Here is a 72,089-nt window from a genome sequence, read left to right as displayed (position 1 = left end):
ACAAAGGCTGCCTTGTGGTCAGAGCCTGTATACTTACTGACATTAATTTGTCACCTTGTTGTTCCCTGTGTCTAGTGATGTTTCTGTCGTGATCAATAGCAGCCTCTCTCAAAGTAGCCACAGACAGACCTCGCCAACAAGGTTGCGTGGTCTGTACCCTAGTCTTCAATGACTCTTTTAAACCATCCATCAGTACCGATACTGCTACTTCCCGATGGTTTGTGTCTGTTTTAATGTCCTCTATACCTGTGTATTTTGCCATTTCTAATAATGCTCTGTGAAAATACTCTGCAGCTGTCTCTGACTCCTTCTGTTTAATGGAGAATATCTTATTCCATTTAGCTACTGTTGGGAAATACTCTTTTAGCTGCAAGTTTATTCTTTTCACATTATCTTGGTTGTACACATCTGTAAGAGGTACATCATGATCTAGTCCGCAATCAGCTAAAAATTGAGTTGCGTCGACATTTGAGGGTAAACACGCTCTCAGCAATATCTGCCAGTCTTTGTTGTTGGGCTCTACAGTGTTACCTAAGTCTCTGATGTATTTTTGACTGGCAACTAAGTCTTTTCTAGGGTCCGGAAATTCAGACACTATGGTCCTTAATTCCATTCGGGAAAATGGAGTGTACATGGCGATGTTCCTAATGGGAGTGGCTCCTGATGCGTCTGTTTTCCCATTTGGTACTGCTATTACTCTAACGGGTGTGATTCTAACAACCTCATTCTGTGTAGATTCTACAGGCTGTGGTGAAATAGTTTCAGCATAATGCATGGTGCCGTACTTACCAGTTGATACGACCTCACCTATCCCTCCGCTAGGGACCTTTACTAATCTCGTGGGTGGAGCTGTGCCTACTGTGGTCTCTGCTATGGTGGCTGCTAGAGAGAGCGCTGAAATCGTTGCCGATTCGTCCTCTTGATCACACTCCTGAGGAAAGTTCAAAACAGGGTACAACTTGCACGGGTTAATACTTGCATGGGTTAATGAGTTAACATTATCATTAACATTTACACAGTTACTAAGTGATTTTGTGTTACACCTTAGTGCGTCTTTCTCCGCAATCAACTTCTCTCCTGATATATATGGTGGCGGCGGGGCCGTGGCAATTAATTTTCTGTTAGTGCCAGATCCCGCCGCCTGAGCCAAACCTCTCTGTATCTCACCTTCCTGTTGCCACAACTGTAAATAATCATAATGCTGAATTCGTCTCTTTGTTGATTTTATGAGACATATCCTCCTCCTTAAATTTTGTAACACTTCTGAGCTGAAGCTCCCTATTCTTGGGAATTTCTCCCCGTCATGCACAGTCATTCTCTCCCATTCATCACATAAAGTTTCTGTGTGACTTCCATATTTCTCACACATGATATACCTGGCCGACCCAATTGGCCGGACCACTGAATCAACCCGAACCGAGGTTGATCGCCCCCTACCTGAACAAGTGGCCCCCATAGTTCGAAAGTGTTGCTTTATTTAGCCAACCCTTTACGAAAAACCAAATGCCAACAATAGGCTGACGGTGGCGGTTTACCGAGTACCCCACTCACTCGCCCACGCCGACCTATACGACCTGATCACACCGATATGGTGCTGGCGTACTCGACCTAGGGCCCCTGCGACCTGAACCTCTATTTACTGGAACCTGTGAGGGTTATCCGAAGAACACTTACTCTTTCCAGTAACTATTGGTTGCTGGATAGTTCCTGAGTGAGCAGCGAACTTCCCTTAAAATAAAAAAAAATTACACAAATCACGTTAGAGTGTACAGATAGCGTTTGTGACCCCTTTACTCTAATGGTATTAGGTCAGATTACTAACTACTGCACACTTACGTGCGGTCCAGTCGTTCAGTACACAAACAACTAAGCTTATGTACGGAAAGACCAATGGAATCGAAACTTACGACTGCGAATTCCTTCAGCCAGAGCTTATGTGGCCTATATGGGTGTTGCACCAACCCTTTTCGGTGTTGTGCCTGTGAACTGTATAGCGGACTTCCTTGTCGGCTGTACCTGGACCTCCTGGTCCGTTATGACCTCCTGGTCTTGTTACAGTATGACCTCCTGGTCTTGTTACAGTATGACCTCCTGGTCCGCTATACTCTAATGCTCAAAATTGTATTTAACCAGAGATGCCTCCCTAGCCACCGTGCACGTCACTTACACGCATGTACCTCACGAGTACTCGACTTTTCTTGTGGTTCAACCTTTAAAAATTGTAAAAACACTCACTCATCACATGTACACTTTTGTTTCTATTTCTATTTCTGCGCAGAAAATTTTCTTCAGCCCAGCTGTGTTACCAATTAGGAGCAGGATCTGTTAATTTAAATTTTTGGATTTCCAAAAATAGACTTGCGTTATTTACCGCCTGTTGCGCTATTTACCGCTGTGCGTTACTTATCACGTTGCGTTAAAAATCAACTTATCGTGACTTGAGCTACGTGGGCGTAACCGGACGCTACGTTGCGTAATGAACGCTGCGTGCGTCGGCCTTTGGATTGCGTACGCTAGTCTTTGTTAGAGACACGTGTACGCAAAACAGAGATCCACCGTAACACAATATACTTTTATCAATGCAAACGATCCCTGATCATCTACCGCGTACTCCACTGGCTTTGCCTTATCTCCCAGGCAAACCTGTGTGTTTGTCTACACTTTTAACTATTACCTCTATTCTTAAACTATGAAATAACAGCAAGTCTCTTTTAGCACTTTTCTATCAACTATAAAAACTGGCAGACAGGATGGTGATATACGACAAATGAAATACACAGATGGAAAAGAAGTGCAGATATATATATGTATGCGTGCGTGTATACGCAAGACAGAAGAAAAATAGGTTTAAAAAAAAAAAAAAAAAAACACAAGCGTTTTGTTCTTACCTCCGGTTCCCGGATTCCTTCAGCACTCGTTATCTAAGCGAAGCAGACGCTTATCCCGTCAGCACTACGAGACAACCTCCCGCCCTTTGCTGAGGGATAATGTCTGCTGATCTACCTAGTGCAGATATGTGAAGGACAGGACGAGCCGCCAATTGATAAAGCTAAATATTTATCGTATATACAACCCTTTATGAGGTCTAAGAACACTGTACGCTGTTTACTTAAGAAGTACCGTAAGGGTACGCAAGTTGCGTAACGATCGCTCAGCCGTAGGCGAGACGCTCAAGCGTCACGTTCGCTCACGGCCCAGAGATCACAGACAAGCACTCTGTTGGCTATGACTAACGTAATGATTCGCTATGGCGTAGCGGACGCTCGAGACCACGAGGAGATCACCAGCGGCGCAGACGCTCACAACGCTATACCTTTATGTCTAAACCTATTATTAATGAAATACACAGAATACCTTAATGTGAATACAGGGTGTAAGTGCAACCTTGTGTAACCTGACTAACTACAAAGCTGCTTGAGCGTCACCGACGCTCAAGTGAACACTTAAAACTATGAGAAAATACACAGATACTGGTTTAGGGTCCAAAGCCTATTATCTGTATTATAACTATTATACTTGCAAAAAGAATCACAGTACAAATGATACACTACAATATAACAGAGACTTCCTAACCAAATAACTATACAAGAAATACAATACAATACTATGCTGATCTAATACAATACAATACTAGTCAATGGGAGATACGAGAGAAGGAGAAGAGAGAGAGAGAGAGAGATATATATATATATATGAGAGAAATGGCTCACAGAAAGACAATGATTACGGAGAGAAACTTACGCACAAGGGTAAACGATCGCATGCGCCTGGACATCCAGCACCCGATTTTCAGCAATGAGAACCGTTGAAGAGTGAGAGCTGGATGTGGTCGGCCTGCCTATTTATGCCCCACACACAATGCAATCCTACAGTCCCTACAATCCCATTGTCCATTGGACGTCGGAATTCGGCCCTGCATCATAACAAAAGGTCATAGGTTGATTCATACAGGTGGGCTGTGACGATTTCAAACAGCTCAGGTGGGTGGGGAACTAGGTTTCCCGCCGCATACCTGAGTATGAGTAAATAGTAGAAATGGACATAAACTTCTTATGTCCATAACTATTCGCACGAGCGATTAATACGCTCCAAACCAACACCGGAATATTGCTATTTAAATACTCTTCCGATGGGTACCAAACACTACTGCATGACTCCTGTTAGACCCTTCCTACGATACAAAGAGGGATTCCTCAGCTCAGGGACATTCTATATTAACCAAACTTTCAGAATCTATCAAAGGGACCATGATCTACAAACTACATTAATTGTGAAAATATGTAACGAATGAGTCGCACGCTACGACTACATAAACTCTACCGTAAATACGCATACCGTGCGCCCGCGGGTGCACGCTATTGCGGGTATGCGCCTTCACGGGAGAGCGTACGCATGCGCAGCGCGGACCAGTGTGCGGTGCAAATATGGCAGTGTGTATGGGAATATTTTTCTGACTTTGACAGTGTGCTGCATATATCTGTGCTCACACTGCTTTATTGTGGGGACTGGGGACCAGCAGTATTATATAGGAGGAGTACAGTGCAGAGTTTTGTTGACCAGTGACCACCAGTATTATACGTTGTCTGCCTGAAAAACGCTCCATATCTGTGCTCAGTGTGCTGCATATATCTGTGCTCACACTGCTTTATTGTAGGGACTGGGGACCAGCAGTATTATATAGGAGGAGTACAGTGCAGAGTTTTGCTGACCAGTGACCACCAGTATTATACGTTGTCTGCCTGAAAAACGCTCCATATCTGTGCTCAGTGTGCTGCATATATCTGTGCTCACACTGCTTTATTGTGGGGACTGGGGACCAGCAGTATTATATAGGAGGAGTACAGTGCAGAGTTTTGCTGACAGTGACCACCAGTATATATAGCAGTACGGTACGGAAGGCCACTGCTCTACCTACCTCTGTGTCGTCAAGTATACTATCCATCTAGATTCTATACCTGTGGTGCATTTTAGTTTTGCAGTTTGCTGACAGTGACCACCAGTATATATAGCAGTACGGTACGGAAGGCCACTGCTCTACCTACCTCTGTGTCGTCAAGTATACTATCCATCTAGATTCTATACCTGTGGTGCATTTTAGTTTTGCAGTTTGCTGACAGTGACCACCAGTATATATAGCAGTACGGTATGGAAGGCCACTGCTCTACCTACCTCTGTGTCGTCAAGTATACTATCCATCTAGATTCTATACCTGTGGTGCATTTTAGTTTTGCAGTTTGCTGACAGTGACCACCAGTATATATAGCAGTACGGTACGGAAGGCCACTGCTCTACCTACCTCTGTGTCGTCAAGGATACTATCCATCTAGATTCTATACCTGTGGTGCATTTTAGTTTTGCAGTTTGCTGACAGTGACCAGCAGTATATATAGCAGTACGGTACGGAAGGCCACTGCTCTACCTACCTCTGTGTCATCAAGTATACTATCCATCCATACCTGTGGTGCATTTCAGTTGTGCGCAGTATATATAGTAGTAGGCCATTGCTATTGACACTGGCATATAATTCCACACATTAAAAAATGGAGATCAAAAATGTGGAGGTTAAAATAGGGAAAGATCAAGATCCACTTCCACCTCATTCTGAAGCTGCTGCCACTAGTCATGGCCGAGACGATGAAATGCCATCAACGTCGTCTGCCAAGGCCGATGCCCAATGTCATAGTAGAGAGCATGTAAAATCCAAAAAACAAAAGTTCAGTTAAATGACCCAAAAATCAAAATTGAAAGCGTCTGATGAGAAGCGTAAACTTGCCAATATGCCATTTACGACACGGAGTGGCAAGGAACGGCTGAGGCCCTGGCCTATGTTCATGGCTAGTGGTTCAGATTCACATGAGGATGGAAGCACTCATCCTCTCGCTAGAAAAATGAAAAGACTTAAGCTGGCAAAAGCACAGCAAATAACTGTGCATTCTTCTAAATCACAAATCCCCAAGGAGAGTCCAATTGTGTCGGTTGCGATGCCTGACCTTCCCAACACTGGACGGGAAGAGCTTGCGCCTTCCACCATTTGCACGCCCCCTGCAAGTGCTGGAAGGGGCACCCGAAGTCCAGTTCCTGATAGTCAAATTGAAGATGTCACTGTTGAAGTACACCAGGATGAGGATATGGGTGTTGCTGGCGCTGGGGAGGAAATTGACAAGGAGGATTCTGATGGTGAGGTGGTTTGTTTAAGTCAGGCACCCGGGGAGACACCTGTTGTCCGTGGGACGAATATGGCCATTGACATGCCTGGTCAAAATACCAAAAAAATCACCTCTTCGGTGTGGAATTATTTCAACACAAATGCGGACAACAGGTGTCAAGCCGTGTGTTGCCTTTGTCAAGCTGTAATAAGTAGGGGTAAGGACGTTAACCACCTAGGAACATCCTCCCTTATACGTCACCTGGACCGCATTCATCAGAAGTCAGTGACAAGTTCAAAAACTTTGGATTACAGCGGAAGCAGTCCACTGACCACTAAATCCCTTCCTCTTGTAACCAAGCTCCTGCAAACCACATCACCAACTCCCTCAGTGTCAATTTCCACCTTACACAGGAAAGCCAATAGTCCTGCAGGCCATGTCACTGGCAAGTCTGACGAGTCCTCTCCTGCCTGGGATTCCTCCGATGCATCCTTGAGTGTAACGCCTACTGCTGCTGTCGCTGCTGTTGTTGCTGCTGGGAGTCGATGGTCATCCCAGAGGGGAAGTCGGAAGACCACTTGTACTACTTCCAGTAAGCAATTGACTGTCCAACAGTCCTTTGCGAGGAAGATGAAATATCACAGCAGCCATCCTGCTGAAAAGCGGAGTACTCAGGTCTAGGCAGCCTGGGTGGTGAGAAACGTGTGTCCGGTATCCACCGTTAATTCACAGGCCACTAGAGACTTGATTGAGGTACTGTGTCCCCGGTACCAAATACCATCTAGGTTCCATTTCTCTAGGCAGGCGATACTGAAAATGTACACAGACGTCAGAAAAAGAGTCACCAGTGTCCTAAAAAATGCAGTTGTACCCAATGTCCACTTAACCACGGACATGTGGACAAGTGGAGCAGGGCAGACTCAGGACTATATGACTGTGACAGCCCACTGGGTAGATGTATTGCCTCCCGCAGCAAGAACAGCAGCGGCGGCACCAGTAGCAGCATCTCGCAAATGCCAACTCGTTCCTAGGCAGGCTACGCTTTGTATCAACGCTTTCCATAAGAGGCACACAGCTGACAACCTCTTAATGAAACTGAGGAACATCATCGCAGAATGGCTTACCCCAATTGGACTCTCCTGGGGATTTGTGACATCGGACAACGCCACCAATATTGTGCGTGCATTACATTTGGGCAAATTCCAGCACGTCCCATGTTTTGCACATACATTGAATTTGGTGGTGCAGAATTATTTAAAAAATGACAGGGTCGTGCAAGAGCTGCTGTCGTGGCCCGAAGAATTGCGGGCCACTTTCGGCATTCAGCCACCGCGTGCCGAAGACTGGATCACCAGCAAACACTCCTGAACCTGTCCTGCCATCATCTGAAGCAAGAGGTGGTAACGAGGTTGAATTCAACCCTCTCTATGCTTCAGAGGATGGAGGAGCAGCAAAAGGCCATTCAAGCCTATACATCTGCCCACGATATAGGCAAAGTAGGGGGAATGCACCCGACTCAAGCGCAGTGGAGAATGATTTCAACGTTGTGCAAGGTTCTGGAACCCTTTGAACTTACCACACGTGAAGTCAGTTCAGACACTGCGAGCCAGGTCAGGTCATTCCCCTCATCAGGCTTTTGCAGAAGAAGCTGGAGACATTGAAGGAGGAGCTAAAACAGAGCGATTCCGCTAGGCATGTGGGACTTGTGAATGGAGCCGTTAATTTGCTTAACCAGGATTCACGGGTGGTCAATCTGTTGAAATCAGAGCACTACATTTTGGCCACCGTGCTCGATCCTAGATTTTAAACCTACGTTGTATCTCTCTTTCCAGCAGACACAAGTCTGCAGAGGTTCAAAGACCTGCTGGTGAGAAAATTGTTAAGTCAAGTGGAACGTGACCCATCAACAGCTCCTCCTTCACATTCTCCCGCGACTGGGGGTGCGAGGAAAAGGCTAAGAATACCGAGCCCACCCGCTGGCAATGAAGCAGAGCAGTCTGGAGCGAGTGCTGACATCTGGTCCGGACTGAAGGACCTGCCAACGATTACTGACATGTCGTCTACTCACTGCATATGATTCTGTCACCAGTGAAAGAATGGTGGAGGATTATATGAGTGACCGCATCCAAGTAGGCACGTCAGGCAATCCGTACGTATACTGGCAGGAAAAAGAGGCAATTTGGAGGCCCTTGCACAAACTGGCTTTATTCTACCTAAGTTGCCCTCCCTCCAGTGTGTACTCCGAAAGAGTGTTTAGTGCAGCCGCTCACCTTGTCAGCAATCGGCGTACGAGGTTACTTCCAGAAAATGTGGAGAAGATGATGTTCATCAAAATGAATTATAATCAATTCCTCCGTGGAGACATTCACCAGCAGCAATTGCCTCCAGAAAGTACACAGGGATCTGAGATGGTGGATTCCAGTGGGGACGAATTAATAATCTGTGAGGAGGGGGATGTACACAGTGAAAGGGGTGAGGAATCGGAGGATGATGATGAGGTGGACATCTTGCCTCTGTAGAGCCAGTTTGTGCAAGGAGAGAATGATTGCTTCTTTTTTGGTGGGGGACCAAACCAACCAGTCATTTCAGTCACAGTCGTGTGGCAGACCCTGTCGCTGAAATGATGGGTTCGTTAAAGTGTGCATGTCCTGTTTATACAACATAAGGGTGGGTGGAAGGGCCCAAGGACAATTCCATCTTGCACCTCTTTTTTCTTTCATTTTTCTTTGCATCATGTGCTGTTTGGGGACTATTTTTTTAAGTGCCATCCTGTCTGACACTGCAGTGCCACTCCTTGATGGGCCAGGTGTTTGTGTCGGCCACTTGTGTCGCTTAGCTTTGTCACACAGCGACTTTGGTGTGCCTCTTTTTTTCTTTGCATCATGTGCTGTTTGGGGACAATTTTTTTGAAGTGCCATCCTGTCTGACACTGCAGTGCCACTCCTAGATGGGCCAGGTGTTTGTGTCGGCCACTTGTGTCGCTTAGCTTAGTCACACAGCGACCTTGGTGCACCTCTTTTTTTCTTTGCATCATGTGCTGTTTGGGGACAATTTTTTTGAAGTGCCGTCCTGTCTGACACTGCAATGCCACTCCTAGATGGGCCAGGTGTTTGTGTCGGCCACTTGTGTCGCTTAGCTTAGTCACACAGCGACCTTGGTGCGCCTCTTTTTTTCTTTGCATCATGTGCTGTTTGGGGACAATTTTTTTGAAGTGCCATCCTGTCTGACACTGCAGTGCCACTCCTAGATGGGCCAGGTGTTTGTGTCGGCCACTTGTGTCGCTTAGCTTAGTCAAACAGCGACCTTGGTGCGCCTCTTTTTTTCTTTGCATCATGTGTTGTTTGGGGCCAATTTTTTTGAAGTGCCATCCTGTCTGACACTGCAGTGCCACTCCTAGATGGGCCAGGTGTTTGTGTCGGCCACTTGTGTCGCTTAGCTTAGTCACACAGCGACCTTGGTGCGCCTCTTTTTTTCTTTGCATCATGTGCTGTTTGGGACTATTTTTTTGAAGTGCCATCCTGTCTGACACTGCAGTGCCACTCCTAGATGGGCCAGGTGTTTGTGTCGGACACTTATGTCGCTTAGCTTAGTCACACAGCGACCTTGGTGCACCTCTTTTTTTATTTGCATCATGTGCTGTTTGGGGACTATTTTTTTGAAGTGCCATCCTGCCTGACACTGCAGTGCCACTCCTAGATGGGCCAGGTGTTTGTGTCGGCCACTTGTGTCGCTTAGCTTAGTCACACAGCGACCTTGGTGCGCCTCTTTTTTTCTTTGCATCATGTGCTGTTTGGGGACTATTTTTTTGAAGTGCCATCCTGTCTGACACTGCAGTGCCACTCCTAGATGGGCCAGGTGTTTGTGTCGGCCACTTGTGTTGCTTAGCTTAGTCACACAGCGACCTTGGTGCGCCTCTTTTTTTCTTTGCATCATGTGCTGTTTGGGGACTATTTTTTTTAAGTGCCATCCTGCCTGACACTGCAGTGCCACTCCTAGATGGGCCAGGTGTTTGTGTCGGCCACTTGTGTCGCTTAGCTTAGCCATCCAGCGACCTCGGTGCAAATTTTAGGACTAAAAATAATATTGTGAGGTGTGAGGTGTTCAGAATAGACTGAAAATGAGTGTAAATTATGGTTATTGAGGTTAATAATACTATGGGATCAAAATGACCCCCAAATTCTATGATTTAAGCTGTTTTTGAGGGTTTTTTTGTAAAAAAAACACCCGAATCCAAAACACACCCGAATCTGACAAAAAATTTTTTAGGGAGGTTTTGGCAAAACGCGTCTGAATCCAAAACACGGCCGCTGATCCGAATCCAAAACCAAAACACAAAACCCGAAAAATTTCCGGTGCACATCTCTAATATATATATATTTATATATATATATATATATATATATACAGACACTCACTTTTGCAAAAGAAAAGAAAAAAAGACCAGCACTCACGTTTTGATGATGAAAAGAAAAAAAGGGGTTTATTCCTTACAGAAAAAACATCTGGACATGATCCTAGTACTACAGCCCGACGGCCGTTTCAACTCTCCGTGGTTTTCGTCAGACGAAAACCACGGAGAGTTGAAACGGCCGTCGGGCTGTAGTACTAGGATCATGTCCAGATGTTTTTTCTGTAAGGAATAAACCCCTTTTTTTCTTTTCATCATCAAAACGTGAGTGCTGGTCTTTTTTTTCTTTTCTTTTGCAAATGTGAGTGTCTGTATCAATTTCCAGGACCCTGCACCACCATGTCAGTTTAATTTGATTTTTACTGAGTGCTGTCATTCTGTTTTTTTTTTTTTATATATATATATATATATATATATATATGTTCTAATGGTAATTCAGTCGCGCCTTCAGTGTTTTTAAAGTGGTTCACCAAGGAATCCTTAAATGACAACTTAATATGCGTACCAGATATGAAATAATCAACCGCTTTGTACAGGGTGCCTTTACATCAGGGGTTCCCCTTGTGCGTGCTCCTTTTTCATATCTATATGATGTTCTGTCAGTCACTGGATTCTTGCTCTGTGTAGATATCGACCAGAAATATCAATATCAGGTTGTATCGCTATTTGCACCTTTCTTACATATATATATATATATATATATTTTTTTTTTTTTTTTTCCTGTTTATGGTTACAGTATAAAAAATATATAAAGAAAATAACTTTAAACTATCCACATGTCTTCAGTTGGTATATGCACCTGGCTAATCGATATAGCGCAATTAGTCAGTTATTTTTGCAATCTGGATAAGTATCCACAGTGCCATGTGGAGGATTCAATATTGCTGTATGGTAAGCGCAAAAATGTGGGACCGGTAGGTGGGGGGAGGAGGGGGGGGGAAAGGTTTGATAGGGGTGTGGTAGTTAAAAAGTAGGTGATTAGGAACTAGGTCTGTAAGAATTGAGTTTGAATTAGATGAAAGAAGGATGAGTCATAAGCGATAAAAATGTCCTCGGCGGTGTGTAAAGGTGTGACCTAAAAGCACACCTGACATACACCCATATTGAAAAGGTATACCAATACGGATAATATACAACAAAAGTGTAGTCTGTTGATGAACCTGATGATCGGAGTATCAAACTCCGCCTCTTTTCTTTAATAAACACTAATTTTATCTCTTATGACTAGTCCTTCTTTCATCTCATTCAGACTCAATCCATTCTTTCAGACCTAGTACCTAATAACCTACTTTTTCACTATCACACCCCTACCAAACCTTACCCCCCCCCCCCCCAAAGCTACCGGTCCCACATTTTTGCACTTACCATACAGCAATATTCATACAAATAGGAGGTTGGACATCTCCAGGTATAGCTGCATAGCTCCAACATCCAAACAGTGAGCACAGTTATCAACCCGATACTACTTACCATGTGGAGGATTATTCACTGTGCCATCTGAGTATGTATGTACAGTGCCATGTGGAGGATTATTCCCTGTGCTATCTGAGTAAGTATGTACAGTGCCATGTGGAGGATTATTCCCTGTGCTATCTGAGTATGTATGTACAGTGCCATGTGGATGATTATTCACTGTGCTATCTGAGTAAGTATGTACAGTGCCATGTGGAGGATTATTCCCTGTGCTATCTGAGTAAGTATGTACAGTGCCATGTGGAGGATTATTCCCTGTGCCATCTGAGTAAGTATGTACAGTGCCATGTGGAGGATTATTTCCTGTGCTATCTGAGTAAGTATGTACAGTGCCATGTGGAGGATTATTGCCTGTGCCATCTGAGTAAGTATGTACAGTGCCATGTGGAGGATTATTCCCTCTGCCATCTGAGTAAGTATATACATTGCCTTGTGGAGGATTATACCCTGTGCTATCTGAGTAAGTATGTACAGTGCCATGTGGAGGATTATCCCCTGTGCTATCTGAGTATGTATGTACAGTGCCATGTGGAGGATTATTCCCTGTGCTATCTGAGTATGTATGTACAGTGCCATGTGGAGGATTATTCCCTGTGCTATCTGAGTAAGTATGTACATTGCCTTGTGGAGGATTATACCCTGTGCTATCTGAGTAAGTATGTACAGTGCCATGTGGAGGATTATTCCCTGTGCCATCTGGGTAAGTATATACATTGCCTTGTGGAGGATTATACCCTGTGCTATCTGAGTAAGTATGTACAGTGCCTTGTGGAGGATTATACCCTGTGCTATCTGAGTAAGTATGTACAGTGCCATGTGGAGGATTATTCCCTGTGCCATCTGAGTAAGTATATACATTGCCTTGTGGAGGATTATACCCTGTGCTATCTGAGTAAGTATGTACAGTGCCATGTGGAGGATTATTCCCTCTGCCATCTGAGTAAGTATATACATTGCCTTGTGGAGGATTATACCCTGTGCTATCTGAGTAAGTATGTACAGTGCCATGTGGAGGATTATTCCCTGTGCTATCTGAGTAAGTATGTACAGTGCCATGTGGAGGATTATTCCCTGTGTCATCTGGGTAAGTATGTACAGTGCCATGTGGAGGATTATTCCCTGTGCCATCTGAGTAAGTATGTACAGTGCCATGTGGAGGATTATTCCCTGTGCCATCTGAGTAAGTATGTAGAGTGCCATGTGGAGGATTATTCCCTGTGCTATCTGAGTAAGTATGTACAGTGCCATGTGGAGGATTATTCCCTGTGCTATCTGAGTATGTACAGTGCCATGTGGAGGATTATTCTCTGTGCTATCTGGGTAAGTATGTACAGTGCCATGTGGAGGATTATTCCCTGTGCCATCTGGGTAAGTATGTACAGTGCCATGTGGAGGATTATTCCCTGTACCATCTGGGTAAGTATGTACAGTGCCATGTGGAGGATTATTCCCTGTGCCATCTGAGTAAGTATGTACAGTGCCATGTGGAGTATTATTCCCTGTGCTATCTGAGTATGTACAGTGCCATGTGGAGGATTATTCCCTGTGCTATCTGAGTAAGTATATACAGTGCCATGTGGAGGATTATTCCCTGTGCTATCTGAGTATGTACAGTGCCATGTGGAGGATTATTCCCTCTGCTATCTGAGTAAGTATGTACAGTGCCATGTGGAGGATTATTCCCTCTGCCATCTGGGTAAGTATGTACAGTGCCATGTGGAGGATTATTACCTGTGCCATCTGAGTAAGTATGTACAGTGCCATGAGGAGGATTATTCCCTGTGCCATCTGAGTAAGTATGTCAGTGACATGTGGAGGATTATTCCCTGTACCATCTGGGTAAGTATGTACAGTGCCATGTGGAGGATTATTCCCTGTGCCATCTGAGTAAGTATGTACAGTGCCATGTGGAGGATTTTTCCCTGTGCCATCTGAGTAAGTATGTACAGTGCCATGTGGAGGATTATTCCCTGTGCTATCTGAGTATGTACAGTGCCATGTGGAGGATTATTCCCTGTGCTATCTGAGTAAGTATGTACAGTGCCATGTGGAGGATTATTCCCTGTGTCATCTGGGTAAGTATGTACAGTGCCATGTGGAGGATTATTCCCTGTGCCATCTGAGTAAGTATGTAGAGTGCCATGTGGAGGATTATTCCCTGTGCTATCTGAGTAAGTATGTACAGTGCCATGTGGAGGATTATTCCCTGTGCTATCTGAGTATGTACAGTGCCATGTGGAGGATTATTCCCTGTGCTATCTGGGTAAGTATGTACAGTGCCATGTGGAGGATTATTCCCTGTGCCATCTGGGTAAGTATGTACAGTGCCATGTGGAGGATTATTCCCTCTGTCAACTGAGTAAGTATGTACAGTGCCATGTGGAGGATTATTCCCTGTGCCATCTGAGTAAGTATGTACAGTGCCATGTGGAGGATTATTCCCTGTGCCATCTGGGTAAGTATGTACAGTGCCATGTGGAGGATTATTCCCTGTGCCATCTGAGTAAGTATGTACAGTGCCATGTGGAGGATTATTCCCTGTGCTATCTGAGTAAGTATGTACAGTGCCATGTGGAGGATTATTCCCTGTGTCATCTGGGTAAGTATGCACAGTGCCATGTGGAGGATTATTCCCTGTGCCATCTGAGTAAGTATGTGCAGTGCCATGTGGAGGATTATTCTCTGTGCCATCTGAGTAAGTATGTACAGTGCCATGTGGAGGATTATTCCCTGTGCCATCTGAGTAAGTATGTACAGTGCCATGTGGAGGATTATTCCCTGTGCTATCTGAGTAAGTATGTACAGTGCCATGTGGAGGATTATTCCCTGTGCTATCTGAGTATGTACAGTGCCATGTGGAGGATTATTCCCTGTGCTATCTGAGTAAGTATGTACAGTGCCATGTGGAGGATTATTCCCTGTGCCATCTGAGTAAGTATGTACAGTGCCATGTGGAGGATTATTCCCTGTGCCATCTGAGTAAGTATGTACAGTGCCATGTGGAGGATTATTCCCTGTGCTATCTGAGTATGTACAGTGCCATGTGGAGGATTATTCCCTGTGCTATCTGAGTAAGTATGTGCAGTGCCATGTGGAGGATTATTCCCTGTGCCATCTGAGTAAGTATGTACAGTGCCATGTGGAGGATTATTCCCTGTGCCATCTGAGTAAGTATGTACAGTGCCATGTGGAGGATTATTCCCTGTGCCATCTGAGTAAGTATGTACAGTGCCATGTGGAGGATTATTCCCTGTGCCATCTGAGTAAGTATGTACAGTGCCATGTGGAGGATTATTCCCTGTGCCATCTGAGTAAGTATGTACAGTGCCATGTGGAGGATTATTCCCTGTACCATCTGGGTAAGTATGTACAGTGCCATGTGGAGGATTATTCCCTGTGCCATCTGGGTAAGTATGCACTGTGCCATGTGGAGGATTATTCCCTGTGCCATCTGAGTAAGTATGTACAGTGCCATGTGGAGGATTATTCCTTGTGCCATCTGAGTAAGTATGTACAGTGCCATGTGGAGGATTATTCCCTGTGCCATCTGGGTAAGTATGCACAGTGCCATATTGACTAGTATTCCCTGTGTCATCTGGACTATTATGCACAGTGGCATGTGGACTGCTATGCACTGTACCATCAGGATTGGTCTGCTTATTGGCCTATGGATTGTCACGCACAGTGCATGTGAAAAATGATTTCCTGTGCCATCTAGATAAGTATGCACTGTGCCATATTGACTAGTATTCCCTGTGCCATCTGCAGTATTATGCACAGTGCCTGTTGCTGTATTACTTAAATCATCTGCATTATGTGCATTGTTTTTGATGTCTGTAAAGCGCCTTGAGTCCTGTTGGAGAAAGAGCGCTATATAAATAAAATTATACTTATCATTATTATTATTATTATTATTATTATTAATATTATTGTTGAGTCGCTTTAGGTGGATTTGAGGGGTTTGTTTCCATAGACTGAATGCCTCTGCTTTGATGTTGGTAGTTTGAGAAATGACCCTCAGAGTAGTGAGGAGGATACACTGGACAAGGGTGTAGAGGGTGCGGATTGTGTAATCTAGACACCAGACCAGAGGTTCTCAAACTCGGTCCTCGGGGGCCCACACAGTGAATGTTTTGCAGGTCTCCTCACAGAATCACAAGTGAAATAATTAGCTTCACCTGTGGACCTTTTAAAATGTGTCAGTGAGTAATTAATACACCTGTGCACCTGCTGGGTTACCTGCAAAACATGCACTGTGTGAGCTCCCGAGGACCAAGTTTGAGAACCTCTGCACCAGACCATTAAGGAAGGACATCTGTGTCTCAAGCTGCGTGAGAAATTAATTTTGTAACTCTTCTCATTGTCAAAGAACCATTGGAATCAGGCATCCTCCTGTGACTGCATTTCAGCATCAGAAACTCTCAGCGGATTGACAAGAATTCTTGTCATTATGCGCGTTGCTTGCTCCATCTTTGGAGTTTTTGTCTTCTATTCAGATACATCAAAGACTATAAATAAAGGTAAAAAAAAACAATTTGAAAATAAAATAGCAGTGATGACAGCATATATGTGCTTGAGGCCTTCTACCTCCTGCACACTAGCTTCACACTGCAATTTATACATTTTGAGTATCGGCCAAGACAAAGATATCATGTGTGACCCATGGAAGTGTGCAATTGTACAAACACTGCATGCTATGACCGATTTGTCCTTTCTAAAGGATAAGTCGTGCTATTAGCGTGCAGGTGTGTACAGGCCAATGAAGTTGTTAGCAGTTGTTATTACTCATAAATGGTGCAACAGCTAATGTAGCCTTTTGACATTGTTGAAATACATGACAGTCAGGAACTGGATGTGTAACACATCATTTCAAATTATTAACAACTGCAAACAACATCATTGTGAAATATGGCCCATACTATGGGGGTAATTCCAAGATGATCGCAGCAGGAATTTTGTTAGCAGTTGGGCAAAACCATGTGCACTGCAGGGGAGGCAGATATAACATGTGCAGAGAGAGTTAGATTTGGGTGTGGTGTGTTCAATCTGCAATCTAATTTGCAGTGTAAAAACAAAGCAGCCAGTATTTACCCTGCACAGAAACAATAACCCACCCAAATCTAACTCTCTCTGCAAATGTTATATCTGCACCCCCCCCCCTGCAGTGCACATGGTTTTGCCCAACTGCTAAAAAAAATTCCTGCTGCGATCAACTTGGAATTACCCCCAATATACTAGATTTTAATAAAAAAAAATCTTAAGTGTGTGTAAAGTAAAAAAAATACTGTTTCTATGCAAATTCGGAGTCTCAGACTGTGCAGCAGTCGGTGTCCCAGCCGTTGTCCCTGTGCTGCTTCCACTGGCATCAACCACATCATCAATAGTATTGGTGACTGGATTCCCCACAGCAGCTATCAGCTCGGTGTTGCTGATCTCAGTGATGTCATCAAACAGCATTGGTGGCGTCAGTGGGCTGGATTGGCTGTTCTCTGGGGTAGTGCTTCGTGAGGATGCACAACTGGATTATGAAATAGCAATGGGTTTGACCAGTGCAGAATTGTCAAATACTTCATTGCTGTTATGACTACTCAGTACTGAGGCTTACCAGGTGGTACTTGGTAACGCTCACACAATTACCCCTTCCCAGCAGTCTTTTAGCCTCCTGCGATGCTAGGCTTCGCCTATAGCAGCCGCCTTTCCAGTGTGAATTAGGTCCATCCCATACTCAGATGCCCCCAGGTCTTGTGTAAGGACAAGGTGACTATTGGAGGCTGGGTAGGACTAAATGCAGTACAGTGAGACGTTCACTGGACACAACCTTAATAACGCTGCTTAATGCACAGATGGAGATAAATAATATAATGTGCGTGAGTGCAACAATGCACAGGGTGATATAAAACACTGAATGTATATGAAATGCAACAGTGCACAGGGTGGTATAATAATTAAGCACAAATGGTATGTAAATGCAACAATGCACAGGGTGAAATAAGCAACTTAACTGAATATAAATGCAACAATGCAGAAGGTGGTAACAATGATAAAATAAATGTGGAAGGCAAGAATCTGTGTGGAAGAACCACACCAAAAAAACTGAATTCTAGGAGAGATGGTTCAAATAAGGAAAATACACAAGGCAGGGGATCCGAATTTTGCGGAGTTCACAGGGCTGACAGGTTCTCACATGTAGCAGGAACTATCACCAGAAGATTGGGAGTGACCAGGAAGGGAATTTATATGTGGCTGCTCCAATCAGCACCAGGAATCCAGATAGATAGTGATTAAAGTAAAGGATGTGCAGCTGGACAGCTAGCCAAACAGAGGCAGACTACTAATTATGCAGCAGCTGAGACTGAACACAGGGATACATACAGGAATCTAGTTGTTGGAGTTTAGTAATACAGATGCGCCGCTAGTGGCTTGTAACAATTGCAATTTACCATAGTAAACCCACTCCATTCTAGCAGCACCACTTTTCCTCCTGTTGTGGTCATGAATTTTGTTGTAATATTTTCTGAGAGCCTTCAATTTATTCACTACCTGCTGCTGTGTCCGCACAATACCCTTTGAGGTAAGTATCTTGGTAATGTTGGTGTACACTGTGGAATCTTTCACTGTCCCAGTGACCTGCTTCCGCATCTCCACCTCCCCTATAATAGCAAGCAGCTGTCGGATTTTTGCCAGTAGGCCTCACAGAGTCTTTGCCCTAGTGGAACATACAGTTGCCTACAACAATCGATCAATCAATCAATCAATCAATCAATCATTTTTTATTCTTCTTTTATTGTCTTTTTGCTATTAGGCCTCACAAAGACTTTTTAGTCATTCAGATCAGCCTGTGCCCTAGTGGACCATACAGTTGTCTACTACAATCAATCAATCAGTCCTTTTTTATTATTCATTTATTGTCTTTTTTCCAGTAGGCCTTACAGAGAATATTTAGTGGTCAGAATTGATTAATGTTTTTGATGTTAATAATCCTGTAGGAACAAAAAAGGCCCAAAATTATGTGCTTTTAGCAGTTTTTATAATTTAAAAAAAATAAAAATAAATACAGATCCAAAACCAAAACACGTGAGGATGGTTTTGGTAAAAACAAAAACAAACCATAAAGTTAATACAGATCCAAAAAACAAAACATGGGGGTTAGTGCACATCACACATACAGTATATATTTTCAGGGGCACCAGTCTGAGAGGGTGTAGTATGGTATGCCGGCAGCCGGGCTCCCGGCAACCAGCATACTGATGCCGGGAGCCCGACCGCTGGCATACCGACAGCGTGGCGAGCGCAAATGAGCCCCTTGCTACGCGCGCCACCCTATTTTATTCTCCCTCCAGGGGGGTCGTGGACCCCCACGAGGGAGAAAAAGTGTCGGTATGCCGGCTGTCAGGATTCCGGCACTGGTATACTGTGCACCGGGATCCCGACAGTCGGCATACTGAAGACCACCCGTCTGAGACTTAGATGATGTTTAGCTGTCTAAAAAATTGCTATTATCCATAGAGTTTCAGCTTCACTTGAAACATGCCGTTAATATCAGTCGTTGTTTGTTGCTCTAAAGTTCAAAATTGATGGCAAATAAAATAACAAAAATGATGAAGAACACCCCCCCCCCATCAAATAATAGACCTGCCAAAGCTGGGTGTGTTTGTGCATCGTACTGCGCAGATGGTAGTTAATGCTATAGTAATGGAAAGAACAGCGTGGAAACCAGCCCCAAACTGTTCACCTCATATCTAGAATTCCTTACAAAGTCAGGAACCCAAAAATATAATGGGGTCCCCCTTCCTGAGGAAATACCAGCCCTGAGCTGAAAGCCAATGGCTATTCCCAACCTCTGGTGGCAGTTGGTGTGTGGGTAATGCTTAAAGAATAGACATTACTAACATTGCTAATTACAAGCAGACTACAAGTCCCTACAAGCCAGCTATGGTATGTTAATAAATGTGGAACAGCAAGTGCCAGCATACTAAGACATTAAGGGCCTGCGGGCACCAGTAGTCTGCTTGTAAAGAAAGTATTAAACTAACCACAGTATAAACAAATAATGTTTTAAACTTTTATTAAAAAGTAAATAAACTTACAAAACCCTTGGGTGGCCTCCTGCTTGTTCCACATAGGCCTCCAAAGGTCTTGGCAAAAACAAAATAAAATAGCAGTACACCGCTCAAGACTGATCTTTGCGGTGCTTCTCACACAGCATGCCTCCCAACTGTCCCGATTTTCGTGGGACAGTCCCATTTTTTGGGAGTGTCCCACTGTCCAACCCGCGGGCCGCAGTGTCCCGCGGTTGGAGGGGCAGTTGGAGGGCTCCTGTCACTCGCTGCCCTGCTTAGCAGTTTTCCTGTCACTTGCTTTACAATGATTTTCTCTGTGCGACCACCATGACAATTCAATTGCTGCACAATACGCAGTAAGAAAACATCAACTGATTTGCGTACAATAGCCACTTTGTGACCACATCTGAATGAGACTCAGAGTCTGAAACAACAGATTATTAGGGAAGAGTACAATACTAAGAGATAGATAAATTAGTAGTGTCAAATCTGCCGTTCTCAGCTAATCCTGAGATTCTCTACAGATACAGCAGTAGTCTGGGTCACATCAGTGTAAACTGAGTTGAACTGTATTTCCTGAGTTTAGTATTAACAAAAAGAGATAACATTGTTGACCCATATGCTGAGGTATGCTGTGTACTGGTAATAACATGTAACATTGTTATCTCATATCCTGTGCTGACTACTTTGTGTACTAGTAATAACAGGTAACACTGCTGTCTCTCATGCTGGGGTAAATTACTGGTGCTGGGTAGGATTCAAAGACTTAGGGATCTATTTACTAAGGTTGGATGGAGATAAAATGGACAGAGATAAATTACCAGCCAAGTGTCTCCTAACTGTGATTTTTCAACCCCAGCCTGTAACTTAGCAGTTAGGAGCTGATTGGCTGGTACTTTATCTCCGTCCACATTATCTCCATCCAAGGCTTAGTAAATAAAACCCTAAGTAGTGTCAGAGCTGGGCAGTATAACTGGGTGAGTGCCACTGCCGGATGACTCACCGACCAGACATATTCAGACAGTGAATTGACTGACAACATAAGACAGACACACAATTGTCAGACAAGTGTTAAACACCGACATAGACAAAAATAATATATAGACAACTAAAACACAGACAATATCAACAACCCGACACACAAAAGAACAACAGTCAGGGTCGTCTTTTCTTATGGGCTCAATGATCAGTTGCCCAAGGGCCTCAGGAGGGTCCCCTTTTTCCAGGGGTACCAGATTTGTGAAAATAGGCCCTGGGGAACCAGAGATATCTGATTTTAAAACAGTGAACCTCATCCAAGCCTGTTAATTGATCTTCCCAGTCAGATATCTTGGATCCCGTCTGATTTAGCGTTTTTCCGAGAGCATATTTCAAAAGCTGGGACTCTCCCCTTTCAGTGGGCACTGGCAGCTTGTTTCTGATATGCCCAGAACCACAGATATCAGCCTTCCAGCAGCTGGTCCCTTCCCCAGCTCCACATGCCTGGTATGCAGTTTTATATTTTCGACAATTGATTGCTCTGGCTTCACCAAGTCCCCAGTACCTCCAGAAAGGTGGGACTCTCTAGTTTTTTTTTCCATCAAAAGCTAAGGCATATATTTCCAGGAACTGGAGATATCTGCAGTCAAGTAAGCTGCCCTCCCACCAGAAAATTATAAATATTAAGCCCACTCCACTCTCCACTCCTTACCTGCGTATTAAACACCCTCTGCCACCCTGGAAGTCATGTACCGGGGCCCCTTCATTCAGCCGAATGCCCCCTTATTACAATTTAGTGTTCCCCCTCCCACCCCATCTCCCACTTTCTGTTCAGTAAAGGAGTAATTAGCAAAAATGACGGCTCCAGGTCCTACATGCTGAGCGGAAGATATAACACTTCCTGCCACCCGCAGGACATCAAAGCTGCTGCTGATAGCACCCCCACCCCTACTGCTGGAGGATGGGTTGGGGCCTCAGTGCACTGCTTTGCCCAGGGGCATACATTACTGTTAAGACGGCCCTGCCGACAGTGCAGGTATCAGACACCAGTTACGCTGACACTCATAGACAAATAAAGAGACTGAAATGTCATTCATCAGACATCAATTAGTACGACACACACAAAAGACCGACGGTACATACATAGACAGCAGAGGCGTAACTAGGGTTTTTGGAGCCCAGGGCAAGATCAATAATGGCGCCCCCCCCCCCCCAAAAAAAAATAATAATAATAATTTTTTCTTAATAAAAATAATAAATTAATAAAATGATAATAAATAAAAAAAATACAAAAAGTAAAGTATGTGCAGACGCCACCGGTGTCACTGCATATAAAGATGTCAGGGTGTGTATGTATGTGTATGTAGGTGCAGTGGTTGAAGTTGAATTTTTGAAGGTGGAATGAAAGAGTGCAGATAGCAATTATGCGCGCGCCGAAGGCGCGCGCGCTCTGGAAAAGGGGCGTGGTCACTCAAAAGGGGCGTGTCCTTCAGTGTAGTAGGACCCCTTATACTATCTAGTACTGGTGCCCCTTTCACATTATAGCACACGGTATGAGCCGAAATTCACATTATAGCACACAGTATGAGCCGAAATTCACATTGCCCCACACGGCATGAGCCGAAATTCACATTATAGCACACAGTGTGAGCCGAAGTTCACATTACCCCACATGGTATGAGCCAAAATTCACATTATAGCACACGGTATGAGCCAAAATTCACATTACTCCACATGGTATGAGCCACTATTCACATTTCCCCACATGGTATGAGCAGAAATTCACATTACAGCACACGGTATGAGCCGAAATTCACATTACAGCACACGGAATGAGCCAAAATTTACATTACCCCACATAGTATTAGCCGAAATTCACATTATAGCACACGGTATTAGCCAAAATTCACGTTACAGCACATGATATGAGCCAAAATTCCCATTATAGAGTTAGGGGATCCTACCCCCAGAATTAACATGGCCTGTGGGGCACTATGATGAGGGGAGCCCACCCCCTTAATAGACTAATTGCAGAGTTTAGCAGCGGAAGGGCTGCAGCGGTTTCTCACCCCAAGCTGCGGCGCTTCTGCCACCTCCGACACTCCACATCTTCGGCACCACCCGGGATGCAGAGCACCGCACCGGGTATGCACCCTTTTCAGTGTGGCCTGCTGCGCTCCGAAGGGGTTCTTGTTTCATGCTGCAGGATCCCGATGTGCGCCTTCCTCCCCGCTGTTACTGTCATGGTAAGCATTAGTATCGTTTACCGCAGAGGCCATTTTCTGAGGCATATGTGTTAAACCTCAGGAACTGAGATGCCCTTCTCACCATACAGCTGTGTGGCCGAGCCGGGCGGGGGGATAGCCAGCAGCAGCATGCCGGATATCAGCAGCAGAGGGTGCGGGCTGTACATACTTGAGGCAGCTGGATATTCAACAGTGCTGAAAGCCTCCGGAGCCCGCACCCCCGAAGCTGCAGTACACCGGCAGAGGACACCCATCACCCGAACCCTGCGTAGCCCAAAGCCGGAGATCGGCAGCATGTTGAACGCGGAAGCAGAAGCTGCTTATTGCCGGTCAGCATGCTGCTGATCTCCGGCTTTGGGCTCCGCATGTGCATTACAGCCCCCACCCTCGGCTGCTGATATCCGGCATGCTGCCCCTGCTGCTGGCTTTCCACCCGCCCGGCTCGCCCACCCAGCTGGATGGTGAGTGAGAAGGGCATCTCAGTGCCCGTGGTTTAATACATATCTCTCTTCGGTAAATGGCCATTAGTACATCCCACCCACATTGATTACACACACACAGACTGGCCACCCCCAAATCCTACACACACCCACTCAGACTACACACACACACACACACACACATTCTCATACTTTCCTCTCCCACACACACACACTGGACTGCAAAAATTTACACACACTGACACTGTTCCACACACACACAATTAACACACACTCACACTGTCCCACACACACAATTAACACACACGCACACTGTCCCACACACCAGTGGCGTGCGGTGAGGTCAGTGGCGTGCGGTGAGGCACTACAGCCATAATGTCCGCCGAATCCTGTCGATGAACCCTACCGCCATCGAGCCAATGCCCGCCACTGCCTCTGAGCCGATGCCCGCTGCCACCACCAATGGCTTACAAACTCGCCCACCATCAACTGACCCAGCCCTCCGCCACTAATTTGCAACTCAGTCCAAAGTCGCCAATGCCCGCTGCATGCCTGCTCATCATACTTGTGATATATTGTACATTTTTATAGAAAAAAATAATAATCAGTGTTTGGGACTGGGAAGGGAGTGGGAGGAGGACATGAATGCAATTTTGTTGTCCAGGGTTTCCATTAACTTAATGGAGAAGGGTCTGAATGGGTTGAAAATGTAAAAAAAACTGCGTGAGGTCCCCCTCCTAAGTATAACCAGCCTCGGGCTCTTTGAGCCGGTCCTGGTTGTTTAAATACTGGGAAAAAAATTGGACAGGGGTTCCCCGTATTTAGACAACCAGCATCGAGCTCTTAGTCCGGTCCTGGTTCCAAAAATACGGGGGACAAAAGATGTAGGGGTCCCCCCGTATTTTTAAAACCAGCACCGGGCTCCACTAGCCAGGGACATAATGCCACAGCCGGGGGACACATTTATGTAGGTCCCTGCGGCCGTGGCATTACCCCCCCCAACTAGTCACCACTGGCTGGGGTTCCCTGGAGGAGTGGGGACCCCTTAAATCAAGGGGTCACTCCCCCTCCAGGCACCCAAGGGCCAGGGGTGAAGCCCGAGGCTGTCCCCCCCATCCGTGGGCTGTGGATGGGAGGCTGATAGCCATGTAAGTAAGAAAAGAATATTGTTTTTTGTTGTGGAACTACAAGGCCCAGAAAGCCTCCCCCGCTTGCTGGTACTTGGAGAACCTCAAGTACCAACATGCAGGGAAATAACGGGCCCGCCGGTACCTGTAGTTCTACAACAGAAAAAATACCCAAATAAAAACACAACTCACACACCGTGACAGTAAAAATGTATTAAAGCACACTGACACACTCACACATACTTACCTATATCCCACGCCGGTCACGTCCACTTGTCCAGTAGAATCCAGTAGGGGAATCTGTAAAAATGAGAGACAGATTACTTACCTACATCCCACGCCGGTCACGTCCACTTGTCCAGTAGAATCCAGTAGGGGAATCTGTAAAAATGAGAGACAGATTACTTACCTACATCCCACGCCAGTCACGTCCACTTGTCCAGTAGAATCCAATAGGGGTACCTGTAAAAATGAGAGACAGATTACTTACCTACATCCCACGCCGGTCACGTCCACTTGTCCAGTAGAATCCAATAGCGTTACCTGTAAAAATGAGAGACAGATTACTTACCTACATCCCACGCCGGTCACGTCCACTTGTCCAGTAGAATCCAGTAGGGGAATCTGTAAAAATGAGAGACAGATTACTTACCTACATCCCACGCCGGTCACGTCCACTTGTCCAGTAGAATCCAGTAGGGGAATCTGTAAAAATGAGAGACAGATTACTTACCTACATCCCACGCCGGTCACGTCCACTTGTCCAGTAGAATCCAGTAGGGGAATCTGTAAAAATGAGAGACAGATTACTTACCTACATCCCACGCCGATCACGTCCACTTGTCCAGTAGAATTCAATAGGGGTACCTGTAAAAATTAAAATGATACTTACAAACTGTAATCCACAGGAGGAGAGAGAGAGAGAGAGAGAGCGAGGGGGGGGGGGGAGAGAGAGACTAACCTGCTGCTGCTGCTGGGGTGACCGGCACACACTGCAGGGCCACGACGGGAGGACGGAGCCGGCGGAGGAGGGGGAGAGCCGCACACCGCCGCTCCTGTCAGCGGCAGCGGAGGAGGATGGGGCGCACACTACAGACGCCAATAACCACTGGGACAATTAACACACACACACACAATTAACACACGCACACTGTCCCACACACAATTAACACACACGCACGCACACTGTCCCACACACACAAATAACACACACGCACACTGTCCCACACACAATTAACAAACACGTACTGTCCCACACACACACAATTAACACACTCACACTGTCCCACACACACACACACACACACACTTAACACACGCACACTGTCCCACACACACACAATTAACACACACGCACACTGTCCCACACACACACAATTGATACACACGCACACTGTCCCACACACACACAATTAACACACACGCACACTGTCCCACACACACACAATTAACACACACTCAAACTGTCCCACACACACACAATTAACACACTCACACTGTCCCACACACACACACAATTAACACACTCACACTGTCCCACACATACACAATTAACACACGCACACTGTCCCACACACACACACACAATTAACACGCACTCAAAACTGTCCCACACACACAATTAACACACTCACACTGTCACACACACACACAATTAACAAACACGCACTGTCCCACACACACCATAAACACACTCACACTGTCACACACACACACACAATTAACACACACACACTGTCCAACACACACACAATTAACACACGCACACTGTCCCCCACACACACACACACACACACACACAGTCACACACACACACACACACACACACACAATTTACACACACTCAAACTGTCCCACACACACAATTAACACACTCACACTGTCCCACACACACACAATGTCCCACACACAACACACACGCACACTGTCCGACACACACACACACACACTTAACACACACACAAAATGTCCCGCACCCCCTTCCCGCTCACCTGCACTCACTGCTGTTCAGGGCAGGGGCCGCACGCCCCCCCGAGGTCGCGCACGCGCATGCGCGCACCTCCGCGGTCGCGATCGCGATCGCGTACACACAGTCACTTTTGCAGGGGGGAGTAGGGGGAGGCTCCTGGCTGCCGCTGCCTGTCTATTGTGACAGGCACAGCAGCCGGGGAGACAGGGAAAGCACCGCGGGTAGCGCCGGCGGAATCCCTGAAGCATGGGGCGAGTGGGCCGTGCAGGTGCCGGTGGCGCCCCCCTCTGTTGGGGCTGCCATGGCGCCCAGGGCACGTGCCCTGCTCGCCCCGTGCTAGATATGCCTCTGATAAACAGTTAAAAGACTGACACTGATGGATGCCCTGTCCGTCTTTTGTGTGTCTATGTATTTGCTGTTGGTCTTTTGTGTGTCGGTCTAATTGATGTCTGATGGATACCCTATCAGTCTTGTATTCGCGGTGTATGCACTGTCGGCCTTTTGTGTGTCGGTCTAATTACATTATTGAAGTAATCACTATTGATGTATGATTTATATCTAACTAATATTTGATAGGATAAGTCATGTGTCTGTCAAGCAGTGTCTGACTAATGAATGTCTGACAAAGTACTGTCAGAATGTCATACCACACCCTAACTGGGTTAGACTGTCTGAGAGAAGATAGATTTCTTTTTTTATCACACAGGTCACAGCTGCTCACTCCTTCTTTCAGTACCCAGGATAGCTGCAGCTTTTCTTGGCTCCTTAGAGCTGTCAGAATCTGGGACATGGTGACACTGTTTGTTGAGGCTGGCCTCAAGCCACTGTTCTGCCTGCTTTTCTGAAGTTGTACTGTACCTGCTCCCACTCTTCATCAGAGAACCCACCTCCCAACAGCTCTGCCCAAGGGGCCTCCTCTCACACAACAGCCAGCTAGCCCCTTATTCCTTCCTGCATTTGCACAGAGTACGAGCACCACTTTGTAAAGGGACATTTATATCCAGGCATTACTGTACAATACATATACTGTATTACACAAGTAGATCTATACAAATACATATATATATATATACTAGAAACAAAATAAGGAGAGCGCACCGGTAAACGTAAAATCATTCACTTTATATAAAAAGAGTAATATCCACATACATTGCAGTAAAAGTATCCAAACTCAGCGAGGTCCACACGGCCTTCAGAATAGCGCTCAACCGAGCTGGAACTGTCTCGTCGGCTCCGGACCCGGCGGGTGACGTCACAACGTCCTCAGCAGATAGCCACGCCCAACGCGTTTCGACCTATCACAGTCTTCGTCAGGGGATGTGGTTAATGTGTGTGGGTACGATCTTATATACCCATTCCAACTGATAACAGCTGCTAGCAATTAGTTGTGATCCATAATTATACAATTTACATTTAACAAATTAGTTTACAACGGCAGATTGTCCATGCAAGCTTCTCAGCAAGAACTGTCCATCCCATTTACTGCATATCCTTAGACCCAAAATTTTGATTTAATTATAAATCTCCAGAATAGTTTTAATTAGAAACACTTGTTTGATAAATTAGCTGTCTGCTGCCAGACATAGTTGATCCCAGCCGTTTATTATAAAGCTGAAAATGGGATTGACAGCTCCCACTTCACAAAGTTCAGGATGATCGCTACCATTACTAATTCATTTTAATGTTACATAAAATTAAAAACAATATTATTCAGTACACATGTATCTGTTTTAAAATATGTTACCAGATATATCAAAATGGTTAAAGAGGCTTATATATCTAATCTCAACAAAACGTATATTTCAATATGACACGCTGCTAGTATTTATTAGCCTATTTCCAAAACACCTTATTGGCGTGAGATTTTTTAAGAGAGGTTTTTTATATATAGAAATAAATTGACTTACAAATCTAGAGTAACTAGCTAAAAGGAAAGAATTGTTTCTTATTAAAGGAAAGAGAGATTAAAAAATAAATAAAATGAAGTGTGCGTCAGCCATAAACCCCCCCATAGATCCACCCGTCGGGATTTAGCCGCTGCCACGTATGGATCATCAGAAGGGACCTGACTTTCACAATTAGCAATGTAAAAAGGGTACTATATCACATCCCTCATTGAGACCAGATGGTACAAACGTATTAAGTGTATAAATCCAGTATGTTTCTCTCTGGCTTAATTTTTTCAACAGATCTCCACCTCTCTCATCCAGGCTGATCTTTTCTATTGCTTTAAAGGAGAAACCATTTAAACTGGAATTAGTACATTCTAAGAAGTGTCGTGGAACACTATGATTATCTACTTTATGTAGTATATTACGAGTGTGTTCGAGTATACGTAATTTTAACATACGTTTGGTCTTTCCAATATAGCGTTTCCCACATTTGCACTCCAGCATATAGATTACATGGGTGCTTACACAACTTAGTTTACCTTTAATTTTCCATGACTTATCATTACTGGAATTCGAAAATTGTTTATTATCTCTATTTGCAAACTGACACATTTTGCATTTATTACAAGGGAAAAACCCTTCTAATCTGTTGCATTCCTCATATTTGTCAACTTTTTTCATATTACTGGGGGCTAGACGGTCCTTCAGGGAACGTGATTTTTTATATATAATTCTGGGATGTTGTGTGATCACATCTTTAAGTAGCGGGTCAAGGCTTAATATACCCCAATGTTTATTTAGAATTTTCTTGATCTCCCCTCCGCCCTTATTAAAGCGGGTTATAAAAGGTACTCCAAGTTTATCCATATGTTCTTTTTCTTTTCTTCTATCCTTATATACCAAAAGTTCTTGCCTATCTCTATTTAGCGCTTTCTCATAACACTCCTGTATTAGATTATCTGGGTACTTTTTCTCCTTAAATCTCTCGCTGTAGATCTGAACCTGTTCTTTGAATTTAGTTTGTTCAGAACAGTTCCGTTTCAGACGGACGAACTGAGAATAAGGAATATTCTCAATCCATTTTTTATAATGGCAACTTTGAAAGTGTATATAACTGTTACGATCTACGCTTTTAATATGAGTATAAGTATCAATCTTTGCTCCTTCACAGGATTTACTGCTATCCAATACGAGATCTAAGAACTCTATGGTATCATTATTATACTTATAGGTAAAGTGCAAATTAAATTCATTATTATTCAATTCAATCATAAATTCATCTAATAGATCTATACCTCCAGACCACACCACAATAATATCGTCTATAAAACGCTTATATTTGTGTATATATTTCAAAAATCAATTATTGTTAAATATGACTTCCTTTTCCCATTTACCCATATATAAGTTTGCTAGACTCGGAGCATAAGGCGTTCCCATAGCTACGCCGCACTCTTGATTAAAAAAGGTTCCCTGAAAATTAAAGTAATTATTTTTAAGTATATATTCAATACACTCCAATATAAATCCCTTTTTATTGTTACTTATTTTCAAGTCCTCCTCCAAGAACATCTTTACAGCACTTATTCCCCCATCATGTGGGATACTCGTGTAAAGGGCCTCCACGTCAATCGTTACCCACTTAAACTCAGGTCTCCACTCCAAATCCCCCATTTCTTTAAGCACCTGTGTGGAATCTTTAATATAAGAGGTTAGACCAGAAACATAATTCTTAATTTGCGCATCAATAAATTCAGACATGTTTGAGGACGCAGACCCAATTCCCGAAATTATTGGGCGGCCGGGGGGTTTCTCTAATCGCTTATGTATTTTAGGTAAACTATAAAATAAAGGAATTCGGGGATATGGGTTAAACATAAAGCTCATTTCGTCTATACTTATACTACCATTTTTTACACCCTTATCCAGAAGTGTTCGAATCTCTTCAATGATTCGTTTGGTGGGATCTTCCAGCAATTTTTTATAAGTTTTATTATCACTTAGGAGTCTCTCACATTCCATGAGATAATCTTTTCTGTTTAATAAAACAATGCCCCCACCCTTATCCGCCATTTTTAATACCAATAGGGGGTCATTCTCTAAGCTTTTTAGAGCTGCTCTCTCTCCTTTATTGAGATTATCTTTGAATCTGAATTCATTGCTACACATCTTATCCAGATCCTTTTTAACTAGTTTAGAGAACGTATCAATAAAGTTCCCCCTCGATTCTACCGGATAAAAGTTTGATCTTTTCTTAAAGACTGGATTTTTAGGAGTCTCTTCACTTTCTGTAACCTTTTTATTCTTAGCAAAGTGACGTTTCAAGGTTAAATTTCTCGTAAACTTGTTTATGTCTATAAATAATTCAAAACCTTTTGGAGCAGTGTTAGGGGCAAAGGATAAACCCTTTGACAGCAAAGAAATTTCATTTGTGGTTAACACATGGTCAGATAGATTAAAGACATCTGTTTTTACTGGGAGTTCTGTTTTCTCATTTTTTCCCCTCTTTCCTCCTCTCTTCCCTCTCTTGGTTCTTCTTTCTTTCTTTTTGTACCAAAAATTGGACTGGGGTTTGGTTCCCTGTTGTATAAATTTCTCCGTTCCCTCCAGTTGCGATCTCTCTGAAAAAAATGTGTCTTATGTTCTCTATAATCAGGTGTTTGTAACGTTTCAAATCTATTTGTCAATGGAATCCTATCACCTTCTCTCTCATTTCCTTTAGAAAACCTCTTATTTGTATATTGTGTTTTATACTGATGATTTGTTTTCACATTTGTGTGCCAATCCCTTCTTTGTTTGGGCCAGTTTCTAATTGTACCCTCTCTATAATCCATCGTATCACGTTTAAACTTGCTAACCTTCGTTTCTAAAATCTCACTTTCTAATTTTTTGATACGTGTATCCCCCTCGCTTTTAAGATCATTTAACTCTTTTAAATCTTTAATAGGATCAAGTTGTTTCTCTAGTTCACAAATTTCTTTATCTATCTCAACTAATTCTTTTTTTCTTTCTAGAATAATAAGCCTCATTAAATCCATTGAACTATTTTCTAATATCTGGTTCCATTCCTGCATAAAAGTCTGCCTCTCATTACCAAAAGTAGGTTTTTTAAAAAGCCTCAGCCCCCTTGGTACCATTTTATGTTCAACATATTTTTCTAATGTCGTAATTTCCCAATTTAATTTCATATCTCTTATATACACTCTCTCTAACTTATTCCAAAGGGAGTCTAGGTCTAAACCAATATCTTTATCTTTACAGATTTTCTTAAAACCAACATCTAAGTGCTCATCAAACATCTTATGGCATTCTTCACTTCTCAAATTTCTTCTATCACTTCTTAAAAAAGCCATTAAGAACAGATCAGCTCCACACAACCACTGTTAGCTAACGCTGAGATCGTAAAAATCAATATATGAAGTATACAATATAACACACGGATTGCTGCTGCAGTTGAACAAATGGCAATTGATTCTATGAAAACAGGATTCAATTCCTGCGCTGCATGTCCATGTCTCCAGAGTCTCTATTAATTGTTAGTTCTGTGCTGCTCAATCCCACTCCCAGCCAGGGAGTATTGGTATTGGTACTAGAAACAAAATAAGGAGAGCGCACCGGTAAACGTAAAATCATTCACTTTATATAAAAAGAGTAATATCCACATACATTGCAGTAAAAGTATCCAAACTCAGCGAGGTCCACACGGCCTTCAGAATAGCGCTCAACCGAGCTGGAACTGTCTCGTCGGCTCCGGACCCGGCGGGTGACGTCACAACGTCCTCAGCAGATAGCCACGCCCAACGCGTTTCGACCTATCACAGTCTTCGTCAGGGGATGTGGTTAATGTGTGTGGGTACGATCTTATATACCCATTCCAACTGATAACAGCTGCTAGCAATTAGTTGTGATCCATAATTATACAATTTACATTTAACAAATTAGTTTACAACGGCAGATTGTCCATGCAAGCTTCTCAGCAAGAACTGTCCATCCCATTTACTGCATATCCTTAGACCCAAAATTTTGATTTAATTATAAATCTCCAGAATAGTTTTAATTAGAAACACTTGTTTGATAAATTAGCTGTCTGCTGCCAGACATAGTTGATCCCAGCCGTTTATTATAAAGCTGAAAATGGGATTGACAGCTCCCACTTCACAAAGTTCAGGATGATCGCTACCATTACTAATTCATTTTAATGTTACATAAAATTAAAAACAATATTATTCAGTACACATGTGTCTGTTTTAAAATATGTTACCAGATATATCACAATGGTTAAAGAGGCTTATATATCTAATCTCAACAAAACGTATATTTCAATATGACACGCTGCTAGTATTTATTAGCCTATTTCCAAAACACCTTATTGGCGTGAGATTTTTTAAGAGAGGTTTTTTATATATAGAAATAAATTGACTTACAAATCTAGAGTAACTAGCTAAAAGGAAAGAATTGTTTCTTATTAAAGGAAAGAGAGATTAAAAAATAAATAAAATGAAGTGTGCGTCAGCCATAAACCCCCCCATAGATCCACCCGTCGGGATTTAGCCGCTGCCACGTATGGATCATCAGAAGGGACCTGACTTTCACAATTAGCAATGTAAAAAGGGTACTATATCACATCCCTCATTGAGACCAGATGGTACAAACGTATTAAGTGTATAAATCCAGTATGTTTCTCTCTGGCTTAATTTTTTCAACAGATCTCCACCTCTCTCATCCAGGCTGATCTTTTCTATTACTTTAAAGGAGAAACCATTTAAACTGGAATTAGTACATTCTAAGAAGTGTCGTGGAACACTATGATTATCTACTTTATGTAGTATATTACGAGTGTGTTCGAGTATACGTAATTTTAACATACGTTTGGTCTTTCCAATATAGCGTTTCCCACATTTGCACTCCAGCATATAGATTACATGGGTGCTTACACAACTTAGTTTACCTTTAATTTTCCATGACTTATCATTACTGGAATTCGAAAATTGTTTATTATCTCTATTTGCAAACTGACACATTTTGCATTTTAAAAAACCTACTTTTGGTAATGAGAGGCAGACTTTTATGCAGGAATGGAACCAGATATTAGAAAATAGTTCAATGGATTTAATGAGGCTTATTATTCTAGAAAGAAAAAAAGAATTAGTTGAGATAGATAAAGAAATTTGTGAACTAGAGAAACAACTTGATCCTATTAAAGATTTAAAAGAGTTAAATGATCTTAAAAGCGAGGGGGATACACGTATCAAAAAATTAGAAAGTGAGATTTTAGAAACGAAGGTTAGCAAGTTTAAACGTGATACGATGGATTATAGAGAGGGTACAATTAGAAACTGGCCCAAACAAAGAAGGGATTGGCACACAAATGTGAAAACAAATCATCAGTATAAAACACAATATACAAATAAGAGGTTTTCTAAAGGAAATGAGAGAGAAGGTGATAGGATTCCATTGACAAATAGATTTGAAACGTTACAAACACCTGATTATAGAGAACATAAGACACATTTTTTTCAGAGAGATCGCAACTGGAGGGAACGGAGAAATTTATACAACAGGGAACCAAACCCCAGTCCAATTTTTGGTACAAAAAGAAAGAAAGAAGAACCAAGAGAGGGAAGAGAGGAGGAAAGAGGGGTAAAAATGAGAAAACAGAACTCCCAGTAAAAACAGATGTCTTTAATCTATCTGACCATGTGTTAACCACAAATGAAATTTCTTTGCTGTCAAAGGGTTTATCCTTTGCCCCTAACACTGCTCCAAAAGGTTTTGAATTATTTATAGACATAAACAAGTTTACGAGAAATTTAACCTTGAAACGTCACTTTGCTAAGAATAAAAAGGTTACAGAAAGTGAAGAGACTCCTAAAAATCCAGTCTTTAAGAAAAGATCAAACTTTTATCCGGTAGAATCGAGGGGGAACTTTATTGATACGTTCTCTAAACTAGTTAAAAAGGATCTGGATAAGATGTGTAGCAATGAATTCAGATTCAAAGATAATCTCAATAAAGGAGAAAGAGCAGCTCTAAAAAGCTTAGAGAATGACCCCCTATTGGTATTAAAAATGGCGGATAAGGGTGGGGGCATTGTTTTATTAAACAGAAAAGATTATCTCATGGAATGTGAGAGACTCCTAAGTGATAATAAAACTTATAAAAAATTGCTGGAAGATCCCACCAAACGAATCATTGAAGAGATTCGAACACTTCTGGATAAGGGTGTAAAAAATGGTAGTATAAGTATAGACGAAATGAGCTTTATGTTTAACCCATATCCCCGAATTCCTTTATTTTATAGTTTACCTAAAATACATAAGCGATTAGAGAAACCCCCCGGCCGCCCGATAATTTCGGGAATTGGGTCTGCGTCCTCAAACATGTCTGAATTTATTGATGCGCAAATTAAGAATTATGTTTCTGGTCTAACCTCTTATATTAAAGATTCCACACAGGTGCTTAAAGAAATGGGGGATTTGGAGTGGAGACCTGAGTTTAAGTGGGTAACGATTGACGTGGAGGCCCTTTACACGAGTATCCCACATGATGGGGGAATAAGTGCTGTAAAGATGTTCTTGGAGGAGGACTTGAAAATAAGTAACAATAAAAAGGGATTTATATTGGAGTGTATTGAATATATACTTAAAAATAATTACTTTAATTTTCAGGGAACCTTTTTTAATCAAGAGTGCGGCGTAGCTATGGGAACGCCTTATGCTCCGAGTCTAGCAAACTTATATATGGGTAAATGGGAAAAGGAAGTCATATTTAACAATAATTGATTTTTGAAATATATACACAAATATAAGCGTTTTATAGACGATATTATTGTGGTGTGGTCTGGAGGTATAGATCTATTAGATGAATTTATGATTGAATTGAATAATAATGAATTTAATTTGCACTTTACCTATAAGTATAATAATGATACCATAGAGTTCTTAGATCTCGTATTGGATAGCAGTAAATCCTGTGAAGGAGCAAAGATTGATACTTATACTCATATTAAAAGCGTAGATCGTAACAGTTATATACACTTTCAAAGTTGCCATTATAAAAAATGGATTGAGAATATTCCTTATTCTCAGTTCGTCCGTCTGAAACGGAACTGTTCTGAACAAACTAAATTCAAAGAACAGGTTCAGATCTACAGCGAGAGATTTAAGGAGAAAAAGTACCCAGATAATCTAATACAGGAGTGTTATGAGAAAGCGCTAAATAGAGATAGGCAAGAACTTTTGGTATATAAGGATAGAAGAAAAGAAAAAGAACATATGGATAAACTTGGAGTACCTTTTATAACCCGCTTTAATAAGGGCGGAGGGGAGATCAAGAAAATTCTAAATAAACATTGGGGTATATTAAGCCTTGACCCGCTACTTAAAGATGTGATCACACAACATCCCAGAATTATATATAAAAAATCACGTTCCCTGAAGGACCGTCTAGCCCCCAGTAATATGAAAAAAGTTGACAAATATGAGGAATGCAACAGATTCGAAGGGTTTTTCCCTTGTAATAAATGCAAAATGTGTCAGTTTGCAAATAGAGATAATAAACAATTTTCGAATTCCAGTAATGATAAGTCATGGAAAATTAAAGGTAAACTAAGTTGTGTAAGCACCCATGTAATTTATATGCTGGAGTGCAAATGTGGGAAACGCTATATTGGAAAGACCAAACGTATGTTAAAATTACGTATACTCGAACACACTCGTAATATACTACATAAAGTAGATAATCATAGTGTTCCACAACACTTCTTAGAATGTACTAATTCCAGTTTAAATGGTTTCTCCTTTAAAGCAATAGAAAAGATCAGCCTGGATGAGAGAGGTGGAGATCTGTTGAAAAAATTAAGCCAGAGAGAAACATACTGGATTTATACACTTAATACGTTTGTACCATCTGGTCTCAATGAGGGATGTGATATAGTACCCTTTTTACATTGCTAATTGTGAAAGTCAGGTCCCTTCTGTTGATCCATACGTGGCAGCGGCTAAATCCCGACGGGTGGATCTATGGGGGGGTTTATGGCTGTCGCACACTTCATTTTATTTATTTTTTAATCTCTCTTTCCTTTAATAAGAAACAATTCTTTCCTTTTAGCTAGTTACTCTAGATTTGTAAGTCAATTTATTTCTATATATAAAAAACCTCTCTTAAAAAATCTCACGCCAATAAGGTGTTTTGGAAATAGGCTAATAAATACTAGCAGCGTGTCATATTGAAATATACGTTTTGTTGAGATTAGATATATAAGCCTCTTTAACCATTGTGATATATCTGGTAACATATTTTAAAACAGATACATGTGTACTGAATAATATTGTTTTTAATTTTATGTAACATTAAAATGAATTAGTAATGGTAGCGATCATCCTGAACTTTGTGAAGTGGGAGCTGTCAATCCCATTTTCAGCTTTATAATAAACGGCTGGGATCAACTATGTCTGGCAGCAGACAGCTAATTTATCAAACAAGTGTTTCTAATTAAAACTATTCTGGAGATTTATAATTAAATCAAAATTTTGGGTCTAAGGATATGCAGTAAATGGGATGGACAGTTCTTGCTGAGAAGCTTGCATGGACAATCTGCCGTTGTAAACTAATTTGTTAAATGTAAATTGTATAATTATGGATCACAACTAATTGCTAGCAGCTGTTATCAGTTGGAAAGGGTATATAAGATCGTACCCACACACATTAACCACATCCCCTGACGAAGACTGTGATAGGTCGAAACGCGTTGGGCGTGGCTATCTGCTGAGGACGTTGTGACGTCACCCGCCGGGTCCGGAGCCGACGAGACAGTTCCAGCTCGGTTGAGCGCTATTCTGAAGGCCGTGTGGACCTCGCTGAGTTTGGATACTTTTACTGCAATGTATGTGGATATTACTCTTTTTATATAAAGTGAATGATTTTACGTTTACCGGTGCGCTCTCCTTATTTTGTTTCTAGTACCAATACCAATACTCCCTGGCTGGGAGTGGGATTGAGCAGCACAGAACTAACAATTAATAGAGACTCTGGAGACATGGACATGCAGCGCAGGAATTGAATCCTGTTTTCATAGAACATATATATATATATATATATATATATATATACTGTACATATATATTATATATATATATATATATATATATAGACCCACCCCTAGGCAGGTGAGTTAGGAAGAAGCACTGCACAGTTGGGGAGCTAACGCTACAGCAAGAGAACACACTGTTTGGTGTCCCCCAGCATAATAGCAACCAGTGCCAGCTGCTCAGCTCACAGCTGGAATTCCTTTGGAAATCAAGAATCAAAAAATAAAATGGGGTACCTCCGCCTGAGGAACTACCAGCCCTGGGATGAAAGGCCATAATTATTGCCTGCACCTCTGGTTGTGTGTGATTAATGGTTAAGGAATCTCATTCACATCTCTCCCTCTCCTGTGTCCTCTGTGCCTGATCTGTCTGTAACAGACTGGTCCCCACCAATTACCTTTTTATCTCCAACTCATTGAATCTTACATAATTCAGCCATTACAGAAACCTGGTTTCCCCCCTCTGACACCACTTCTGCTGCTGCTGTCTCCTCTGCCAGCCTGGGGGTCACCACAGTGGTGGAGGCGGGGTACTTCTATCCTCTGGTTACTCCTACCAACTCATACCCGCAGTCTCTTACATTTTCTACATTTGAGGTCCATGCTTTATGCCTCTTCCAACCTGTTCAACTTCAAGTAGCTGTCATTTACCATCCCATTGGCTCTCATTCCAAATGCCTTGACAACTTTGCTTCCTGGCACTCTTCCTTCTTCTACTCAGATCTTCCCTTCATTGTATTAGATGACTTCACTATCCCAATCGAAATCCCCACAGAATCCTCTGACTCTAATATCCTTACTGTCACATCATCATTTGGTCTTTCTCAATAGACCTCCTCACTGTGGCATGTCACAGCTTGTGTTGGGTCTGGGACACAGGGTCGACGCCAATTAGGTCGACACCAATTGGTTGACACACCTTAGGTCGACCCCTGAATATGTCGACATGGAAAAATGTCGACATGGGAAACACCATGGAAAAATGTCGACATGAACAAGGTCGACATGGGAAAAAGTCTACATAAGTTATTTATGGGGGGTTTTGTGTTGTTTTCTCCGTAATGTGACCGGGAACCCCAATTTGTGCAACCCGTCCCCTTGCATGGCTCACTTTGCCCACCATGCTTCGGGCAAGGTGCCTTACTCCACTTCCGCTGCGCCCGGCACAGGTTACCGTTCCCAACTGTAGTCCTCATGGATCGTAAAGTATGAAAAAATTCAAACAATAAAAAAAATATGTGAAAAACTCATGTCGACCTTTTTCCACGTCAACCTTGTTCAATTCGACCTTTTGTCCATGTCGGCCTATTTCAGGTGTTGACCTAAGGATTGTTGACCTCATTGGTGTCGACCTGGAGTCCGGATACCACTTGTGTCTGTGATCCCATGCACAGTTACAATGGCTCCAGAGTCTTATTGCCAGTGGTCATGCTGCATCTTCATAAGATTATTCAGATAATTGATAACTGACCAATTTTGCCTAATACAGGTAGTTGTGTCTTTGTACACAACTGGTGGCTCAGACACACTTCCAGTGGGTGAAATCTGACCATGGGGATTCTGACCACTGGGATCCTGATTACATCCCGTATACATACTGTATATGTGTGTGCACACTTTTATGTTAGAGACTGTGGGGGTAATTCAGACCTGATCGCTCAGTAGCATTTTTTGCAGCACTGTGAACAGGTCAGAACTGCGCATGCACATGCACCGCAATGCGAACGTGCGTCGTACGAGTGCAAAGCGGATCATTGCTGTGCGATGGATTTTACGAAGAATCCATTCACACAGCCGATCACAAGGAGATTGACAGGAAGAGGGCGTTTGTGGATGGCAACTGACCATTTTTTGGGAGTGTTTTGAAAAACACAGGCGTGACCAAGCGATTGCAGGGCGGGTGTCTGACGTCAATTCCGGGACCTGACAGGCTGAAGTGATTGCAGCGGCTGAGTAAGTTCTGGGCAACTCAGAAACTGCACAAAACATTTTTGTAGTGCTCGGCTGCACACTTGCAAATCAAAAATACACTCCCCTATAGGCAGCGACTATCTGATCGCAGCACTGCAAAAAATAGTGAACGATCAGGTCTGAATGACCCCCTATATGCTGTAAGCCTCAATTTGACAAGGACTGATAAGAATGAAAGTTCCCACAGAGCGCTGTGTTATTTGTAGTGTTATGTATGCAAATAATACTGTGCATGTGTAGTTTACTAAATTATATGCAAGTGCAAATGTATGATATGCATGGGCATTTACTGTATGTGCAGCTCTAAATTATAAACTCGTTTAGAGCGGCACATACAGTAAATGACCATGCATATCATACATAGGTCATCTGAGTCATACACTATGCCAATGTTCACGTGCATTGGCAATTCTTTGAGACTGAACTTGTCTAAATCCCTCATGGCACTTGTGTCCCACAGTGTTAACAAGCAGAATTGCAGGTCCAGTCGAGCTGTGTGGACTCTGGAATGTATGGATGGCCACTGGGAGGTGCTGTGCAGAAGCCTGGAAATGTTCATGGGCATATTATGGGAGTGTACTGGGCATGTGTGGTTTTGGTTGAAGTCACTTAAGAGCACACAATGAGGAAATACTCTTATGGCCATTTAGAACCAAGCATTGTCCTGGAGTGAATCCCATTGTTGTTTGCAATGTATGTGACTGCAGTCACTCAAAGTGACTTTAAAATTCAGATGCGGAGCTGTAAACCAGTGGAAGGGCTGATACTAGCATTAGCATACAGTCACACATGGGAGGAAGGCAATATATGCTAACATAGTAGCAGAATCATCTCCTCTGTTTATGGTAATAAACATTAATAAGAGGCTGTAATATTAAACTGCAGTTTAAACCCACAAGTGCTTTATTGTAGTAATCTCTGAGCCCCCCCCCCCCCCCCTCCACCTGCTAGATGACAAGGTCCAGAACTGTCTTACAACTAACACCCACACACCCACACACACACACACACACACACACACACACACACACACACACACACAATAGATACATAGAAACATAGAATTTGACGGCACATAAGAACCACTTGGCCCATTTAGTGTTTCCCTTTAGGAGGAAGAGGCAGGACAAGGTGGGAGGAAGTGGAATGGACAACGATGACTGAAGATGGAGAGATATATGAGAGGAAGAGAGGAGGATGAAAAGAAAAGAATGAGATGAAAAAGAGAGGGAAAGATGACAGGTAGAGCAAATCTGATGGTATATGCGATACCCATACGGTGATGTAAGGCTGTGTTATGGTGTTCTTGACCCTTATCTAGTAAGGATGATCCTTCCACACTGCTTCATTTTTTTTTAATCCTCTTAGTACCCCATAGAGGTAAGGAGGATTTCTGCAAATGTATGAAGCAGTGATAAGAGTGGAGACGTGAGCCAGTGAAGAAGTTACCCATGGCAACCAATCAGCTGCTCTGTATAATTTTATGGTATGCAAATTATAAATGATGTTACTTCAATGCTGATTGGTTGCAATGGGCAACTTCTCCACTGGCTCACTTCTCCACTCTTATCACTGCTTCATACATTTACTCCATTATTCCACATGCAAATAGTTTTGCCTTTTTCTTTCAAATAACAGTTTATTCAGGGAAACTATGTTTTAGATAATTATTGACAACAAAAGTCACAATAATAGTTTTTCAACATACACTAATTCATACAATAAACATTTGAATAGATAATACACTCCAACGGAAAAATAAAATAGTTGTTTTGCAGGAATTCTGTAATCATTGCTACTTGGATAGAATGGGTTAGTATTATACAGGTTGAGTCTCCCTTATCCAAAATGCTTGGGACCAGAGGTATTTTGGATATGGGATTATTCCGTATTTTTGAATAATTGCATACCATAATGAGATATCATGGTGATGGGACCTAAATCTAAGCACAGAATGCATTTATGTTACATATACACCTTATACACACAGCCTGAAGGTCATTTTAGCCAATATTTTTTATAACTTTGTGCATTAAAAAAAGTGTGTGTACATTCACACAGTTCATTTATGTTTCATATACACCTTATACACACAGCCTGAAAGGTAATTTAATACAATATTTTTAATAACTTTGTGTATTAAACAAAGTTTGTGTACATTGAGCCATGAGAAAACAAAGGTTTCACTACCTCACTCTCACTCAAAAAAGTCCGTATTTCGGAATATTCCGTATTTCGGAATATTTGGATATGGGATACTCAACCTGTACATGAAATACAACTTCAAAACTTCTGTGCATCCCTATATAACCTCTCATCTACCACTGCAACTGCTCCTCAAGCTATGGATGCCATCCACCAATATTTAAATTCTTACCATTTTCCTAAACTTTCTGCACTAGTGTTACATCCTTTAATTCCTCTATTACAGAGAAGGAAATTGCTGAAGATATAAAACAACTCTGTTGATCCACTGCCCAAGGCCCTGATGGGTTTAAAAAAGCCCCTACCCCCCATGCTTCGATTGCATTTAACTTACTAATGTAGGGAAATTCACTCAATGATGCCACCACCAGAGCCATCATAATTGTAATGCAAAAACCAGATCATGATCCTTTGGAAATGGGTAACCATAGACTGATTTCACTCTTAAATATTGATCTTAAACTTTTTGCTTAAATACTGTCTAATTGCCTGGCTCCAATCTTGCCATCCTTAATGCATCCAGATCAAGTAGGGTTTATTCCTAATCGACATGCTTCTAATAATACCAGACAACTTATCAATCTTATCCATCTTGCTCCATTCTAGTGAGTGGGCTTTCATTTAACCCCTTTTCCCATCAGTGATGGCACTTGATAGGGTTTGCCCCATCCTGTTCGCTCTAGTGATGGAGCCATTGGCTTTGCAAATTAAATTTAATAACATTATTATGGGTATTTCTGTTGGCGACATGGACGATAAAATGATGAGATTATGAACAACCCCCGCCTCTCCCTTTCCAACTTATTTGCTCAAATCTACAATTATGACTCACTAACCAATTATAAATTTAACACCACTAAATCCTATTTAATTAAAGTTTAACGCTGCTCCTCATCTTTATGGGGAGAATGCAAGTGTTTTGCACGCAAGCAGACACTAGATGGCGCACGATGGACCAATCCAAATGTTGCTCCATTCGGGCATGCACAGTCGTCGGCACTATCTTTACTGTTATGTGGTTTTGTCATTTTGATGGGCTGGTAACTAGTCAGAAAAATTAGATTTAAAACTCCCATCCATAGATATCATCTTTGTCAGACATTTCTGATGCATATTCCCATAAAAACTTTAAGGCACATCCAGAGAGAGATCTCTAACTTAATTTGAGCAGGGAAAAAACCCAGAGTCTAAATGTGTATTACAGAAACACCATACTCTAATACTATCGAGATGTACAATTTACTCTATGTATATATTGGCATACTCCTGCTGACCACAGGTTTTGAATATCATTAGAACCTGATGACTTTTCAGTGTACTCTACCTCTATGCCTCCTTTGGTGACCACCTCACAGTCACCCTGTCATCACTACTGACTCTACTCTTCAAGTTAGCTACCTGGGACTTCTGCACTTGATTTTACAAATGTTGCTCTCTTCATCCTCTTTTAGTCCCTTTATGGAAAAATCCAGCTTTTCCCCTTGGTGTGGACTAACACTTCTGGACTAGTCATAATATTCTCTTTCCCTTAGATGTTGCACACCTCCGCACCTATCCTGACTTTGCTAGTCTTCAGTCTCAATATTCCCTTCTGCACAGTGTTTTTTTTTTTTAACCAATTTTTACATGTTAGGCACTTCTATCGTACATTTATGAAATCCACATCCATCATTCTTAGCTCACCCATAGATTTGCTATACCAACGTCTAGGGGACTTATTTCCTCTATATATCAAATCATATTATATATGATACTCTGGATCACTTTGTAAAAGCCTGGACTCCATGGACTGCCCACTTTCAGGCTGATCCTTATTGTCACTAACACCTCACATTGACTGGTAACCTCTCCCCTCTCACTTCCCCTTTTCCCCTCCATTACTTCCTCTCTTACTACCATTATTCCAACAACACTACTACTACTACTACTACTACTACTGCTTTGTTTTGGTGTACATTACACCTACACTTTGGTAATTAAATAGTGCTATTAATTAGAGATGAGCGGGTTCGGTTCCCTGAGAGCCGAACCCCACCCAAACATCACGTCCTGAGCCTGGCTCGGTACTTCCCGCCAGACTCGGAAACCAGGCAAAGCGTCATCATCCCGCTGTTGGATTCTCACGGATTTTGGATCCCATATAAACAGCCGCAAATCGCCGCCATTTTACTCTGGAGTTGGAGGGTGAGGTTGACAGACCTCTGTCTCTCCCTGTGGGTGGTGGCATCGGGTGGGGTTAGTGTGTGCTCTGTAGGGGTGCTGCTCCTGTCACTGTGGTGTACCTGTGCTGTGTTAGGGGTGCTGTCCTGGCTGTCACTGGTGTTTCATATGCTGTAGCTGTACATGGGTGTTGCTGCCCTGGCTGTCACTGTGTTGTACAAGATGCAGGGGCACAGTCCTCCTGTATGATGAAAAATATAGGAGTGCTGCTTGCCCTGTATGTTGTAAAAAGTCAAAGGTGCAGTTAAACATTAAAAGCACACTGCTGTATGCTGTAAAATATAGGGGTACTGCTAGCCCTGTATTTTGTAAAAATTCAGAGGTGCAGTTGTAAAACATTAAAAGCACACTGCTGTATGCTGCAAAATATTGGGGTGCTGCTGGCCCTGTATGTTGTAAAAAGTCAGAGGTGCAGTTGATAAACATTAAATGCACACTGCAGTATGCTGTAAAATATAGCGGTGCTGCTGCTGCTGCTGCTGTTCAAATAACATTACACTGCCCCTGTATGCTGTAAGTATACAGGGGTCCTGTGAAAATAAAGGGGCACAGTTCTGTGTGCTGTAATAATAAAGGGGTGCTGTCCTGTGAAATTGAGAACAAAAATTTGTAGGAAAAAATAGTGGAAGATCAGGAACCACTTCCAGTTCATAGTACTAGTGCTGAATCTTCTGCTGCCACCAGTCATGACATTGACAATGCAATTACATCAAATTCGTCTGCTAAGGCCAATGCTCAATGTCATAGAGGGCATGTAAAATCGAAGAAGAAAAAATTAATAATCAGAGAAAAAAATAATTATCTGACGAGAAATGTAAAATTGGCAATATGCCATTCACGACACGAAGTGGCAAGGAAAGTTTAAGTCCTTGGCCTATGTTCATGACTGGTGGCTCAGTTTCTCATGAGGATGGAAGCTCTCCTCCCTCTTGAAAAATTAAAAAAAATAAGCTTGTTAAAGCACAGGAAAATCCAAAAGTGCATTCAGAGATATCACAAATCCCCAAGGAGAGTCCAAGTGTGTCCGCGGTTGCGATACCTAGGCCTGACCTTCCAAAGACTGTATGGAAATTGGAGGCTCATAGCACCATTTGCGCTGGGAAGAGCACCACCAGTCCAGTTGCTGATATTGAGATTGAGGATGTCACTGTAGACGTACACCAGGATCAGGAGGATATAGGTGTAGCTGGCGCTGAGGAGGAAGTTGACGATGAGGATTCTGATGGTGATGTGGTTTGTTTGAATATGGCACCAGTGGAGACAGTTTATGTCAGTGGGATGAGAAAGCCCATTGTCATGACTGGGCAAAATACCAAAAAAGCCACCTCTTCGGTGTGGAATTATTTCTCCACAAATCAGGTGTAAAGCCGTGTGTTGCCTTTGTCAATCCGTAATAAGTAGGAATAAGGACGTTAACCACCTAGGAATATCCTCCCTTATACGTCACCTGCAGCGCATTCATCAGAAGTCATTGTCAAGTTCAGAAACTTTGGGTAAGAGTGTAAGAAGTCCATTGACACCTAAATCCCTTCTTCCTCTTGTACCCAAGCTCCTGCAAGCCACACCACGTCAATTTTGAAATGATCACCAGCCTTGACAAAGAGATAACTTGAAACGTGTTGGCTGGAAAGAGCCTTTACCTGCTTGGATTGTTTTCTGCACGATCGAGGAGAAGGCACGACCACACAACTTTTTTTCATTCAGTTCATTTGGTACCGGGCCAATTGATACTTAGTGTTTGAAGTTGTGCATTTCCCTCCTTCTGGCAGCTTTCTTTCCTCGCGGCAAATGCTATATTTTTATAATTTGTGTTAATTTGTTTTGATCCAATAAATCCCCCTGTTTTAAATATGGGTGTTCCATCGTGAATGCTGATTGGATAAGGATACTTTTATATGCAGACGGAGGACACATCAACCAGTGAGTACCGGTACGCAACTCAGCCTAAAGATACCCTGATGAGTGTACATTTACCCTCCTTATTGTAAGTTAGGTACGCCTAAAGTTCTAGCAGTACCGCTATTGAAAGAAACCTTTACATGTTTAAACCTCACTCACTCTATGTAAGTGAGGTACGATTATTTCTGCTTCTTATATTGGATCCATTATCAGAAGTGTGTAATTCATATCTGAAATCTTGAAGAAACTTTGACTCAAAACCTTATTATTTTTTATTTTTTTATATCATCCCGCTATACAATTCCATTCTTCTTGGAGGAAAACATCTTCATCTCGGCGATCAGATGTTCATCAGATAAACCATTTAGGATAAGTATAATTTCATTTTTTACTTCTCACCACACAGATTCATTTAAATCAATAACATTTTTAGCTGAATCATCAGCTACTAAGGTTTTTTTTCATTCCAGTGCCAACTCTCTGCACCCATCTACCTCTTTTCAAACTAAGGACTACATGACTGTGACAGCCCACTGGGTAGATGTATTGCCTCCCGCAGCAACAACAGCAGCGGCACCAGTAGCAGCATCTCACAAACGCCAGCTCGTTCCTAGGCAAGCTATGCTGTGTATCACCGTTTTCCGTAAGAGTCACACCACTGACAACCTCTTACGGAAACTGAGGGATATCATTGCACAATGGCTTACCCCACTTAGACTCTCCAGGGGATTAGTGATATTGGACAACGCCACCAGTATTGTGCGTGCATTACATCTGGGCAAATTCCAGCATGTCCCATGTTTTGCACATATAATTAATTTGGTGGTGCAGATATTTTTTTAAAATATAAGGGGCATTCAGGAGATGCTATCGTTGGCCCGAAAAATTGCGGGCCACTTTGGACATTCAGCCACCGTGTGTTGAAGACTGCAGCGCCAGCAAACACTCCTGAACCTGCCTTGCCATCACCTGAAGCAAGAGGTGGTAATGAGGTGGAATTAAACAATCTATATGCTTCAGAGGATGGAGGAGCAGCAAAAGGCCATTCAAGCCTATACATCCACCTATGATATAGGCAAAGGAGAGGGAATGCACCTAACTCAAGCGCAGTGAAGAATGATTTCCGTGTTGTGCAAGGTTCTCCAACCCTTCGAACTTGCCACATGTGAAGTCAGTTCAGACAGTGCCAGCTTGAGTCAGGTCATTCCCCTCCTCAGGCTTTTGCAAAAGCAGCTGGATAAATTGAAGGAGGAGCTAAGATGTAGTGATTCTGCTAGGTATGTGGGACTTGTGGATGGAGCCTTCATTTTCTCCCGCAACTGGAGCTGCGAGGAAAAGGATAACATTTCCTAGCCCACCTGCTGGCGGTGATGCAGGGCAGTCAGGAGCAAGTGTTGACATCTGGTCCGGACTGAAGGACCTGCCAAAGATTACTGACATGTCTACTGTCACTGCATATGATGCTGTCACCATTGAAAGAATGGTGGAAGAGTATATCGGTGACAGCATCTAAGTACGCATGTCAGACAGTCCGTATGTATACTGGCAGGATAAAAAGGCAATTTGGATGCACTTGCACAAACTGACTTTATTTTACCTAAATTGCCCCCTCTCAAGTGTGTACTCTGAAAGAGTTTTTAGTGCAGCCGGTAACCTTTTTCAGAGATCAGCATAGGTGGTTACTCCCACAAAATGTGGAGAAGATGATGTTCACCAAAATGAATTATAAATTCCTCCAGGAAGACATTTACCAGCAATTGCCTCCAGAAAGTACACAGGGACCTGTGATGGTGGATTCCAGTGGGGACGAATTAATACTCTGTGAGGAGGATGTACACACTGAAAGGGATGAAGAATCGGAGGATGAGGATGACATCATGCTTCTGTAGAGCCAGTTTGTGCAAGGAGAGATGAATTGCTTCTTTTTTGGTGGGGGATTAAGTGCTTCTATTTTTTGTGGGGGCCAAAACAAACCAATCATTTCAGCCACAGTCGTGTGGCAGACCCTGTTGCTGAAATGTTTGGTTTGTTAAAGTGTGCATGTCCTGTTTATATAACATAAGGGTGGGTGGGAGGGCCCAAGGACAATTACACCTTGCACCTCTTATTTTTTTCTTTGCATTATGTGCTCTTTGTCGGTATAGTTTTTAAAAGTGTCATCATGTCTGCCACTGCAGTGCCACTCCTACATGGGCCAGGTGTTTGTGCCACACACTTGTGTCGCTTAGCTTTGACATCCAGCGACCTTGTTGCACCTCTTTTTCTTCTTTGCATTATGTGCTCTTTGGGGCCTAGTTTTTAAAAGTGCCATCCTGTCTGACACTGCAGTGCCACTCCTAGATGGGCCAAATGTTTGTGCCGCACACTTGTGTCGCTTAGTTTAGTCATCCAGCGACCTCGGTGCAACCTTTTGGCCTAAAACCAATATTGTGAGGTGTTCAGAATAGACTGGAAATGAGTGGAAATTTATGTTATTGAGATTAATAATACTGTAGGATCAAAATTACCCCCAAATGCTGTGATTTAAGCTGTTTTTGTAATTGGGAAGGTAAGTATACTTACCTGTCCCCTGTTGGGATCTTCTCCATCCCAAATGCCAGTAAATGGAATCACACCCTTATGGTGCTTACAACTTAGGACATATGGAAAGTTGCTTAGTCAGTGCTGGTAAATTCCTAAATTTGGGTGATTTCTCTTAATAAACACAGTCTCAAACAACAGACTGTTAGGGCAGATGACAGTAATAAGAGATAGGTAAATTAGTATTGGACCAAAACTCTTTTGAAAATCTGCAGTTATTAGCGAATCCATAGTTTCTCTTCTGTGATTGTAATGTCTGGGGTCTGGTGTAAACTGAGTTGAACTGTATTTCCCGAGTTTAGTATTAACAGAAACAGAGATAACGTTGCTGACCCATATGCTGAGTTACTCTTTGCACTAATAATAACAGGTAACACTGCTGTTTTATATTCTGAGGTAAATTGCCAGTCCTGTGTACTGCTATGTACTAAAATAAAATGGGAGGGGGTAGGGGGGCAGTTTGGGTTGGTTGCCATTATGCTGGGATACCAGTGTGTTTCCCTGCTATAACATCAGCCCCCCAATCTGTGCAGTACCACACCCAAACTCACCTGCCACAGGTCTATTGTTTGTGCAGGTTTCCCTTCATTTTACGTTTGGTTTTTAAACTGCCCACTAGTAAATCTGTGTATCCTTTTCTTGTCTCTTGAAAAAAAATATTGTTATTCCAATATTCTAAAGTGTTCTAAAGTCTGCAATTTTGGTTAGTGATAGATGAGAAGAAGGAAGGAAAAGATAGATCGGAGGGAGAGGGAGATTAGAGAAAGATGGAGGTAGAGACGGTTGGGAGAGAAAGATGGAAGGAAGAGGGGGAGAGGAGATGGGTGAAAGACTGAAAATAGGGGCAAGAAATAGGAATGTGGGAGAAGAGAAAGTTAAACAACCCTACAACAACAAATTAAAAAAACAAAAAATATTATATTTAACCAAAGGTAAAGTTGTAAATCAAATAATTCAGTGACTGGAAACTCCAAGATTAATAGTCTGTACTTACCGTATTATGTTTTCCAAATAAACAGGTGCAGTTATAAATAATACAACTTAAATACTTTAGGTGTGGACGTGGCCAAATGATCAGAATCTAATAGTCCCCCCCCCCCCCGCAAGGAAATAAATAAATCTTGAAATCTTTCAAACATACCAATATGCCATCAGACCTCCTTAAATGCACCATAGAGCTTACCACACTTTCCCAAATGCCAAAAAACCTACTCATATGGCCCAAGACTTCTCAATTTTCCACTTACATGAAACCAGATGTGCCCATATCATGCTTATATGCCCAACAGACCACCCATCATACCCCTTACATGGCATCAGACATCCCCACAAGCACTTTACTTGACTTAAGACCTTTCCATGTGATGACTGGATGCCATCAGACCTTCCACAATGTCATGCATATGTCCATCATATCAACCAACATGACAGCAAGCCCACTCCACATATAATAATACCCACCCTAACATGCAGTCAGTCTCTCCCCACATGCCATCAGTCTTCCCCACATGCCATTAGTCTCCACCACACATACATTTATACCTCTCCTCATGCCCATTATAATTTAATCAGGTGTCTTCTTTTGCCCTTTATATGCAACAAAATAATACCCCCATACCCTAAAACATTTTTCACATTCCCTCCTCCACTTATTATTACTGTTTCTGCTAAAGACTAAACTGGAGTACATACAAGGAGGTGAAAGGTGCAAAAGCACTCACCTCCCACTGCCTCAAGTGGATGAGTTGTTTGGATTCTGTGGCTGGCTCCCTGGCACCTACTTTTGACTTGGCAGTGTGCCTGTGTCAGCTGTATTAAAACATCCCTTTATGCTCAGACTTTGTACTATTACAAGCAATCAGCGCAGCAGCCATAACTGCATTAGCTATTAAAGGACCACAATGCTGCACAGTGTCAGTGCAAGATCTCAATAACACTGCTCTGCCATTGTGCCACATTGCAAAAGTAAGTATTAGTTTTTACATAAAAAATTAGTTACAGTACCATTGCAAATGTAATGACCCCTGTAAATTCTCTATTTACTAATTATCATTAAGTGAGAGGGGTTTGAGCGACAGTGAGGAAGTTGGAGTTTTGCAGTACATGTGGGATCTGCATTTTGGGGTTATTGGAAGCAGTTTGTGGTAAGTCAGAGTTGCGCGTGGAAGTGTTAGTAGTATGTGGAGATATGAGGCATGTGGGGCATTGTGTTCTATGTGAAAAGTCTGAGGGGTATTTTTGTAAGCACTCAGGGGTCTATTCATGAAACAGTGAAAAGAGTGGAGAAGTGAGCCTGTAGAGAAGTTGCCATTTTCAACCAATCAGCTGCTCCGTAGAATTATATAGTATGCAAATTATAATTGTTACTTCAATGCTGATTGGTTGCCATGTTCAACTTCTCCACCGGCTCACTTCTCCATACTTTTCACTGCTTCATGAATAGACCCCTCAATTATCAGTATGTTTTTGAAGTGTGGGAGGAAACCTACGCAAACACATGAAAACAAACAAACTCCACACAGATCAACCATGACCGGGAACAGAATAGAAGATCTCAGTGTTGTGAGGCAGTAATGCTAACCACTATGCCAAACATGCTTTTGGGACAATTAATTGTCAGATGTGAGGTTGCAGAGATCCTTGTGGGGCTGTTTTTATTGCTGAGACTAAAGTGAACGTGTGACCCTTGAAGTGTTTCAGTTGTCCAATCACTGGTCCATAGTGAATAACCCTTCTTGTTCTGTGTCTGCATTGTAGTCTTATTTACAACCACCTATCTGCGACAATGGACTTCATTGGAACTGGAACCCTTGTTCTGGTTCTCTGTATCACCTGCCTCATATTCCTCTTCATGTATATTGAGGACAATAAGTGGAAGGACATGCCGCCTGGACCTACTCCGCTTCCTCTCCTGGGAAACATCCTACAGGTGAACATGAAAGAGTTGCCTAAGTCATTAGTAAAGGTGAGAACTTAAATATTCTATAAAATAAAACTGCTAATCTAAGAAAATGTAGTATGAACCTAAGGATGTAAGGGCATGTATGGTGGCAGAAACATTTAAGTCCTGAACCCTTCAATCTAAAATTCAGTTTGAAACATATTTATACATTTTATATAACATTATAACATTGAGATATTTGGCGAAACCTACATGCTGTTTATTTAATAGACACATACTTTATTCTGCATTTTCTATCTGCATTGTTTCTGTGTGGTAGCAATAGTGTATGAGATAATGCTAAAAGAATGTTAATGAGCTATTAGTATTGTTAATCTTTCTCAGCTTTAAACAGGTCTAGACCTAAGGCAACTACATTTTATTATGATTAAATATTAATAAATCACGCAGCTGTATACAGATAAAGCAGGTTCCATGGTTTTTTATGATCTTGTGATATATTAACTTTCACAAAATTAGTAATATAGGGTATTTGGACTACATGTTAGGCAAAGCGCTATGACTGTGGACCTAATTCAGACCTGGGCCAATATTTACTAAGAATTCGAGTTTGTCCATTTTGTGTTTTTTTTTCTAAGTCCCAATCCGGGAATTCACTAAGCACCAATCTCGGCAGTGTTTGGACTATTCGTAATGGTTTGATTTGCAAAGTTCCGAAATACGAATGAATAGACCATCGGTCAAACGCGGCTGTTATTTCATACTATATGGGAATTCACTATTCATTCGTATTTGGGTGTAAGTTTCTGAGTGCTCAATTGCGGTCGTATTTTTTTGCGAATCGGTAAAAAAAGCGGCAAAAAAATAGACCTGCTTTTTTCAATCGTGTTTACATGTGTTGCACCTCAAAAATCAATCACACCTGAATTAGGATGCCTATAAAAGGATGTTAGGCCCATTTCAATACACCTACACTCAGAAATGGCAGCAGGACTTTGGGCCAGTGATCTTTTGTGTGCTGTGGGATTCCTCAGACTCAGACATCAGCCTATAAGTACCCAGGGCCAAGAAACTGAACATGGTCAGCCTCGTTTTTTTAGGGGGCGTTTAAACTTGTCACATTGTCCGATGATAAGGTCATACAGATGTTCCGTCTAAATCGTAACAACATTTTCCGTCTGTATGACCTTGTCAAACTGGGCCTAGACCCTGAGACAGCACGCTCTCGCTCTGTCTCAGGCCTGCACAAACTTCTAGCTGTGTTGCACTTTCTGGCTACTGGCAGCTTTCAGGCTGTGTCTGGGGATGTCATAGGAATCTCACAGCCCTCATTTTCCAGAATCTTAACACAGGTGATGTATACCTAACTACCTCTTCTGTTTTTTGTTTGTTTTAATTTCTCAGTGGCCAGTTCTGTCCTAAAATCTCATGTTTATTGTTCTTTAAAATATACACACAGGTGTTGGCTGTTTTGTAGCCCCACATCGAGGCCTCAATCTACTTCCCTACCCAGGAGTCTCAGTGGCATGCCATCAGGGTAGATTTCTATGAGCTGGCTGGCATGCCCAATGTGCTTGGAGCTATAGATTGCACACACATTCAGCTGAGACCACCTAGGTGCAGGCAGCACATATATACTAATCGCCATTTCGAACACTCCACAAATGTGCAGGTGGTTTGTGATGCAAATCTCAAAATAATGAGTGTTGTTGCTGGTTACCCTGGGGGCTGCCATGACTCCTTCATCCTCAGTCAGTCATCCCTCTTTGATAAGTTTGAGGACGGACAAATGCCAGATGGATGGCTGCTGGGTATGTAATTTGATATGTGTAGGCCTGCGTATACTTTGTCCAAATACAGGTGCAGATGTATTAACCTGTAGAAGGCATAAGGAAGTGAGAAACCAGTGATATGTGCAAGGTAATAAAGGCACCAGCCAATCAGCTCCAATATGTAAATGAACATTTAGGAACAGATTGTCTGCTTCCTTTATTTCCTTGCACATATCACTGGTTTATCACTTCCTTATGCCTTGTACAGGTTAATACATCTGCCCTACAGTGTGTTACTTATGTGTTGCTGTATCTTAACATGACTCACGTTACTATATCTGTCTTTTAGGTGATGGAGGATATGGCTGTTTCTCTTGGCTTCTAACTCCATTGTCCCGACCTGATACCCCTGCTGAACACAATTGCAATCATGCACATAAGTCCACGCGGAATGTGATAGAAAGATGTTTTGGTGTGCTGAAATCTAGGTTTCGGTGTCTGGATAAGTCTGGTGGCCTTTTGTTGTATAGTCCCTCCAAGGTGACTCAAATTGTGTTCTGCTGCTGCTTTCTTCATAACATGTGTTTGCAACAACATCTGCCACATGTTGAGGAGGAGGAAGAAAGCAGCCAGCAAGCAGAGGAATTAGAGACATCTGGTGATACTTGGAGTACAGATGTAGGGAGGCAGGTTAGGCAAGAGCTCATCACTCGCTTTTTTTAAGGTAAGTTTGGTTTGCTTATTTCATTTGTTGTGTAATCATAAATAGATGTTTTGCCATTTTTATTGGCAAAACCATTACTCAGAATGTGTCTGTTTCCTTGACACATACAAACATATTATCGCATGTGTATTGTGTGTATTTTAAAACTCAAAACAACAGATTATGAGTGGCATGCATTAAGTCTGGATAAGTGATCAGAAACTTGCAGTGCTAATTTATTACAAGCACACATAATCCATTTAGTATTTTACTTTATCAATGTGTGTAATGTCCTAATGCACAGGTTCACAATCTCGGCCCTCAGGACCACACACAGTGCATGTTTTTCTCGTAACCCAGTAGAAACACAGGTGTATGAATTACTCAGACATATGTTAAAAGGTTCACAGGTGGAGCTAATTATGTCACTTGTGATTCTGTGAGTAGACCTGCAAAACATGCACTGTGTGGGGTCCTGAGGGCCGAGTTTGAGAACCTGTGTTCCCAAAAAACACTCCTCAACATATAATATGTTAGCCTTGAGGAATACATGTGTCCCTATGTCTGATGCTCCATCATATTTAAGGGACACAAACTTACTGTAATCAGAAATAATTTGTTTCCTAATGTTTGATGCAGTAAACTTGCTGATGTGTAAGTAAATACACAGTTTGCCACATATACATTATTATACACATTCTTTGTTTTTTGGTTAAAAAGTTCTTATTTGTTGGTTTCTGCATCATGTGTAATAACATTCTTACTAATTTTTAACACACACAAACATGTCCCAACAATACTGACAATCATTTTGTCAATGTTTTAAAAAAAATTCAATGCCAACATATTAAAAGCTTTTTACGCAACTCAATTGTGTTCTTCTTGTAATGTTGTATAGAGAAGAAAGGTAAAATAGTTATCAATAACATTGTAATTTAGATTGTCTGCAGGAAATGAGAATGATTGGAATCTAGAAAGAGTAATGATTAGAAAAAAATCAAGTGGTCTGTTTACTTCCTGCTATAGACATTCTGCCTGGCTGCCAATTACTGTGTCTGCAGGAAATGAGAATGATTGGAATCTAGAAAGAGTAATGAATAGAAAAAAATCAAGTGGTCTGTTTACTTCCTGCTAAATACATTCTGCCTGGCTGCCAATTATTGTGTCTGCAGGATATGAGAATGATTGGAATCTAGAAAGAGTAATGATTAGAAAAAAATCAAGTGGTCTGTTCACTTCCTGCTAACATGTATGTGCGGCTCCATCAACATTTCCCTCCTTCAATACAAAAAAAAATGGTAATGAATAAATGTGCGTACAAATTTTATGTTGTTGTTTGTACCACTTATAATTAATGATGTTGTATAAATTGTCAAGGAGCTAAGTGTTATATATTTTTTGCCAAACATACACTTACTAACTATTTTGAGTTACTTATCACAAATGTCTAACTTGTATTTTTTTCACATTTTTTTTGGTGGCTGCTTGTCCTGCCCTTTGCCTTTAGCACTGTCATGTTGTCGTGCTCTGGTGGAGCATCTTGGTGGTGATGAGACTGGCGTGATATTTGGAGTAGTCGTACCAGAACTGCTTCTTGTTTGCTGTTGGTGCATGCATCTGAGTGTTTCATTCAGGTTAGTGAGGGTGGCATTGAGTTCACATGTAGCAGCATTTTGATTGTCTACAATTCGGAATAAACTTTCATTATTCTTTTGATTGTTTTGAAAAATGTTCATATAACTTTGCTGTTGTCTGTGCTGTTCTTCCATTAGTCTGTGCTGTTCTTCCATTAGTCTGTGCTGTTCTTCCATTATGCGCTGTAAGTTGCCCATGACCCGTGTAATGTCTGTACGCATGAGTTCCATGGTATTGCCAATTCTGGTTGTTTGTTCATTTTGTCTACTCAGATTTCTTGATATTCTTCTGAGGTGAGATGGTAGGCTTGCAAACATTTGTGTCTGCCTATGCAGGCAATCTTCATTAGTGGCCTGCTATCTAGCCCAAGTGGTCCAAAACACCTGATCAGGGCCTTGTGTTACTGGTGTTGTTGGGCTGTGTTGTGGTGGTGGTCTGCTTTGCTGTGGTGGTGTACTCACAGGTGCTGGGGGGCTCATTCCTTGCCTTAATGGCTGCATTTCTAAGATGTTTGTCTCCTCCATGTCATTGTGTTGCTGTTGTTGCGGAGGGATGCTGTTCCCAGGACTAGAAGCTGAAATGTTAAACAAATCTTCGTTAGCTATCCATATGTTTGAGAAATGTAAACAAATCACTACACATGGAACACATGTCATTCACTGTTGCTTTCAACTATTCTGCCTAGCAACATCATCACTCATAACTTAAATACATACATATGCCTGTTTGTGGCAAATGTGTGTGGTTACTTAATTGTGAAAGCAAACACTTTAGTTTTATTGTAGCTCACACATACTCCACCATAAAAACACATTGGAATCCATAATGTGTTACCTTATAGCTTTGATCAAAAAAACATAGTAATGTTTTTATATGTATTTTGCAATGTTATCTCAAACACACATGTGAAATTTGGAAAAACAACCTTACTTTTTTCAATAAAAAAACATGCTTTTTTGTTGCAGCATCTTTCAAACAATGTCATACTGTATGGCTCAAGTGGACATACATATCTTTACTGGATGTGGACAAGGCCATTTAGCTTGGATTCCATTTCAGGTTTTACTTACTGCGGTAAGTATCTAAGTTTTTGATGTGTTTTGACTTAATGCGGTTAAGAAAAATTTTGATTACGTTCTGAAATTTTTAACATTTATTTCAGTTTGATACTCACAATCAAGATGAGGGGAGTGTCGATGACGTCTCGGAGGTGTGTCCAAAATTTGGAGTGGTGGGACAGAACATACGGACGATAATCTTCGTGGCGGGGTAGCCTGCTGTGGTTGGCCCGGGACATACGACCTTGCTTTCTTTTCGGCCACAGGTTTTTTGTGGTGATGTCTTACAGAAGTGCCACTTCTGCTGCTCCATACTTCTTTTGATAGACCTTTTAATGAAAGTGCAATTTTGTTATGGCCATTCCTTTACAAACATACCCTATACTACAATGGACACTTTACCTGCTTCCGCAGCATCATCATCATCAGATGTGATAGGAGTTACTGGCCGACGAGTAGTACTGCTTTTTTCAAACACTGTATAAAAAAATATTCATGCTATTGTTGATACATCCACCCATTATGCTTATAAACATTTAATCTTTAAGAAATGCTTGCTTTATTTCTTAAAAAAACATAAGGACCGGAAACAAAAAAACAATACATAAAACAATAAACATTGTCCAATAGACATATGCACTATGGAAAAATCAACACAGAAAAACATGTACAGGACACTGACATAGGCCACAAGTAAAAAAAAAAACATTACCAACCAAAAACACACACATCTTCATTTTGTAATGAAAGGAAAAATATTACAGATGCAATATATAAATTGCTCTGTGATGTGGCACTCCAAACACACATTACCACTTTATGAGCCAAACCAAAATGTATAGATATTTTAAAAATTACACTGCAGTGTGGTGTCACGGTACAAATACAAGCTAAAAATTATCAAAGGAATAGTGTTATTTTGTTTAAAAATATTACATTATCTAATAATGACATTACACATGTAAGTGGTTTCCAAACCACTTTCCACTACTCCAGCCTCTAACATGACAACCACTGTTTTTTAAACCACTTTCCACTACTCCAGCCTCTAACATGACAACCACTGTTTTTTAAACATTGCATATGGATCACATAAATATAAAACATAGTCACAATTATTTTAAAAAAAAGGCCCAAAAGGAAAACATTATTGCAGGACAATTCAGAGACACACCAAGTCCAAACTACACATGCAAAATATCTTTCATAAAAACACATGACATACAATAAAGTAAGATGTTTCATTGGCTTTTGTATAAAACATTAACCAAAACAATGTATTTGCTGACACACACTTGAAGATGGGAGTAATATGCAACGTCACATGACACACATTTAAAAAAAAAAAAAAAGGTCATAGAATGTAAATGCAAATACACATGCTCACCATTCTTCCTGGGCCTATCTGAATCCCAGACATGGGTTGCAGAGACAACTTCAGGAGGTATTACACTCCGCATGGGCTCCTCATACTCCAGATATCTTGCAATATAGGGCTGCCCACCACCGGTTTTTCGAGCCGACTTCGCCTCCTTGGCCATTTTGGACTTGACACGTCGCTTTATGTCATAGTACCGTTTGTGGCACGTGTCCTTCGTCCGCTTGACCACCCCCTCACTGTTGACAGCAGCAACAACTTTCGCCCACAAAACCGTCTTCCTCCGTGTTGGCACCTTGGTGGACTCAGGGCCAAATAGCTGCCTCTGATACTTCATCAGCTCACGCACCAATGCCACATTTTCTGCAAAACTAAACTTTACATTCCGCCCAGTCTTAGTAGTGGTGCGTGGCTGCGGAGCACTCTGACTGTCACTATCACTTGAGGCTGCTGCAGCAACCTCACCCACCTCCTCCACCTCACTAACCTCACTAACACTCACCTCCTCCACCTGACCAACCTCCTCCCCCTCACTCACACCCTCCACCTCACCCACCTCTGAGTCACACATAATTGTGTGTCTAAACAGTTAACACAGAAAAAAAAGACAAACAACACACTCCTCCACTACCACTACACAACTCACACACACACACACACACACACACACACACACACACTGACAAGGGACTATAAAAAAAAATAACTTGGACTAAAAATGAAACAAAACCACAAAATACAAGACTACAAGAATGACAAGACGACTTTCAAACACAATACCACACTCAGAAATCGCTACCAACACTCCTCACCAAACCACAAATCCATTAAATGCGTTGCAATCTTGTGCCACATCGATGTTACATCGGATGAAGAGGGTCTTCGCTAAATAGGATCTTTCCCTTCATAATTACCTCAGGACCGGTAAATATCAATAACGTTTGGGACTTTTGCCATCGGTTCATGACCATAAAAAACGTTTTATACTGGACTTTAACCCACAGAACTGCATAAAAAGTCCCTGTTATATGATCTAAAAAGGAGTATGATATCATAAAGTTGCACGGTATTATCCAAATTTGTTGCTGGTTGTATGAATAACCATGTCCTTAACAGGTTATATACAGTAAATGCTTGAAAGTCAGCCATATTTCTTATGTATTTTTAATCATTTATTTTTTAATAAATAGTATTCCTAGATTACCTTGATACAGTATCGTTTATACAAATTATTATTGTAAGCGCTGTTACTTTGTTGTTTTTGTCCAAACCACAAATTCACCTACCTCCACAGCACAACCTCCCTCCTCCTCACCACTAACTAAACCCACGAGGTGCGGACGGTTTGGGGCGTATTTATATGGTTGCGCACAGACACTCCTACCATCTGAAACACAACCAATCATGAACGGGGATGAAAATCGAAACTGAAAGTGAAAATGCGGCCGCGGGAAAAAAAAAACCCTGCCGCGTTTAACTTAGGAAAAAAAACAGCAAATACAACAAAAACACGTACGCAAACGACAATGACGGCCGTATATGTGCCAAAAAAGACGACTGGCATCGACATCGGAAAACACGAAAACCATAAAGTTGACTGCTTCGTAACTTTGCGTATGTGGTTTCAAAAAGTTGCATGAAAATGCACCCGATACAAAACGAGTTTAAACACTACACAAACCGAATCAAACATGAATATTAGTAAATATTGCCCCTGATCGCAGCAGCAAATTTGTTCTCTAATGAGCAAAACCATGTGTACTACAGATAGGGCAGATATAACATGTGCAGAGAGATTTAGATTTGGGTTGGTTATATTTTTCTGTGGTTATATTGTTTCTATGTCCTGTTCTCTTTCGTGTGTGTGTGTGTGTGTGTGTGTGTGTGTGTGTGTGTTTGTGTGTGAATAATGTATGTATGTATGTATGTATGTATGTATGTATGTCAGGGCCGGTTCTAGACCTTTGGTGGCCAGGTAAAAGTTTCCTTGGCACCCCACAGAGTAGTGTCTATCAGTCACATTACATTACACAGTAGTCCCTATTATACACATTATGCCAGGTAGAGCCCCTTATACAACTCAGGAAAAACAAAAACCTGATTCATGCCTTTTACATTATTTGTAATTTTTCCTACTTATCGTAATGCCCCTTACACATTATGCCACACACTGTAATGCCCATTACACATTATTCCACACACCATAATGCCTATTACACATTATGCCACACACTGTAATACCCATTACATGTTATGCCACACACCATAATGCCTATTACATGTTATGTCACACACCATAATGCCTATTACATGTTATGCCACACACTGTAATGCCTATTATAACTTATGCCACACACTGTAATGCCCATTACATGTTATTCCACACACCATAACGCCTACTACAACTTATGCCACTCACCATAATGCCCATTACAAGTTATGCCACACACCATAATGCTCATTTTATATTATGACACACATCATAATGCCCATTCCATGTTATGCGACACACCATAATGCCCATTCCACATAATGCCATACACCATAATGCCCATTACATGTTATGCCACACACTGTAATGTACATTTCATATTATGCCATACACTGTAATGCTCATTACACATTATGCCACATACAGTTATGCCCGTGTCACCATTTTATGCCTCACACTCAATAATGTCCCTTTACAAATTATGCCCCAAGTAAGGCTTCTATTCTCTTTTAATTTTCCTGCTCAGTGCCAGGGGTCTAATGCTTGTTGCCAAGGGTTTCCTGCTCTGGGTTCCATGCTTGTTGCCAGGGGTTCCATGCTCGTTGCCAGGGGTTTCCTGCCTGCTCATTGTCAGGGGTTTCATGCTCTGGGTTCCATGCTCCTTGCCATTGGTTTCTGCTAATTGCCAGGGGTTTTATGCTCATTGCCAGGGGTTTCCTGCTCATTTCCATGTGGTTTCCTGCTCGTTGCCATGGGGGTCATATGCCACCTGCACCTCAGCTGCAGCAGGCACCATATGCTGCATGTGTGCCCACTGCAGCCGACACCATTGAGGGAGACAGTCAGACGCAAGAGGTTTCACTTGATATCTAGCATCTGTCTCCCTTGTCTACTCCAGGTGCTAGAGGTCAAGTGGTACCTCTAGCGTCTGACTGTCTCCATTAATGGTGTCAGCTGCAGCGGGCACCCATGCAGCCCATGGCACCTTCTGCAGCCGGTGTGCATCTGTCTCCCTGCTCTCCACCAGATGCTAGAGGTCAAGTGGGACCTCTAGCATCTGACTGTCTCCCTTAATGGTGTCGGCTGCAGCAGGCACCCACGCAGCCCATGGCACCTGCTGCAGCAGGGGTGCGGGCGGGTGCCTTTGAGGTGATTGTTGCCATGCTCTCAGATTGCAGTGCCCAAATGCCCGCCCTGGTTGCCCGCACTTAAAACCACTCCTGCGTACAGTATATGTTTATATGTATGTGTGTGTAATGTACTCTTGTCATTGTGTGTGTGTGTGTGTGTGTGTGTGTGTGTGTGTGTGTGTCTGTGTAAGCAAGGACCCCTATGATTTATCATCATTCAGAATCACATTGCTGACAGCATAATGAGGAGCAGAGAATGATGACATGATAGTAATGTTATTTTATGCATTGTACCTGTGTAGCGATTATTACTTTGAACATGATGGTAAACCATCGTGTTTAGGGGTAGATTTATCAATGATTAGAGTGAGAGAAAGTGGAAAGAGATACAGTATCAACACAGTCTGTAAAATGACAGTTAGGAGCTGATTTGTTGGTACTTACTCTCTCTCCACTTTATTTCTCTCCAAGCTTTGATAAACCTCTCACCTAAAGTTCTTATGCTGACATGGTTAAAATACTGTACTTCAATGAACATTGCTACAGCACTGACATTCTCTTCTTGACATTACGCTGACGACAATGTGATGGTTGACATTCTGAATGCTGACCAATTAACTCCTGTGACGTGATTCTCTTCCACAATCTGATCCCATAAAACACTACTTGTGGCTATAGGGGGTTATTCCGAGTTGATCGCTCGCTAGCTACTTTTAGCAGCCATTAAAAAAACACATAGGGGTATATTTACTAAAATTCGTATTTGTACCGATTTGGAGTGAGATTCATCACGAATGACATCGAATGTGTAAATGTGCAACTTTTTGAATTGGTTACGCCTCATTTACTAAGCTGTCGTATTTTTATTTTTCGTGTTTTCCGATGTCGATGTCATTCGTGGTTTTGTAAGGTAGAATGCGGCCGATTTAGTGGTTTTGCGGCCGTGTTCTGAGGTTTTCTTACGACTGCGTCACATTTCGGTTACAGCAGTGTTTGTCCGTTCACGGACGCGTTTTTTTCCTAAGTTTCGTTTTTGTCACTCGTCCGTGATTGGTTTGATTCGTGATGGAGGAGTGTCTGTGCACATTACTATAAAAATGCCCCAAACCGTCTGAACCTCGTGGGTTTAGCTAGTGGAGAGGTGAGAGGAAGGTGTGTTAGGAGTTGGTGAGTAGTTTGGAGTTTTTGGTGGTTTTGAGGAGGCTCTTTGTGATTGTTGAGTGCTGTACTGTGTGTGTAAGTAGTCTTGTCATACTGGTGTAGTTATTTAAAAGTCTGTCTAGTTTTTTGTCATTGTTTTTTATTTCACGTCTATTGTCATTGTTTGTGAGTGAGTGAGTGAGTGTGTGTGTGTGTGTGTGTGTGTGTGTGTGTGTGTTTGGTGTGTGGTGTGTAGTGGTAGTGGAGGAGTGTTTACTCGTTTTTTTTCTCAGTGTTATTTGTTGTTTGTCCTGATTATGTCCCAGTCAGAGGTGAGTGTGGTGGAGGAGGTGAGTGAGAGGAGGAGGTGAGTGAGGTGGAGGAGGTGAGTGAGGTGGAGGAGGTGAGTGAGAGGGAGGAGGTTAGTGAGGTGGAGGAGGTTAGTGAGGATGAGGGGCAGGTTGTTGCTGCGGCCTCCAGTGATAGTGATGGTGTTGTGGCTCCGCAGCCACGCACCACTACAAAGACTGGCCGCAATGTCAAATTTAGCTACGCTGAAAATATGGCTTTGGTGCGGGAGCTGATGAGGCATCATCGGCAGTTGTTTGGCCATGATGCTGCAAAGGTGTCATCACGCAGGAAGAGTGTTCTGTGGGGGAAGGTCATTGCGGCTGTGAATAATGAGGGTGTGGTGAGACGGACCGAGGACACGTGTCATAAGCATTTCTACGACATAAAGCGCCGTGTCAAGGCGAAGATGGCCAAGGAGGCTAAATCGGCCAGCCAAACCGGGGGTGGACACCCCTTCCGTACATCTTACTGTGATTGGGAGGAGCCTGTGCGTGCACTCATTCCGCCAGAAGTGGTTGGTGCCACTCATGTCCGGGATTCTGATCGGCCAAGGCAGGATGGTGAGTTATTTGTAGTGATGTGCAACGGACATTTTTCGGGTTTTGTGTTTTGGTTTTGGATTCGGTTCCACGGCCGTGTTTTGGATTCGGACGAGTTTTGGCAAAACCTCCCAGAAAATTTTTTGTCGGAATCGGGTGTGTTTTGGATTCAGTTTTTTTTACAAAAAAACCTAAAAAACAGCTTAAATTATAGAATTTGGGGGTCATTTTGATCCCATAGTATTATTAACCTCAATAACCATAATTTGGTTAATTCCTATTCTGAACACCTCACACCTCACAATATTTATTTTTAGTCCTAAAATTTGCACCGAGGTCGCTGGATGGCTAAGCTAAGCGACACAAGTGGCCGACACAAACACCTGGCCCATCTAGGAGTGGCACTGCAGTGTCAGGCAGGATGGCACTTCAAAAAAATAGTCCCCAAACAGCACTTGATGCAAAGAAAAAAAGAGGCGCAATGAGGTAGAAGTGTGACTAAGCTAAGCGACCCAAGTGGCCGACACAAACACCTGGCCCATCTAGGAGTAGCACTGCAGTGTCAGGCAGGATGGCACTTCAAAAATATAGTCCCCAAACAGCACAAGATGCAAAGAAAAAAGAGGCGCACCAAGGTCGCTGTGTGACTAAGCTAAGCGACACAAGTGGCCGACACAAACACCTGGCCCATCTAGGAGTGGCACAGCAGTGTCAGGCAGGATGGCACTTCAAAAAAATAGTCCCCAAACAGCACAAGATGCAAAGAAAAAAGAGGCGCACCAAGGTCGCTGTGTGACTAAGCTAAGCGACACAAGTGGCCGACACAAACACCTGGCCCATCTAGGAGTGGCACAGCAGTGTCAGGCAGGATGGCACTTCAAAAAAATTGTCCCCAAACAGCACATGATGCAAAGAAAAATGAAAGAAAAAAAAGGTGCAAGATGGAATTGTCCTTGGGCCCTCCCACCCACCCTTATGTTGTATAAACAGGACATGCACACTTTAACAAACCCATCATTTCAGCGTCAGGGTCTGCCACACGACTGTGACTGAAATGACTGGTTGGTTTGGGCTCCCACCAAAAAAGAAGCAATCAATCTCTCCTTGCACAAACTGGCTCTACAGAGGCAAGATGTCCACCTCATCATCATACTCCGATTCCTCACCCCTTTCACTGTGTACATCCCCCTCCTCACAGATTATTAATTTGTCCCCACTGGAATCCACCATCTCAGGTCCCTGTGTACTTTCTGGAGGCATTTGCTGCTGGTGAATGTCTCCACGGAGGAATTGATTATAATTCATTTTGATGAACATCATCTTCTCCACATTTTCTGGAAGTAACCTCGTACGCCGATTGCTGACAAGGTGAGCGGCTGCACTAAACACTCTTTCGGAGTACACACTGGAGGGAGGGCAACTTAGGTAGAATAAAGCCAGTTTGTGCAAGGGCCTCCAAATTGCCTCTTTTTCTTGCCAGTATACGTACGGACTGTCTGACGTGCCTACTTGGATGCGGTCACTCATATAATCCTCCACCATTCTTTCAATGGTGAGAGAATCATATGCAGTGACAGTAGACGACATGTCAGTAATCGTTGGCAGGTCCTTCAGTCCGGACCAGATGTCAGCACTCGCTCCAGACTGCCCTGCATCACCGCCAGCGGGTAGGCTCTGAATTTTTAGCCTTTTCCTCGCACCCCCAGTTGCGGGAGAATGTGAAGGAGGAGATGTTGACGGGTCACGTTCCGCTTGACTTGACAATTTTCTCACCAGCAGGTCTTCGAACCTCTGCAGACTTGTGTCTGCCGGAAAGAGAGATACAACGTAGGTTTTAAATCTAGGATCGAGCACGGTGGCCAAAATGTAGTGCTCTGATTTCAACAGATTGACCACCCGTGAATCCTGGTTAAGCGAATTAAGGGCTCCATCCACAAGTCCCACATGCCTAGCGGAATCGCTCTGTTTTAGCTCCTCCTTCAATGTCTCCAGCTTCTTCTGCAAAAGCCTGATGAGGGGAATGACCTGACTCAGGCTGGCAGTGTCTGAACTGACTTCACGTGTGGCAAGTTCAAAGGGTTGCAGAACCTTGCACAACGTTGAAATCATTCTCCACTGCGCTTGATTCAGGTGCATTCCCCCTCCTTTGCCTATATCGTGGGCAGATGTATAGGCTTGAATGGCCTTTTGCTGCTCCTCCATCCTTTGAAGCATATAGAGGGTTGAATTCCACCTCGTTACCACCTCTTGCTTCAGATGATGGCAGGGCAGGTTCAGGAATGTTTGGTGGTGCTCCAGTTTTCGGCACGCGGTGGCTAAATGCCGAAAGTGGCCCGCAATTCTTCAGGCCACTGACAGCATCTCTTGCACGCCCCTGTCGTTGTTTAAATAATTCTGCACCACCAAATTCAATGTATGTGCAAAACATGGGACGTGCTGGAATTTGCCGCTTACTGGAAGTAGTACAAGTGGTCTTCCGACTTCCCCTCTGGGATGACCATCGACTCCCAGCAGCAACAACAGCAGCGCCAGCAGCAGTAGGCGTTACACTCAAGGATGCATCGGAGGAATCCCAGGCAGGAGAGTACTCGTCAGACTTGACAGTGACATGGCCTGCAGGACTATTGGCTTTCCTGGGTAAGGAGGAAATTGACACTGAGGGAGTTGGTGGTGTGGTTTGCAGGTGCTTGGTTACAAGAGGAAGGGATTTAGTGGTCAGTGGACTGCTTCCGCTGTCATCCAAAGTTTTTGAACTTGTCACTGACTTATGATGAATGCGCTGCAGGTGACGTATAAGGGAGGATGTTCCGAGGTGGTTAACATCCTTACCCCTACTTATTACAGCTTGACAAAGGCAACACACGGCTTGACACCTGTTGTCCACATTTGTGTTGAAATAATTCCACACCGAAGAGCTGATTTTTTTTGTATTTTGACCAGGCATGTCAATGGCCATATTCGTCCCATGGACAACAGGTGTCTCCCCGGGTGCCTGACTTAAACAAACCCCCTCACCATCAGAATCCTCCTTGTCAATTTCCTCCTCAGCGCCATCAACACCCATATCCTCATCCTGGTGTACTTCAACAGTGACATCTTCAATTTGACTATCAGGAACTGGACTGTGGGTGCTCCTTCCAGCACTTGCAGGGGGCGTGCAAATGGTGGAAGGCGCAAGCTCTTCCCGTCCAGTGTTGGGAAGGTCAGGCATCGCAATCGACACAATTAGACTCTCCTTGGGAATTTGTGATTTAGAAGAACGCACAGTTCTTTGCTGTGCTTTTGCCAGCTTAAGTCTTTTCATTTTTCTAGCGAGAGGATGAGTGCTTCCATCCTCATGTGAATCTGAACCACTAGCCATGAACATAGGCCAGGGCCTCAGCCATTCCTTGCCACTCCGTGTCGTAAATGGCATATTGGCAAGTTTACGCTTCTCATCAGACGCTTTCAATTTTGATTTTTGGGTCATTTTACTGAACTTTTTGTTTTTTGGATTTTACATGCTCTCTACTATGACATTGGGCATCGGCCTTGGCAGACGACGTTGATGGTATTTCATTGTCTTGGCCATGACTAGTGGCAGCAGCTTCTGCACAAGGTGGAAGTGGATCTTGATCTTTCCCTATTTTAACCTCCACATTTTTGTTCTCCATTTTTTTATGTGTGGAAATATATGCCAGTATCAATAGCAATGGCCTACTACTATATATACTGCGCACAACTAAAATGCACCACAGGTATAGAATGTAGATGGATAGTATACTTGATGACAAAAAGGTAGGTACAGCAGTGGCCTTCCGTACCGTACTGCTATATATACTGGTGGTCACTGTGTCAGCAAACTGCAAAACTAAAATGCACCACAGGTATAGAATGTAGATGGATAGTATACTTGACGACACAGAGGTAGGTACAGCAGTGGCCTTCCGTACCGTACTGCTATATATACTGGTGGTCACTGTGTCAGCAAACTGCAAAACTAAAATGCACCACAGGTATAGAATGTAGATGGATAGTATACTTGACGACACAGAGGTAGGTACAGCAGTGGCCTTCCGTACCGTACTGCTATATATACTGGTGGTCACTGTGTCAGCAAACTGCAAAACTAAAATGCACCACAGGTATAAAATGTAGATGGATAGTATACTTGACGACACAGAGGTAGGTACAGCAGTGGCCTTCCGTACCGTACTGCTATATATACTGGTGGTCACTGTGTCAGCAAACTGCAAAACTAAAATGCACCACAGGTATAGAATGTAGATGGATAGTATACTTGATGACACAGAGGTAGGTACAGCAGTGGCCTTCCGTACCGTACTGCTATATATACTGGTGGTCACTGTGTCAGCAAACTGCAAAACTAAAATGCACCACAGGTATAGAATGTAGATGGATAGTATACTTGACGACACAGAGGTAGGTACAGCAGTGGCCTACTGTACCGTAATGCTGTATATTATATTCTGGTGGTCAGCAAACTGTGCAAAACTGAAATGCACCACAGGTATGGATGGATATTATACTTGACAACACAGAGGTAGGTACAGCAGTGGGCTTCTGTACCGTACTCCTATATATTATATACTGGTGGTCAGCAAAATTATGCACTGTACTCCTGCTATATACTGTCTACTATGCAGCACAGATATGTAGTGTTTTTCAGGCAGACAATGTATACTGGTGGTCACTGGTCAGCAAAACTCTGCACTGTACTACTCCTCCTATATAATATTATACTGGTGGTCCCCAGTCCCCACAATAAATCAGCACACTGAGCACAGATATGGAGTGTTTTTCAGGCAGACAACATATACTGGTGGTCACTGTCAGCAAAACTCTGCACTGTACTCCTGCTATATATACAGCTGCTCCCCAGTCCCCACAATTAAGCAGTGTGAGCACAGATATATGCAGCACACTGAGCACAGATAAGGAGCATTTTTTTCAGGCAGAGAACAGATAAAACTGGTGGTCACTGATCAGCAAAACTCTGCACTGTACTCCTCCTATATTATACAGCTGCTCCCCAGTCCTCCCCACAATTAAGCAATAAAGCACAATTAATCAAGTTCAACAATAAACGGAGAGGACGCCAGCCACGTCCTCTCCCTAACATTTCCAATGCACGAGTGAAAATGGCGGCGACGCGGGGCTGCTTATATAGAATCCGAATCTCACGAGAATCCGACAGCGGGATGATGACGTTCGGGCGCGCTCGGGTTAACCGAGCCATACGGGAAAATCCGAGTATGCCTCGGACCCGTGTAAAATGGGTGAAGTTCGGGTGGGTTTGGTTTCCGAGGAACCGAACCCGCTCATCATTACTAAATAGTGGCTGTCTTCAACCCCATACAGACCCAGACATCATCACCGAGGATGACCAGCAGGAACGTGACCAGGAGACCTTCACACTCCACCTGCAGCCCATCGATCCTACTCAGCCAACCACACCACAGGACAAACTCCAACCACCCCAAACATCCCACAGCCCCCAATTGAGCACAACACAAGTTGACACACAAATGGGCCCTGAGTTTTGGAGCCGTTGGTCGTCACAACATGCGCAACACTACGCGTGCCTCACCACCCACAGCCAATACCTGTCAAGTCTGCCCCATCATTTGCCTAGACTGAGTTGCAACTCAGGCAGACTTATAGTGCAGGTGGGCAGAATCGCTAACTCCATGGAGCAGATGAGGGCAGACAACAGCCAAATGCAAACAAACCTACAACGCATCTTGGATGATCAGCAGCGGCAGCAACAATCACTTATCCAGATCATACAACACAACCAAATGATCAACAACAACCTATCACGCATGATAGCTAACAACACTGCCGCTAATACTCAGCTCACAGCAAGCTTGAACAATCAAAGTCAAAGTTTTAGTGTGTTGGCATCACACCATTGCACATCTTGTTCTGGGACAACGACACCAAGCCACACCCCAGTTCATTCCCCAGTCCGACGCTCAAGTCGAACCCGCACCAACGAGCCAGCACAATCCTCGGCACCCAGCACACAAAAAAAACACAAATAATAATGGTTGGTCAGAATATGTTGACCATTACAATGTTTTTTCTTTTTGATTTGTCAGAAAAATTTGTGTGCTAAAATTAATAAATTGTGAACACGCAATATGTGTATTGTTTAATTAGCTCCACAAACCACATGCACATTAGTGTCTTGGGCCAGATGTGGATTGTTAGAAATATATTGCCTGCCCCTAGGTGTCCTCAGCTCAACATGTGTCTAATCTATGTCACCCAGCACATTGGACATGGCTGCAAGATCAGATAAGGCTACCCTGACTGCATACCACTGCGACTCCTGGGTAGGGAAGCAGAGAGAGGCATCTATGTAGTCATCCAAGACATCCAAAACCTGAGTGGCCATTCAAAAATTAAAGGTGAGTGTCATGACCTGTAATCAATACAATACTTTTTTCTATTACATTACAGAAGCACCACTTAGACATAGACGTGCATGTATGTTTTAACTCACCTGAATTAAATATTTTTAAAAGGTGGCCTGTGAGATACTAATTACATCGCCAGTCACAGGATGGAAGCTGCCAGTAGCCATAAAGTGCAACACAGGCAGGAGTTTGTGCAGGCCTGAGACAGAGCGAGAGCGTACTGTCTCAGGGTCTAGGTTCAGTTTGACAAGGTCATACAGAGGGAAAACATTATTTACATTTAGTCTGAGCATCTGTATAACATGGTCATCAACAATTTTGTTATCGTTTAAAGGCCCACTAAAAAAACAAGCCATGGCCAGCCTACGCGGAACATGTACAACCTGCTTACCCTGTTGATTTCCCTGGCCTGGGTTTATTGTAGCCTCATGGAGCAGTGTCAGGTATCCCCCAGCAAACAAGACAGCAGTACTACACACAGTAGCAGCCATTTCAGATTGAGAGTGGTGAAAAATGTGTTGGGGCCCCTTTTAAAGGTCCAAAAAGTCAGGTGTGACTAATGTAGAATTGACAACACATGTAAACACGCTTCTCAAAAGCAGGTCTACTTTTTTTTAGGCTTTTTGTATGATTAGTAATTTTTGGTGGCCGCAATTCCATTTTCACGGTAGAGAATTCAAATACGAATGCTTAGTAAATGACCGAGTTCTATATCTAAACAGCCGCGTTTGACCGATGGTGTATTCATTCGTATTTTTACTACACAGCCGTAATAAAAATACGAATGCCCTCATCACTGCCGAGATTTGTGCTTAGTAAATTCCCGATATGACACTTTGAAGAAAAAACACCAAATCGGTCAAAATCGGGAGCTTAGTAAATATACCCCACAGTCGCCGCCCACGGGGGAGTGTATTTTCGCTTTGCAGGAGTGTGAATGCCTGTGCAGCAGAGCGGCTGCAAACACATTTTTGGGGTCATTCCGAGTTTATCGTAGTTGTGCTAAATTTAGCACAGCTCCGATCATTCACACGGACATGCGGGGGGACGCCGCGCATGTCAGTGCCGCCCCCCCTGCAGAAGTGCAAAGGCATCGCACAGCGGCGATGCCTTTGCACTTCAAGAGTAGCTCCCGACCAGCGCAGCTTTAGCATGCTGGCCGAGAGCTAGTCGTCGCTCCCCGGCCAGCAGCGGCTGCGTGTGATGTCACGCAGCTGCCGCGGCCCGCTCCCCCATCAGTCTGGCCATGCCTGCGTTGGCCGGACCGCTCCTCCTAAACGGCGGCTTAATGCCGCTGTCCAGCCCCCTCCTGCCCAGCGACCGCCTCTGCGTCAGAGGCGATCGCTAGGCAACGCCGGCTGCCATGCACCGGTGCATGCTCAGTTCTGACCCGATTGCTGCGCTGCAACAAACTGCAGTGAGCGATCGGGTCGGAATGACCCCCTTTGTACAAAACAAGACCAGCCCTGTAGTCACTTATTCTGTGTTGATTGCTGCGACGAATGACACGGTAATGATGTCAGATACCCACCCAGCAAACGCCCGGCCACGCCTGCATTTTTCCAAACACTCCCAGAAAACGGTCAGTTGACACCCAGAAACTCCCACTTCCTGTCAATCTTCTTGCGACCGCCAGTACAACTGAAAGCGTCGCTACAACCTGTGCAAAACCACGATGCTCGATGTACCCGTACATCGCACGTGCGCATTGCGGTGCATACGCATGAGCAGATTTACCATTTTTTAACTGATCGCTGCGCTGCGAAAAATGATAGCGAGTGATCAACTCGGAATGACCCCCATAGTGCAGCTCAAATTACTAGCTAAACCAACAAGTAAGGATAAGACCGAAGAAGGCTGGCTATTTAATATCTGTGACTGCCAAAGCTCTTTCCTAAATTAAATTATCTGCCAGGACTGGGCATTTTAAAATTTGGTTAATTTTTGTTTTCTTTTATAAGATTCATACACTAAGGAATATAACGGTTATCCATTATATTATATCAAACTCAATACTCATTGCCAATATGAAAATCACAGAAATTGTGTGTCTGGGCATGGCTATTAACATTACATTCGGCTCCTAACTCTGAACAGGAGCATTGAGATCTGTCTTGCCACCACACCGGTGTATTAAAAAAA

General features: G+C 42.8%; 1 long non-coding RNA gene across 1 annotated transcript; it reads left to right on the top strand.

Moving 5' to 3' along the window:
* Window positions 1–50,586: 50,586 nt before the first annotated feature.
* LOC134949285 (uncharacterized) lies at window positions 50,587–57,284 on the top strand. Its single transcript, XR_010183131.1, has 5 exons — window positions 50,587–50,667; window positions 51,460–51,667; window positions 53,726–54,100; window positions 56,680–56,788; window positions 56,877–57,284. It is a non-coding gene; the product is annotated as an uncharacterized LOC134949285 (long non-coding RNA).
* The last annotated feature ends 14,805 nt before the right edge of the window (window positions 57,285–72,089 follow it).

This window comes from Pseudophryne corroboree, chromosome 8 (genome assembly GCF_028390025.1).
Source record: "Pseudophryne corroboree isolate aPseCor3 chromosome 8, aPseCor3.hap2, whole genome shotgun sequence".
Lineage (NCBI taxonomy): Eukaryota > Metazoa > Chordata > Amphibia > Anura > Myobatrachidae > Pseudophryne > Pseudophryne corroboree.
This window is presented reverse-complemented; position numbering and strand designations above follow the sequence as displayed.